Source organism: Ixodes scapularis, unplaced genomic scaffold (genome assembly GCF_016920785.2).
Source record: "Ixodes scapularis isolate PalLabHiFi unplaced genomic scaffold, ASM1692078v2 ptg000549l_1___fragment_3__unscaffolded, whole genome shotgun sequence".
NCBI classification, from domain to species: Eukaryota; Metazoa; Arthropoda; class Arachnida; order Ixodida; family Ixodidae; genus Ixodes; species Ixodes scapularis.
The window spans coordinates 532,329-603,313 of NW_024609998.1; the positions used below are offsets into that span (position 1 = coordinate 532,329).

Sequence of the window (70,985 nt, forward strand, 5' to 3'; positions counted from 1 at the left end):
CGATTCCACAAACTTCCTCGGGCCTCACCGCTGCTCACGAGCCAAGGTTGCCGCATTGTCCAAGTCAAACGTATGCCCAGTCGTCCAGCTGTGGTCAACAAGCTCGAACTGGCTTCTCGTGGCATGTGTGGCCTTCACCATATCACTTCTGTGTTCCATAAGTCGGAATGTACCACCACCTCTCAAGCCGAGAGGCAACATTGCGACGTAGTCTCCTGCCGAGAAGTTATACAATGCTTGCGGCGGAGAGGCATCAGAGTGACTGCGAGTTGGATAATTAAAAATAGAGATCACTACATCAAGCGTGAGGTGGTACATATCCTCAGGCACCATTGGCATTTCACTCCAAGTCACACATACACCGTCCGTATTTGAAAAACATAAATCTAAAGCATTGCCTTGCTTATTATGAACATCGTTGAGCTGCTTCAGATCCAAAAAAGAAGAGAAGTCTAAAAGATGGTTGCATTTCTGCTTCCAATAAAAGTTGTCAGTCAAAACGTTGGGATCAGTCCAGTTGATGCCTGGGGCGTTAAAGTCCCCCAAAATAATAAGATTGCACCCCTGTAACTTGTTGAGTTTTTCTAACCCAACAAGAACGCTGAAAATCACCAGGTGGCGTTTGTGGGGGGAGATAGAACAGACCAATAAAAACATGTTCTCTTTTTGCATACTCATTTTCGACGAACAAGCTCTCAGGAAAGTTTTCTAAATCTTGACCCCTCCTTGAGCTGTCGACCGCGACCAACACACCACCTCCCGCTCCAGCTCCTTGAAACAAATCACGGTCGCGCCGGTACACAATGAAACCAGGCGGAAAGTAATCGGAGGACCCGATGTTAGGACGCAACCAAATTTCCGTTAGACAGAAGATAGAGTAATTAGACACTTTAACGTTACAAAAAAAGCAATCGGCTTTTGTGCGTAAGCTGCGGACGTTTTGATAGAATAAATCTACGCCAGGCATCACTTGTCACTGGTCGTGGAAGGTCCCTCTGAAACGTGGAGCATGTCTCTCCGAAGGGTTCTTCTGAAAGGTTTAAAAAGGCAGGATTTTGGCCACACAGCTGGATCAGTAAGTTTCTCAAGATACTCCGCAGCCACGGCCACATGAAAGGAGCCGTAAGTGTCGAAACGGGTCTTTAGGCGACGGCACTCCACTTTGTCGATTCCGACAGAGGACAGACGCAAAGAGTCGTCCTCGCAGATAATATCCGGCGCTAGCTTCGCAACAAACAGCGCTCTCAGACTCGTCGACGGCGAAGCAACACACAGCTTGTTGGTCTTGAATGCCCCGGTCAAATAACAATAAATGTAATAATAATAATAATAGTAATACTAATAACAGTAATTAGACGAGCCATACACGAAAAGTATGTATTTTTAGCTCACCGTTTGGACAAAGTCTACAATGCTGTCTGACGGTACTTCTATGTTGCATTCAAGTGCCGTTTGATGGTTCTGCTACCGAGGACCCTCCTCTTCAAGGCACGGGAGAAGAGGACGCCAAAGCGGTGTTTGCAAGCCGACGAAAGGCTGATTACGTTTAGCATATAGAGACGTGGGTCGCCTTTCCTTTGGGGAAGGATTTCTATGATGTGCTCCACGTCGACTCCGCCAAGATTTTTGTACGAAGCGGTTAGATGTCTACAAGTGAGGATGGGGGTATTGGGTTCCTCGTCGTCAGGATTTTGGAAGGCTCTATAGACAGCTAGTTTGACTGGGCAGCGGGTTTTTTGAATCGCTATGATATCGGAAGTATTTTCGAGGGACCGAATGCAGTGTTAAAGATAGCCACGCTTCAGTCGGAAGCTGTGGTAATTCCATTGCCAGATAATGGTTTGGAGCCTACTGAGGCGTGGCGGGCGTGGGAGAGGTAAAGCCATATTGAGGGATGCACTGTTGGAGGTAGGGTATGGATGGGGGGGATGGTGGAGAAGTTTAGGACCCCAACTGGGATGAGAGGTTGGTGAGTTGGCTCATTTGACTGGTGAGTTGGGCCAATCTGGAGGAGTACTTTGAGACAGTGTTTTCTATCCCCGTACAACAGCTGTAACGTTTTGCTCTAAGGTTTGTAGTCTGGCACTGAAAATCCGAGACATTTCGGTCAATGACGCTGATAGTCGGCGTAATTTGTCTACGATTTTGAGGTCATAGTATTGATCACTCTACGCTTGACAGACTGGGCGGCGCTGTCAGGTGAGGATATGGCAACAGCAACAGGTTGTGGGGGAGGAGTAGGAGTGGGCGTTGGAGGGGTAACCTCTTTTTTATGGAGGGGTTGTAACTGCATTTTCCGTATTGACGGCCGTGATTTATTGTGTGAAAGTTTGGACCTTTTGCCGTAAAGTTTGGACCTTTTGCCGTAGAGTTTGGACCTTTTGCCGTAGGGTTTGGACCTTTTGCCGTAGGGTTTGGACCTTTTGCCGTAGAGAGGGGCGGTGGTGAGAGACGTCCGTCGGGCAAGGACAATAGCCAAGTCGTGATTGTAGTCGATTAGGTATTGGCTGATGTCCTCCGGTGTATCGTATTCTGGCACATTAAAGATGATTCTGCGTGAGATGTTCGCAGGATTTGTCATATATGTGGCCAGGGGATAGTTCTCTTCTCCCTTCAGAGGGAGTGCTGAGTAGTATAGAGTTTTGAATGGCATTGATTCGAATTTGGTCGTCGCATGCTGTGTTGTAATTGGTCTGGGTAGTGTTAAAGACGAAGTCTTGCAGCTTGCCTGTGCTCATCGAGCTTAGGTTGAGGCCACCACGTGCACGGATGATGATCTTATAGTCGTCGTCAGGGACTCTTGGGAGCTGCGGCGGGCACGTCTTGAAGCCTTGGCGAGCTGCGGGAAGCCGGACGCCAAACGTGCCCCGCCGCTCGACTCGGTCGTCTACGTCGCCATCCATTGTTGACCCTTGCAAGTTTTTTAGCCCTATGTTTTGCAGAAAGGGAGCTACGATTTGTAATTTTACAAAAACCAACCTGTGAAATATACATTTGACTCAAAGTTTAGATTGCTATGTGCAGGCGCCAATTTTTATGGCCCATTTTAGATCGAGCCTGGTTATTTTAGTCATCCTATACTTACAGCCAGGTTGGGTCACATTGGCATCTTATTAGCGTTCCTCTTCTCCACTTGACTTTCACCAGTATACTTTCACAAAAGCAGGAGTGAGGTCTTCGGTCGACTTCGGCGCGAACCTCAGGATGAGAGAAACTGGCAAAATGGCCCGTTTCTCATCTTTCATGTACTTTATGCACCCTTAGATCATTGTGAACACTACAAATCAGTTTTCTCAATCTCTAGGTGTAGTGGAACGACTGGTTGGCAAGAAGCTATCGAAGGAACAAGCGAAAGTGAGAAACCAGAGCAACCAAGGCGAGCAATGCTGGCGACACGCACGGAGTGACAGCGGATTGGATCTCCGATTGGATTGAAAGTGTCGAAGACAGTTGGTTATAAATTGGAACGGAGCAGTAACTTGTTACCAGTATAGGGTTGTTGCACAGTACCATGGTTCAACACTGCTACCTCTTCGTGGATTTGATCAAAACCCACTGGAATCCATGTTGGAGGCATTCATTGCTGTTGTCCTATGTTTTGTGCCCTTTGGGGCCTTGTCTGCACGGTAGTTTGTGCACCCACCTGAGATTGAAGACAGTCAGTTGCTTTGTGGTTGTTTTAGCCGTAAAACTCTGTGACAACGGAACCACGGCCAGCAATATTGGTTTTTCTAGAATTCCGGAAATCATTAGGAACCAGGACAAGGCGACGCTCGAGCAATCGGTTTGCCGACATTATGAATGGCTCCCAACGGACATGCCGGCACAACCTCAACCAGGCGGTTAAGACAGGAGTAGAACACGGCAACCCCTGGGCACTAACATCTCCAGTCCCGAGAGAAAGAGCGAAAAAAAAGGCAGAGAAATAAAGCAAACAAAAAGTTAGGCGTGTTCGTTTTGCCGCGACAAGTTGAAGAGCACTTGTCAGATTTATTTAAATTTATCACTGCGCGACTCCTGTGTTTTTCTACAAAGAGAGAAAATAACAAGGTACAGACTTTACAGGTGATGTTTGGCTGCATCTTTGTGCATATAAAGGCTTCAGCAGCGATATGGGCTCATCGAAATCGCGAACTGGGACCGCCGATCTCCGCTTCTATGTTCCGCCATTTCTAAGCGGCCAAGCGCAGGGGACCTTTCGTTTCGAATTATTATGTTAACTCTACACTCTTTTAAAAAAAAAAGAAAAAAAAAAGAATGGACGAGTGTCGACTGGACTCTTTTTGGAGAGAATCCGGGTTATCGCAAACTGTACTCTCTCTAGGGACCAGGGATGGGCAAAATCCATGCAAATATGTATCAAAATACAAATGCAAAGTACTTTGTCAAAATGTATTTAATTACAAGTCTAATTACATTTCCGAAAAATTGCGGTGGCTTAACTAGCTCTGCTATGCCAGGATATACGTAGCGTGAGCTTATGCGCACAAAATGAGAGGCGCTATCAAGCAGCTCTGGTGCAGCGTCAGACTTGGCTACTGTGCAACAGGCACACAGCTGGGCACGCGGTGGCGCCAGTGCGTCTGCCGCGACTATGACGTCCCTCTGGAATGCTGAGACCGGCAAGGCGAGCGCGGTGGCGGCGGAGCTCGCGGCGACTTGGCCTCCGCCCCGCCAGCTGTGCGCCGTGCGACGTCACTGCTCCTCGCACTTGCGCAGCACGGAGCATGGCTCATTATGCGAGCCACGCGAAACTGCTCAACCTCGGCCAGTGTAGCTCACGCTACAAAAAGCATTTAAGCACAAGATACAAATACAACCAAAGGTATTTGGTCTCTTCCAAATACTTTTCCAAATACATTCCTCAAAATTTGCGAGAGCAACTTTAGGGCACCTGCAACGGGTTTCTGGGTATCTGATTTTAATTTTGCATCGCACACTCGGGAGCTTGTGTGCGAGGCTCTAGTAACGTAATAGAAATATAATTACAAAAAATGTAATCAGCTTGGACGTAATAGGTGAAAAAAGTACAGAGCTTCAAGCAGCTTTTTTTTGTCGATTACATGTTGGTATAGACCAACAAAGAACCGAGACGACCACGACGCGCAGCGCTAGCTAGAGAATTTTTTATTGTTGAAACTCGCACCAGTTACGAAAATCTGGACGACCCGCGCATTTAGAATGTTCCAGGCAAAAATATGGATGGAAATCAGGCTGGAAAGCATCAAAAGTTGTCACAGGCACTTAGTATTTAGCCAGTGTGCCTGTGAACGTTGATTTCATCACTATTTTTGCCCTGGACTAGCACCGAAATCACAGTCACTAAACGCTTGTGCTTGATTGAGAGACACTGCATTCGGTGCAGAACATAGTTTTCTTCCTGCTCTGGACACTGACAATAAATTTGAGGGATGTATTTTTGCCCACAAAATTGTATTTAGTTACAATTGTATTTGAAATACCCACCTTTTAGTATTTAAATACACACGTCAAATACATTACTCAATTTGTAATTAAATACAAATGCAAAATACTTGAAAGTATTTGAAATACATATTCCAAATACTTGTATTTGAAATACTGCCTATCCCTGCTAGGGAGTAATAGTTACCTTTCCACGACTAGTGTATGTTTTACTCTCCCATACGAGTGCTCACTTAACTTTTCTATAGTCACGCAAATAGTTTTGCAGGATTCAGGACTCTACACTACAGGTTTTGGATTTCAGAGTTTGGTGCATTATTTTGACTGCCCTTTTTTGCTCCAAAATACAATTGTTTAAGCAACAACCAGTCTGTCCTATGTAGGAAAAAGTGTTGCCCGAACTCTACTAAAGAGTTAAGCACGCTCTCCAGGAAGCGTTATTGTAACCTTTTTGTGCCGAGTAACTACAACTAACTATACCTTAGAAGCGGTGCCTACACTCCGTATTAAAGAGTTTAGTGTGCTCTATAGCAAGAGTTAATGTTACATAACAGCAAACTTAGCAGTTTATATGATCCCTTCCTGGGGAGTGCTTTACTCTTTCATACAGAGTTTAGGCAACATTTGAAGTGGGGATTTAATTACTCTCACTAAAGAATTTTGTAGAGTAAGTACAACCCCACTTGAAGTGTTGCCTAAACTCAGTATTAAACAGCTAAGCGCACTTTCCAGGAAGGGGTCACACAAACTCCGCTAAAGTATATTGTTATGTGCTGAGTGTAAGGTCACCCAGTAAAAAGTAACGTAAATGCCTGCAAACAGAATTAGGGGAAGGGAAGTGTACAATTGGCTCCTTGTTAGTCAAACGTTTGCTGGAACAAAAAACTCTACTGGCAAGTGGCATTTTTAGCCTGTTGAAGTGCGACCACTGTACTTTTATTTTTGCAGCTGTTTTATAAGATTTCAATACCTCCTTGATTTCTCTGTAATGTGGAATAGTACTTCTGTCCATATTATGGGAGCTGCTACATACAACTTGAGACAACTCAAGCACTTTGCAATGAAGAGTAACCCTAAAATCTAAAAGCAGCTATGTATATGTTCACAAGGGGAGGGTTGCATTGGAAATGTGGAAGTGCAGCTGAAAAAGGACATAAACGATGGAGCATGAGCTGTTCAGAGGCCATAGGTTTTCATGAAAAGTCAGCATAGAAAGGATAAAAAAAGTAGAATAGGGCTCAATAAGCCAACACTTTAATGTTAGGACATGGGAAAAAAAAGGCATAAATGGCACACAAATTCCCTCTGGTGAACAAGTTTCTTACTTTGTGATGAGATCCAAAGCCAAGGCAGACTTTATATTGTACTTCAAATCAATGAAGTGCCCAATCACTGCAAGTGACCGGCTTGCTTTTTGACGGTAATGAGTGTTGTAGAGTCAGTGCAGTGCTAGAATGAGCGCTTTACCAGCCACAATATCCATCACCTCAAAGAAGTGGTCCTCCAACACCGCAGTCATGGCCCTTGAGTCCTCTTTGTCAATTCGCATCACCGGATAGGTCAATCTGTCATGTCGGTCCTCCCGTGAAGAATGAATGCTTAAATGTAGACTCAGCAGTATTTGAAGAGAGGAAACAGCTTGGGCTAGTTGGTGATCCATATTTCCGAGGGAAAAAGCGCTAAAGCAATGAACAAGTAGAAGTGTTGTTAGTTTCTTTTACTTTTCCATTGTTTTTAGTTTTTTACCCTCGGATATATAGCTCGCTAAGTGCCCTTAGTTAATACGAGTGCATTCATTTGTGAGACAATAGACCATTTGCGAAAATCCCAGGAGCCATTCATAGGATATGTTCCAATAGTTGTCTGGTACTTGTTTTCTTGCCGATTAAACAAGAGTCCTAACCGAACGCTAGGCAGCACTGATTGCTGGCTCACTCAGCCGCAACCATCCACAACTGTTTGTATCCCTTCTGATACATCTAAGAGAAAAATGAACCACATCTCTTTTTTTCCTTTGTATGCAGTGGCAGCCATAAGGGGTTGCATTTATTTATGGCAGGCAATCCTTAAGTTTGCATCCCCTACCAGTGGCATTGGAAGAAGAGGGCAAGCCAAGGGGGCCAGTTGCCCCCCTTCTCCCTGACTGACATTTTAAACTATTATAGCAGACAATATGGGAGACAGGGACGGAGTTTAGCTCCCCAGCTTATCACCCCTCTACCTTCCAAGCAATACGAACTCAGCTGGCTCCTGCCCATAGCGATGAAAGTCATAGCTCTATACAGACTAGCCTTAGGGGTAGGGTGAATGGAAGTTCTTAACTTGAAACTTGAGATCATGTCCGGTTTCCAGTTTTGAAGGCGTGAGGTCGCATCCATGGATGAGGTCATAGGGGGGGGGGGGCTCCGACTGCGGCCGAAACGCCACCGGCTTTCACATCAGAACTCCGCCCAGGCAGCGTTAGCTTTATATAAACGGCGGGTGCTACGGCCGGGGACGCCCGGGACACGTGACGGTTAGTCTCCCCTCTGGCTAGGTCAACGAAGGCCACCAGGCTAAACCTGCTCTCCGGCGAAACCCCCCTCAGCAAGGCCCCCCGGACAGCCCAACGCGCACCACGTATGGCTACCTTGGGCCCAACTTCCTTCGTTCGCCTAGACACCGGCGCGGCCGCGCCATTGCCCCCCAACCCCATCCCAGTGTCCGGCCGACTATTTGCCGACCCTCTTGGTCCACACCGACGTACGAAGGGACCAAGCACCCCACTGGGCCAGGAATCTTGCCGCAGTAACAGGCACGAGGAGATCGGGGCGTATAATGTTGCCCCCGAGCCGCTCAAGGCAGGCCATGGCAGCTAGGGCCACCTCCTCAGCCGGCCCGGAATAGCCCATAGGAAAAGCCTTTAAAAACTTCCCCTTGGTGCTCTTCGGAAGGGCCAGCCAGGCGGCCTCACCGTCTTCGCCTCCTCGGAGTCTGAGGCTCTCCGCCGGAGAGAGTGAGTTGTGATCTTTGGCGACAAGATCCCTGGACATATTGAACGACAAGGGCAGGATCGGGCAGCCCCCCTCCTGATGTTTCCCCGCCGTCTGCACTAGCCGGAGCAACGGGTCCCAAACGAATGGAGCTTGCGGCCAGCGGCTGGCCGGCGGCGGCGGCTTGGGGCTCCTCCCGACCGCGAGACTCCGACAGTCTCGCCATGACGTCGAGTCTCTGCTGTACCCACTCGGCTGGGAAGTCGTCATCCGAGATATTGGCCAGCAAAGAAATCGTCAACCGAGATATCGGCCAGGACTGGGCCTGGCAGATCCGGAAAGACACGACGCACTCTGTGAGTGCCAAAGGCTCGAGTAATGGTGGTAGACAAGGCCATAGAGTTAATGAGGCTCGGGTCGGCAACCCAAGCCGCTCTGGCCTCCAGCAGGTCCCTGATGAGCGGGTCCTGCTCTCCCTTCCCTCAAGTGCCTCGAGATGCTCACATGATCCTTGCAGGTCTATGATGCCAGTCAGATTGTTGGTGCAAAGGGGAGTCAGTGAAAAGCGCCGAGTGCTAACACGCGTGGACTCTACCAGACGGTGCCGGACAGCCCATATGACAGTAGCAAATGGGTCATCATCAAGCCTGACCGCATCTCGGCCCTCCACTGTTCCAAGTTCGACGGCATTCCCCTTCCCACGGAGAATGAGGCCATACTGCCTCTTGAGAAGAGACTCGAAAGAGAACGTTGGAGTTCTTAAAAGCTTATTCAATGTCCTCTCTCTGAGACTTCCAACCACGAACGGATAAGAGCAAAGCAGCCTCACGAGCGACAACTGTTCCGAACCGTAATTCGCGTAGATGTACGACGCTACCTCAAGTGCGTCCAGGATTTCTCTGGAACGTCCTTCCCCAACCCTTCTCCCACAGATCAGACGTCTCCGATATCGGAGGCCCCCAATCTTTAGATTGGGTCCTCCCACTGATCTCTATTATAGGGGGCTGGATGGCGCTTAGCCGCTCTTCGAGCCAGGCGCGCATGAAGCCACCGGAAGTTCTGGTGCTTGTCCCGGAAGTCGAGCGTCTGCTACACTTCTCTGAGCTTCTGAACATATGAAGTCGCTGTTTTTGCCCGCGATTTCTTGAGGTCTAATTGTGATTTTTAGCATCGTACTGTTAGAATAGGACACAAATGTAAAACATCTAAATCTAATGAAGGAAAGTTTGAATAATTGCAAAGAAACAATTGTCAAAGCTGAACGCTGGGCTAGTTGGTATTGGGATGTCAAAATCATGGTCGCGCTTTTAGACGAAGACGAATAAGAGACAAGACACACACGAGCGCTCGTGTGTGTCTTGTCTCTTCTTCGTCCTGGTCTAAAAGCGCTACCATGATTTTAAACAATTGTCACCGCTGTTTTTTTGGCTGTCGACAGAGGGTACGGTATACGGTAGCGTAATGGGGCAGTGTTGCGCAGCCTTTTTTGGCCTCCGGAGAGTAGAGAAGAATTGACCGCTCCTCAGCTTGTAACATCAGACTATACGGGTTCCGCCCTTCTATATCGGGTTTACGGCTAACCCGTAACGTCAGTAACTGTAATGTCAGTAACTGAATGTGCGCGCGCGAAGTGTAGTCACCATGAAGTGATGTTCTTAGATGTGCTAGAAGGAAATGCCATGCACGATTACATTCATGAGCAGGGCCTATACCTAAAGGCTCTAAGGGCTGGCTCGGACCTGACAGTTGCGTAGATATGCAACCGAGATACCTGGGCTTCGTACGCCGCGTGCCAGCTACTCGTAGGAATGTCCGGGCAAGTCGCGGGCGTAAGTCGCTGCACGCACCCGTAACGTAGAAAACAACTTTGTCAGTAAAGTGGTCTGCGCGGTATCCAGTAGCTTTAACTGCTTTTAGAGACAGGGAACCAGTCTGCAACCTCGCGTGGGGAGCAGCATATGCTGCAGCCTGCAATTATTATAAAGTATAATAGCTTTCTCAATCATTTTAACTGATTTCCTTAGTACTGTAAAAATAAATGTTGATTTAGGTTTAGCATTCTCTGGCCATAAAACTATTACTAGAAATGACACCATATAAGAGCCCCATTTAAGGCCATTACCTGGTTGCTGGCCCTGGGGGCATACTAAATGTAAAAGGAAATAAAATTCTGGTTTAAAAAAAAAAAACTGTTTATTTTGTGCAAAACTGACACGCTTGTCAGCAAGTTTCAGACAGCTTGGTTTTTACTGGTGGTTGAAAAGAATCAGTTTGGTCAAGCGCTTACGCATGTTCGGACCAGCGATCTTCATAATTGCTCTTTTTGCAGCATGGTGCATCCTTATCTTTATGTAGCATCCAATGACACATTTCACGAGGCGAACAAAATGATTGGAATCGACTGCGGATTGGAACATGTGCTCATGTAGCTCTGGATAGAGCATGTTTAATTGCCCCGAAAGCTCCCTCATAACTCTGGCTGTCAGAGTGTCGGCAGTCATCCCTTTCTTGGGAAAACTGCCACCATCCACCTTCTCCTGCTGTCGAACTACCCGTTCCGCCAGCTGACAGATGTATGTTGTGGAAGGCGATGGCTTGGTCAGGCCACCAGAATTTTTTCTGTTCAGAAGTGCTGACGAGCACGCCTCAGCCTTAGATGCTGAGCGACACGTTGAGCAAGGTATCTATTTTTCAACCATTCGGCATACAAACCCTGCGATGTAGCCTACAACATCTCCCAAGTAGGGTGACAGCAGAGGAAGATTTTCAAGTTCACCTTCCATTTCACTCTCGTCAGGGAGGTCTACGCTTTGCACAAGGTCTTTTGTATCATTTTGCTTTGCTGTAGTCATGTCCAGTTCATCAGGAGCGCAGAACTGACTGCTCACATACAAAATCCGTGTTTTATCTAGTAAAGCACAGTTTCCCACGCCACCTTTTATCTCATTGTGGACAACCAGTCGCTTGTACGCTGCTATGAACTGACGCACCGTAGGGTTATTGTTCCAGCCTCCCTTGGAACGAACGGCACCAAAGAAAAGCTCAATGTGGTCCTGCGAAAGCTTGTAGGTCAGGAGGTAGCGCAGTGGTGGGGTTTCACCAAAAAGGAGGGAGGATGCAAGGCCGATTGTTCTTTCAATGGTGATCAGGAAACCAAGAAAAGCAGTTTGCCTTGGTGTGTCGAAGATAGGTCTTTCTGCAGCATCAGTGAGTGCTCTTATGTAATCCTTGGCTTTCTCAAGAAAAGAAATCCAAGTGCCTCTGCTGCCAGGTCGGAGAGGAGCCTTGAATCCCTTAGCGAGGGGGTTACGCGAGTTTAGACAATCAAAGAGTCGATCAAAGAGCCGGATGAATTTCACAGTTGCTTCCGATCCCTTGAATTGTGGGAGTTTCAGATCTTCCCGGCAGAACTCTATGGCATCTGCAACACTAGAGCTCAAGGTCTGGGCAGCAAGATTAACCTTCATTTTTTGCTTCTGCCAGTCAATGTGCGCAGCACGGAGCTTTGTTGCAGCATGCAGGCCTTCTTTCTCCTGGAGCTCATACAGTTGTCGGATGTAGTTCCATTCTACCAATGAGCCGGTTGAATCTCTGAGCCACTTCAGTGAAGAGAGAGCATTCCGCACCAGCTTTATCATGTGACATGCATCCAGAAAACAGTATACCCTCCCGTCTGTGACAGGGTGAGGGAATGATATCACCATAATCGATCTGTCCTCAAGTGAAGCCCCCAAATTTTTGAGCATTGTAAAGTTACAACGGAGTCCGTCACATGTCAGCGATGTTACACATGCTCCTGCATCATGCAATTTTGTCAGACACAGTTTGACTATGTTTGTGCGTTCCTTTCCTGAAAGTCCATTGATCAGAAAATATCCGCAGGGGATCTTCAAGTGTGCATCCAGTGATACAAGCATAAAAACGAGGGCTTCAGTAGCGACATCATTGCTGTCATCATCAAGCTCGTTACCAATGTCAACATAGCCCCTGCACTTTTTTCCATCCCATTCTATGTGTTTTCTGATCGCCATCTCGTCAACGACAAGGTTGCAAAGAAGCTCCTTGTTTTTCTGCTTCACTTCGTTGGCTTTTGCCCGGATGGCATCCATAGCTTCACCTGTAAAACCAGGTTCTCCATTTAGAGAACTGTACCACTTGGTCAACGTTGATGGATGTGGCAAGGCACATTCAAAAGTCTCTCTTACATAGTTGTACGCTTTAGTTGAATAAAACTGCAGCGTGAGCGCAAACATACGTAGTGCAGGCGAGTATTTCTCTCGATTTAGCTTAGCCAGCTTGTCACTTCCGACCGGAGTTTGTTTGAGCAAACGCTGCATCACTGCTAGGGAGACTCCTGAGAAACATCTCTCAAGCATTGCACTAGCATCTTCTGAAATTAGCTGTTTCTTTCTTAGGTCTTCGATAATTTCACTAAATGTTTCTACTCTCCTCTTCAGTCGACGTTCTCGTTGCTGACTGAGCTTGAGCTTTTTCTTGGCATTGGTTGCAGCAGTTGCACAGGCATCAAGCTTCCTTTTCAGGGTTTTTGGAGTGTCCTTGACAGCATAGTTGTGCTCGGCAACCTGAAAACAATGCATTTGATAGATTAATATTATGCAAGTGTAATACATAACTGGACTGTGCATTGCAACCACTTAAAATGTTAGCAAAAGGATTTGGTATCTAAATGCTGCTTCCCCCACTCCTCCTTGATGCTTAATCTCTCTTTGCAGCAAAAGAAAACTATAGAGCATGAAAGCCTTTCTTGTCTACTACTTACGGTGTCTCTGCATTGAGGCAGTTTGCTCAAAAGTAAGCTTACATCATTTGAGGCCTTTTGTGGTGTACTCGGCGAGCCGCTGGCTTCCCCGTCAAGTAGTGTCGCATCCAGGTTCGGAGTTCTCAGCTTTGGTGGCTTCCTTGTCGCAGTTTTCTGAAATAAGCATGTAATAAACATGTTCTGTTAGACAAATTAATCCTCACCGTAAATGCAAGACATTGCAAAAATATTAGCATATAGATAATATTTAATCATTAGCTATTAGCACATGCTAGAAATGGCATCTATAGTCCCAGATATTTATATGCCTTTTAATAAGCCAGCAATATTGGATCTTATCATCTTCGAGAACTTGCTGAGACATTACCGGAAAATTTTGTGATTATACATTACATCAATCAAGGCGGAACTATTGCTGCTATGTCACTTCCACTGGGTCACTGAATTTAACTTATTGCTTGATCAAAATTTCTGTTGTTCCTTTTCCCAAAAATGCCTGTTCGCTTTTCAGTTCCTACATGCGCTGCCTGCTGGTCCTGCTGTTATGCGCACTTAGCCACAAGGCATCTGCAGGCACATTAGCAGTGTGTCATCAATTATAGCCTTGAAGTTGTTTGCTGAGGAACAGAATTTCACCTGTGCGTTGGGAAAAGTTAAAACGCACGTGGTTTTGCAAGACAAACGTCAATACGAACTGCCTCGCCCAAGCAAGATGCGACGACCTGAACTTGCACCCAATCGCGCGTACATCATGCACGGCACAACTAGAACGGTATCCACGCTACTGCTCGTTTACCGCCTGAAAAAGGCAGTCCTACCTTTTGCAGGTGTTCTGGGAAGTTGAAGAGCGTCGGGACTGCGCCGCTTCGCAGCCGGGTTCTGGCTCCTGTTCAGTCGAAGCACGAATCATCGAAGTGGTCGCTGCAAAGTCTGCTGCCGGGAGATGGTTTCCACTTGTCCCTTTTTAAGTTTACGACCCATTGCTGGTACAGTTTCGGCTGACGGCGCGGAAACCTGCATGAAGGAGCCATGTGGCAGCGCCGGTTCTTGCTTTGATCAACCCGAGCTAGAACTGAAACTGCGTGCCACTTGGCCGCGTAACACTGAGATCAACGAAATACATACTTACAGGTGAAACGTCTTGCCTGAGGTCTTTTTCGGCCTACTCGTGCAGTTTACCGCAGAGCATGCTGGCATGCTGGCGTCTTTAAAAGGTTGGAAAGGATGGAAACTACAAGCGCCAGCAGCCTAAAAACCACGCGCGAAGAGCAGACCGCTACTCACTTCCGGGACAAGGCTGCTCGCTTCCGGTGGCTTCATGCCAGCGTGCTCGATGCGCCATCCAGCCCCCTTATGTAGAGATCAGTGGGGCCTTTGATATCGGAGACATTCGGGGGCATTTGGGGGATATCGGGGGCATTCGTCCAATTGGTATACAATATGTTAGGAACGTTCTTAATAGTTAATTAGTGCGATATACGGTAGTCAATGCTCACTACCGTATATCACAGTTTCACAACTTTAGAAAGAAGTTAGCATATGCAGGTAACCTCTATGTTTGGGGACACCATTGATTAAATATTGTAATTACAGCTCTACATGAAGCTAATTTACTATAAAGTACCATTAAGCCTTAATAATAGAAAAAAAAAACTGTACCTACTAAAATTTACAAATTAAAAAAAAAAGCAAAATAAATATAACAGTAGCCCAACCAAGAACATGCAGCTTTGATTGGTCAGTGTTAAAAAAATTGAAAAAAGTGCCACATTCCAGAACAAAGCACGCATCGTGGTGAGCCCGAGCTGTGCCATAACTGAAACTACTGGATAGCTAGTGAGCTGCTCACATGCACCACTCCATCATGCATCTGCACAATAGATGTGGGCTCTGAATTTCTGATTTGCATGCGGCATGAACTGGTTGCACCACTCTGAAGGCAGGTGTGGGCACACGCATTAAGTGCCAGAGCGCATCCTTCAGTATGTCCAGTAATGCTGAGGGGAAGTTTGCCCAATAAGTTGAGTTTCTACATGGCTTCATTTGTTGAAAAATGCTCTGCCAGCATTCTGTGATGCTTTGTGTATGTTCATCAAATTGAAGATTATATATTTATGTCAGAACTGCTGGAGCCTCCTGCTAAACAGGCGTGTTTTAGGCAGGCGGCAAGGGCCTGCCTAAAAGACAGGCCTAAGGGGAGGGGAGCAGTGGCTCCCCGCCCCTGTCTACTGTCCCCATCGGAAAGCAAAGAAAGTTCTGTTGAGAGCTGGGGTCTTAAGAGATCGACAGAAGTTCTATATCATATTTCCTCGACAAGACAAATTGCAAAGTCCTTCAAGACCATGAGGCTTTTGATTAGCTCCATGGCAGGAGCTGCAAGAACAACAGTTTCCCTTGTTTAGGGAGGAAAAATCATCTCCAGCAGTCACACTGTAATCAATAAATTGTTCATATGCAGTTCATATGCAGCAAGGTTCAAGGTTCGAGGTGTTTAATGGCACAACTTCCCCACAGCCGAGTGCCTGAGGCAGCCAAAAGGCAGAAGCCCATACAACCAAGTGCTGGCGGCCTCCTCTCTGTCTCCCCAACTGAAACAAGTTCCCGCGCTGTTGGCATTCCTAACATAGGATGGTTAGAGATAATCAGGTCCTTATACGACTTTGATATGGAAACTTCTCATCAGTGTAAGATGGCGTGCAAAACGATGACAGTTGAAGAGGAGAAGCCAGACGCTGAATCCTTGTATCCCTCACCATGGTTGCTGAGCAGGTGGCACCATGGTTACAACTGATCCTCGGCCACAGCAGTAACAGTATGACCTAGGACGGTACCCTGGACTAAAGGGTGTTCTGCTGCGGTTCGGATCCAGCTGTGCGGGAAATTGGCACCTTAGAGATTTCTTTTTCTAGGACAGGGTTTACGCATGTTGAACCCTGAACGCGTGGCATCAGAAGTTGAGTTGTATCAAGAACGTTGAGAGTAAGTGCTCGGAGAGCTTCTCCAATTAACTTCTTGTCCCAGCATCTCAGCATGACTGTAATCTGCTTCAACATTAAAAATAAGTCTGTAGGTAAGTAACTAAACATCCGGATGGTTACTAATCTGCTGCACCCCTTCTTTTTGTGGAGTGCATGACGACACTCAACTGAAAAAAAGCTGCGAGAATATGAAGATGCCATCAGTACAACGAGAATATGGTGAATGTAGGCATAACAGAATGGAAGTCCTTGTAACACGTGGTCCACGGATTACGGGAAGTTTGTCGGAGTGCTTTTCACTCTGAATGGCATGCACACAAACTCGCAAACCGAAAGGCATTGTTAGGCTCCTTTTGAATTTCCAATGGCTTGTCTGGTATTGGTGCTAGGACTTACCAGATCGACCTTGGAAAATATGGCCTGGTATTGTTGAGCAGTGTAATGAAGGTGCTGATGCAAAAGAACTGTGTTTTTGGTGTTTTTCTGTTTTGTAGCAGCTGTATATGGTCAGAACTACGTCGTACATCGTACAGCGCATGAATTATGTGCAAAACTAGCTTTTTTTAAGTTGATGAGTATAATCAGTGTGCAGAATGCACACAATCATACATGGACATGTTAGCAAAATAGCAAAAATAAAATAACTAATAATGTCTCGTTGCAAGGACACCAACAAAAAAAATGAAAGCCGTTTACAACTCCCTGTAACACCGAATTAGAGCGCAGCTCTTGAGGAGGAGGAGGAGGGAAGGGTACTGGGGGGTGAAGTGACCTGGGGGGGGTCACGTGACCTTGGGGAGTCACGTGACCATGCCGATGATGTCATCAGTGACGTCACTGATGACGTCATCAGCGATGATGACGATGACGATGCGGATGTCGGTGACGTCATCAGTGACGTCACTGATGACGTCATCTGTGATGATGATGACGATGCGGATGCCCCCCCGAAGTCACGTGACAGCCCCAGGGTCACGAGCCCCCCGCCGAGGTCACGTGACCTCCCCGATGACGTCATCGATGACGTCACCGGCATCCGCATCGTCATCGTCATCATCACTGATGACGTCATCAGTGACGTCAATGATGACCTCACCGGCATCCGCATCGTCATCGTCACTGATGACGTCATCAGTGACGTCACCGGCATCCGCATCGTCATCGTCATCATCACTGATGACGTCACTGATGACGTCATCAGGGATGATGACGATGACGATGCGGATGCCGGTGACATCATCGGGGAGGTCACGTGACCTCGGCGGGGGTCACGTGACCTGGGGGTGTCACGTGACCGGGGGGGGTCACGTGACCGGGGGGGGTCACGTGACCGGGGGGGGGGGTCACGTGACCTCGGGGGTCACGTGACTTCAGGGGGGTCACGTGACTTTGGGTGTCACGTGACCTTGGGGGTCACGTGACCTTGGGATGACCTTGGGGGCCACGTGACCTTGGGATGACCTTGGTTACGCCGACGGCGACGCCGACGCCGCTCAAGCCGGGAACGGGCCCCTAAGAGCTGCGCTCTAAAACGGAATTTGTTGGGAACCACTTGTAAACTGGTAAAATCACTGCAGTACACTAACAACAAAAAAAGCTATTTTTATGTTGACACACCACACATCCTCCGAATTAAATTGTGCATACGACCGCTGCTGGAAATTCTGAGGAAAGCAGTCTGAGTAGCCACGGTCGGCAGCGACACCTCAGACATGCTCAACGGAGTGCGAACCGGACCTGGATTGGCCTCGATATCAGTGTCGTTGCACCGGTTTCGCACCCAGGCGAGCCTGGGGCGCTCAGCACGTACTGGGCCGTGGCGGGCAGCTGGGCGAAGAGGCCAATAACAGCTGTGCGTGTTGAAGTCTTGGAGAAAACACAGACGGCAAGCGACGACGAATGGCCTAAGGCTTTCTAGCAGAGTGTGTTGGATAGACTACAGTTCACGCAGGAAGAACTGTGTCTGTCCCTCGTCTATTTTCAGTGTTTTTATTCTTACTGTGTGAACTGTGGCCTAAGGCTGCAGCGTCACGTGGCGAGAGTAGCAAGGGGACGTTGCCACTCGCAAGCTCGTGGATTGTCTGTCGAAGGGCAGCGGGTAAAGATGTATTTAGGAAGCTGTTCGAGCTTGCCTGTCCAAGTCTCAATGCTCTCTTTAAAGCGGCGTAGGACTGACAGGGTCATGCAGGCCTTCTTTTTTGGGCTCTTGGGAGGCCACCTCTCCTGAGACTCCACCTCACAAGCCTCAGCCTCGCGGCTCATCGCTTCGGGACAGGGGCCCGTCGTCTGCAGCTCCGCAGGGTGCGCACTGGAACCCGATACCCGAGCAAGCTGCCTTTAATATTCACCACTCCAGGCTTCTTGCGCATCTCGATGAACTCTGTTGACTTTGCGCTTGAGAGCGGCCTTTTCCTCGTTCACCTCACTACATCGCACAGTTCTTCAGATTCTGCAATTGTTGAATTAAGGTGTATTTGGTTATATGCGCTTCGATCAACCAGTTACTTATAAAAAGAGGAATGCTAGGGGGGAGAATTTTCGACATACCTGGCACGTTGACAGTCTGCGAGTGGTAGTAGCCCCCCTTGGTTGTTATGTTGCCGCTCCAGAAGACGTTGTACAAAAAGTCTGGGTTGAAATCCCCGCACGTAACGGGGCGGAAGTCTTATATTTCTTCTAGGGACAACCGCTGTCGTCACGGTCTATCTTATATCCCACCAACGCAAATATTTCGCACATCACTAATCCAAGCTGTATGTATAAATGGTAGCAAAGCTTCCATGGAAGCTCATAAGGCGCGAATATGGCGGCTCATTGGGTGCAGTGCCATGTGTGAGGTGTGCGGCATTGCCGCTAGTCACGCTCGCCTGCGACGTACGGGAAGTGACGCCTTATTAAAACAAACACAAAATGACGCAATTTCCTCTTGACTGCAACATCACAATTGCTTTTCGCTAGTGACACGAAATTTAAATGCCTTTCGCCAGTGACACGAAATTGAAACGCTTTTTTTGTGTTCTACATGCCTGCGCAACTACTGTCCTTCATAACTTGCTTCACACAAAGTAAAGCGAATGGTACTTAAACAGGCACATAGAACACAGAAAAGAATTATACACGTTGGCATTGCTATTTGTAGTGCATTAGACATTGGAATCTATCACCTCCATGTAATCTCTTTAGGAAAAGAACCAGTTTTTTTCATCAGTTCTGGGAACCACCAATAAGTTAATATATTTTTGAAATTATCCAGTGTGTTACAGCAGGTCAATGAATGGATGCTTATTATTCTAACTGTCGGGGGGTTAGGAGAGCAGCCGAGAGAAGTCGCCACTGCTTGGGAGACGGGGGTGCCCAGAAAAAACAATAAACGCAGACTTGCCGAACAGTACTGACTCCCTGCCCAACCGGTACATGGTGACATTTTCGTAGTTCTTGCCTTCGTCCTCAGTCAGCTTCAAAGAACAAAGAACATCCTCCTTTTTGCGGCCCATGGCGTAAACGTGTTTACTTGCGTTTCTTGAGAGCGGAGATGCAACTCGGTGATTACCCTGTAGCGTTGCCATCTCGTGAACCACGTCTTCCACGTGTGCGGCTGGTGAAAGTCGAACTTTTCCGGCAGCTGTGTTGAAATCGGTTTGAAGTAGCTGCTTCCTGCCTGAACCGCCGCGTTTTGTTCCGCCATGTTGGAATGGCGTTGTTGCGCACCCGATCGAAAAGACCATCAGGTTTTCCTGATGGACCATCAGAGTTTCTTGATGGTCCATCAGACTTTTCTGATGGTCCATCAGATTTCCTGATGGAGCATCAAAGAAGTCTGATGGACCATCAGTTACACGTGTCTGCTGCTCCCACCGTTGCTTCGGTTGCGCGTGCCGTGCCCGCTGGTGTTGCTTCTATCGCTGACAAACTAAACCACTGAGAGACCTACTTCGTCATGTTGCAGTCTGGTACTGGGGAGAGGCTCAGCAGCAAGCCTTCGAGCAGACTACGGCAGCTCTCATCACAAACTCGGCATTGGCAATGTACAACCAAAGAGACCACTTGACACTCTTGGTCGATGCCTCATCCCATGGATTGGGTGCTGCGCTCCTGCAGGAGTCCCAAGGCGAGCGACGACCAATTGCCTATGCATCCAAGGCACTAACGGACACTGAGCAACGCTATGCCCAGATTGAGAAGGTGGCACTAGCCATCACGTGGGCTAGTGGCCATTTTCGCACATACTTCCTAGGGCTCCAATTTCATATTGAGACTGACCACGAGCCCCTTGTGCCACTTCTCACCACGGAGCGTCTAGATGAATTCAGTCCTCCTCTGCATTGTTTCCAGATGCGACTACTGGAGTATGGCTTCACGATCTCCCACATCCCGGGAAAGAAGATCCACACGGCAGATGTGCTGTCACTAACTGGAGCAGGAGAAAAGGAAGCTGTCGACCTGGAGGAAGCCGTTCTGAAGTATGAAGTTCTCAGAGTGGAACTGTTATCTGCATCAACAGGCATGCTCTCACGGATCAAAGATGAGATCGGGAAGGATCCTGTCACGTCTGGAGTCACGGGCTGGCCGAGCATGAAAACTCTACCACCAGAAGTGCGGTGATACTGCGAAATAGCAGGTGAACTCTCAATAGTGCAAGGACTTCTGTTCAAGGGCAACCAACTGGTTGTACTCCCAGTCCTTCACAACAAATTCCTAGACAACATCCACACCGGGCATCAAGGCGTAGCCAGGTGTAGAGCCCGAGCCAGAGAAGCGGTGCGGTGGCCAAACATTGGCTTTCACGTAAAGAAATTTGTCCGCCAATGCCCCACTTGCCGAGAGGAGTGCAAGCCAGGAGCGGCCTCTCTCCTGCAGACGCTTCTTCCCGAGAGGCCGTGGGAAGGGATCGGCATGGATCTTTTCTCACTTGAAGGCGACAACTAATTGGTCGTTGTTGACTACTTTTCTCGCGTCTTCGAGTTGGTCAAGTTCAGGACAACGACCACAAGAGACATCACTGAGGCTCTGCGGCTAACGTTTGCTTGTTTCGGAATGCCTGATGTCATCCGATCTGACAACAGACCACAGTTTGCATCTGCTGAATTCAAATATTTTACCAGGGACTGGAGCATCAAACACATCACTGCCAGCCCCTACTATCCACAGAGCAACGGTGCAGCAGAGATAGAGTGCAGACAGCGAAGCAACTACTTCGGAAGTCTCCCAACGTAGAGCAAGCACTTGTTGCACATCGAGCGACTCCGGGGAAGGAGGGGTAGAGCCCAGCTAAACTCATCATGGGACGCAAGGTAAAGACGAGTGTCCCTGCAGCCCCAGGGTCACTACGGCTGCGCTGGAGCTGCGAAGACTTTAGAACACGCAACACACAGTATAGGAGGCAGCAGAGTCAAGATTTTTACCGGAGCAGCCGCACATGGGAAAGTAGCGCATGCTGCCGCAGAACCTCAATCATGTGTGGTGGAGACAGCGTCCGGCACTACAAGACCCACGCAGAGGCACCTACTACCGGCAGGAGAGCCTACAGAGGAACAAACAGCTCAGCAACCAGCCTCTGTTGACGAGCCAAGCATCAATGGGCCAAGTTACGCCACACCCAAACCGAAGCAGACGCACAGGGGACGGCAAGTGAGACAACCAGTGCGCCTGGACTTGTAAGACTAAGTTAAAGAAAGGGGGGTGTCAGAGGGTTAGTCGAGTGGCCGAGAGAGGTTGCCACCGCACGGGAGACGGGGGGCGCCCGGAAAAAACAATAAACGCGGACTCGCCGGACGGTACAGACTCATTCACAGGCTGGTCTCTGTCGTTTCACTGCCTTTTTGTCTTTCACAAGAAAGACAAAAAAAGCACAAGCTTGATTTACACAGTTTATTATATAGAAACTTACAACACCAGCACAGGACACTTAATGATAGAGATATGGTGTTGAAAGCTTAGCGAAAGGAGGTTAGAACAACTATTTTCACTCACTGAATGCTCTCAGCACGAGGCACATTTACGCATTTACCTTGCACTTTTCACGTTGAGCGCTCGTAACTAGATTTGACCCTATATATTAATCACAGGTGGTAGTGTGGGGCCATGCATGTCTTTGCATTTGAATGTCCACCATACAATTTATAATAGTATGCGTTATAAGATGAACGCTTGATTGTTTCCAGAGCATTCGTAGCAGGTGCACTCCGTGGTAAAACGATAACCGCAGTTAATACTTATAACCATGGTTGAGCTTAACCGCGGTTACAGCTGCCCGTGTGAAGGGGTTATAATTTGCTAAGGTTCTAAAGTTTAAGCCATGGCATTGCAAATATAATATAATTGCAAATAATTGGTGTGTGGTTATTATCCATGGAGTGTTGCTATAGCACATTTTTATCAATAACACTTATGACCACGGGACTTTGAAGCATAACTCACATTTTATCGAACAAAACACAGCCCCCTTCCTTCCGGCCTGCCCCACCAATTACATTTGTGAAAGCTGCTTGTTCTCATTTGAAATTCAAATCTATCTATAGTCTATTGCAACTAAAGAAGGTAGGGTGAGGGTAAGACGGGGTGGGGAAGAGGAAGCAGACGGAACGCTGGAGAAGAGAAGGGGGAAACCTTCCCTCTTTAAACTTCCATCTGCTTCCTCCTCTCCGGCCATCCTCACCCTCTCCATAACTTCTTGAGTTGCAACGGACTATAGAGTTGATTTTATTCACATGTGTCGGCAGGAGACTCTGTAAGTAGATATTTTTGCCTCTTTGCAGGTAATCTTTCATGAAAGTCTTGTTGTAGGGCACAACCACAACCTTGTCTTCTTCAGTCCACAGAAAGAGATGACAAATGGACATTCCAGTGCATTGCATCTATACTGCACTTTGTAGAACTTAGTTTGTCCTTTGGGATGCAGCACAAAATAACCATATGTAGGTGAGCACCGCTTAGCAGTTTTTTTACGTTTGGGTACTGTCGTAGCCATTGCTGGGGTATAACAAGAACGGTTTATTGTGGGTTAGAGGCAATACATGTGGTCAGCGACATACAGCCGTGTCCTCGCATGGTTGCGCCGTTCTTCCCGTCCGCTGGCCCCCCGGAGCCAGAGTACTCCATGCGTAGGCGCAACGCTGCAGTCGGCGATCGCTCGCAATGCCACTCACGACAACCCCCTTTCTTAGGAGTAGGGAGCCGCGCTACAAGTCCAACCTGTCCGGTGGTCTGCTTGGTCGTCTGCTCCTAGTGACCGCCGTTGGCTGCATGGGGCTCCCGTTGTGTCGTGTTAGTCCTGTCGATGTGCTTACAATGTAGGACCTTGGTTGGGCTGCTGGCCGTGTCACTGTACCGCAGGATGCCGGACCGCTCAGTATGCGCACCACTGTCTTTGGCGGCAGGCGTTCACGACTTCTCACTCTGTGGCGCACGTTGTAGGTCTGCTTCACTCGCGCCCTGTACGCTTCATTCCTGCGCCTGAAGTCGCTGTCGTCCCACTTAGGTGTGAGCATCTTGGTTGTGGTTGGCACAAGCGTATTCAGGTGGCGACCCATTAGCAGTTCGCAGGGTAAAAAACCTTCGACTCCTGGCGTAGCTCTGTGCGATAGAAGAGCCAGGTTTATGTCCTTCGACTTCTTCAGGAGTTGTTTCGCTGTTTGGACCGCACGCTCTGCCATGCCGTTGCTCTGGGCGTAGTATGGACTTGAGGCTACATGGTCTGCCCCCCAACGTTCCACCAGGTTCCTGAATTCGGCTGAGGCAAACTGTGGGCCATTGTCTGTCCGCATAGTTCTTGGCGTTCCAAATTGTGCGAAGATTGGTTCCAAGACTTGAGCGATGTCTTTTGTTGTAGTGCCCTTTAGTTGCTCCACCTCCAGGAACCTGGAGTAGTAGTCCACAACCACAGTGTAGTCTCTCCCTTCGAGTTTGAAGAGGTCAATGCCGATAGTGTCCTATGAGTTTTCAGGCAAAGGAGTCAGCAGCAGTGGCTCAGTTGGTGGCTTTCGATGTAGGCAGACAGAGCACCTTTCTACAAAGTCTTGCACCTGCGTTCCGATGCTAGGCCACCACACCGACTGTCTTGCTCTTGTGCGACATCTGCTCGTGCCCATGTGGCCGGCATGAAGTCTTTCCAGCAACTCAAGCCTCGAGTTTGGTGGGATCACGAGTCTGTCACCCTTAAATAGCAGACCGTCGACAATAGAAAGTTCACTCGCCGCCTCTGTATAGCGCTTTAGTTCCGGTGCAAGTCCATGTACGGTCGGCCATGACGAGGTGCACAAAGTAGCCACTCCGGCGAGAGTAGGGTCTGCTTGGATGCCTGCCATGATTCTGTCCAACATTTGGTTTGACTCCGGCAGCTGTTCAAGTGTCAACCCCTCGTACTCTTGCACTGCGCTCTCAAGGTCTCTTTCTTTGTCCTTGGCTGGCTCTGGTTGCGGCTTTCGGGACAGTAAATCAGCAGTGTACAACTTGTTTCCAGGAGTGTGACACTGTATAGTCATACTCTAGCAAGCGCATTCGAAAGCGTTAAAGACGAGGACTGAGCTCGTCTAGTCGCTTGGTTGTGAGCAGCGGCACAATAGGCTTGTGATCCGTTTCTACATGAAATGTGGATTTGAGGAGGTACTTGCGGAAGTGTTCACATGCCCATGTGACGGCTAACGCCTCCTTTTCAATTTGGGCGTATCGTTGCCCTGTTTCAGAAAGTGAGCGTGATGCATACGCCACTGGTGACAGCCTGTCACCTGCCTGCTGCAGAAGAACAGCTCCCAGCACGTAAGATGAAGCATCGACTGAGACTGGCTGCTGGGAGTCGTAGTGGACGAGAACTGGTGTTGCGCAGAGTGCGTGTTTGATCCGGTCGAAGCTTTGTTGTTGAACCGGACCCCAAAGCCACTCTGCATCTTGGTGCATCAGGTCCCTAAGTGGCTTTGTTATCTCTGCCAGACCGGGAAGGAACTTCGCCAAGGGATTTGTCGAACCCTGGAAGGACCTCACTTCGGACACGTCTGACGGTGGGTCAAGTTGAGTGACGGCTTCCAGCTTGCTTGGATCAGCACTTACTCCTTCTGCAGGTATCACGTGTCCTAGGAACTTGACCTTGCTTTGACGAAAGGTGCATTTGTTGACGTTGGGGGTCACTCCTGATTGTTGCAGTCGGCTCAACTCCTTGTGTAGATTCTTGTCGTGTTCCTCCATTGTCCGTCCGGAAACTATGATGTCCTGCAAACACGCCAGACCGTCCAGCCCCTCCAGCACGCGGAGCATCTCTTGTTGGTAGAACTCGGGTGCTGTCAATATTCCGAAAGGCAGTATGAGGAACTGGAACCGTCCAGCAGGTGTGATGAAAGTTGTGTACTTGCGTGAGTCTTCTGTGAGAGGCACCTGCCAGTACCCGGCTCGAGCATCTAGGCGGCTGAACACTGTTGCACCGGCTAGCCTTGCGAGACACTCATCAACTGTCGGCATCAACATGCGCTCGCGGACTATCTGTTGGTTTCGTTGACCGTAGTACACGCAAATTCTCAGTTCATTGTTCTTTTTCTTGGCAACAACCATCGGGAAGCACCCCTCCTTTGCTTTTTCCATCTTCTTGATGACTCCTATTTCTTTCATCCTTTCCAATTCGTTCTCCACTTGTGAGAGCAGTGGAAGAGGAACTCGTCTTGGGTATGTAACGGCATAGGGCTTGGCGTCATCCTTCACTTTGATGTGGTATTCGGTCTTCATTAGTTCGTGTTCAGACGTCAACTTGGGATGCTGTGCCAGAAGATCGGAGATATCGCCTGGTTTCGCACATGTCTCCCCAAGCTCGAGTGGTCGCCGTAGTATGCCAAGAGACTCGACTGCTGGTCGGCTTAGCAATGCCTCTTTCAGTCCTTTGATGACAAAGACCTTGTCTTGTGTGCTTGTGCCACGCCGGTTAATTGTGGCTTCGAAGTACCCTGCTGTCGCTATAGGCGTTTGACCTGGGCCAGTCAGTGTTCTGCGCTGAGATCTTCAGGGGTTCCATGGTCTTCTTGTTGTAGTCGTTGAGTGATATAGCTGTTGCATCTACACCCGTGTCGACTTTGAACGTGAGAGGCGAGCTGTTGACCTTGACAGTAACTCCATGGTTCCGAGATTGATCGGGTTTTGTCCTCACCGAGATAAACTTCCTCGACGCCCTTGCTGCGCTCGGAGACACGTGTCAGTGTTTCATGCTTGTCTTTTCGTGACAGCTAGGCACACTAATGAGTAGTGGCCTTTTTTTCAACAGTGGTTGCACGTCTTGTTTGAAGCCAGGCAATGCACTTTCGTGTGGTCGCGTGCACAACTGCACCACCTGCAGTGTCCTGCTTCTGTCTTGTTCTTATGCTGATAGGATGCTTGGATGGGTGGTTTTCTTGTTTCCTTGCGGCGATTCTTTCTGACCTCGTCGACGGCCGGTGTTGCGTGTTCACCTCCGCGAATCTCTCTCTGTTGCTGCTTGACCACCTCGGAATTGCGTGCCTTCGTGATGATGGTCTCCAATGTCAGTTCCGAGTCCAGCTGAAATCTTTCACTCAGCTTAACGTCGATCAGTCCAACGACGAGACAATCTCTGATCAATTCTTCTTTCAAGTTCCCGCATTCGCAGGTTTCGGCCGCCTTGTAAAGATCCATAACGAAGGTGTAAACAGTTTTGTGTGGCTCTTGCTTACGGCTGTTGAATATCACGTTCGTCCTTGGCACGAAGTGTTTTCCAAACGCTCTTGTCACCGCCCCGTAGTCTTGCTTCTCGGCATCTGTTAGTTTCAGCGAGGCCAAGATGTCCTCGGCCTCCCGGCCCATGACATACACCAGTGTGTTCACCTGTGTCTCGTTGTCTTGTTTTTTCAAGCCCGAGATCACTCGATATCGTTCCCACCTTGTGAACCATCGTTTCCAATCTTCCGGTCGTCGGAAGTCAAGTTTTTCCGGTAACTCGACCACGAACAAGTTGAGAGGCGTTGTTTTCTGGGAGGTTGTCATCTTCGTGCCGGTTGGCATGGTTCTTTGTCCGTGGGACCGGACATTTCATCGAACGCCGTTTCGTCGAACGCCGTTTCATCGAAGCCGTTTCATCGAATGCCGTTTCATCGAACGCCGTTTGATCGAACACCGTTTCATCGAAGCCGTTTCATCGAACGCCGTCTTATCGAACGCCAGGGTGACACTCCCGCTTCCTGAAGCCTGGTCGAAGGTGCCCATCCCGGGTTCTGAAAGTTTTTGATTTGCATCGCCGCAGAACATCAATTGACGGAAGACAAGCTGGAGGCGATGCTGAGTTCCCAAGAGCCTCCTCGCCAGAAGAAGGCCGTAGCGGCAAGAAATGAGAAGGTCCGCCTTTTTTATGAGAACCGGTCGACGGAGCATGGCTGTGGGGGACTTTTTGAGAGCAAAATTGCTCATCATTTGAAACGGTGAATGGCTGTCGCACGGACAAATGAACCCCCGAAAGTTTTCAAATAACATTTGAAGTGACGTACTTACTTTTGACTTCATTAAGTCTTCAAACAAAAAAATGTTTCATTGTAGTTTCATAAATAGCACCTCAGCTTTAGCTACTGCAAGCTTCGGGCAGTAAAAAAGTATAAATAGAAAGACATGAGAGGCTAGGAAGCTCACATGGCTAAAGCTGTTGCGCCTGCGCAAAACCTAAGTCGCCTTCTGACCTCCTTGAGTTGGAGTGCGCTCTTACCGGGAGTGCGACTTTTTATCTCTTTGTTACAATAACATCAACTCCCATCGGGTAAATACAGAGGGGGCGAACAAATAAGCACAACGTGCGAAACAAATGTAGAAATCGGTAAAAATATTCTCATGGGTTACTTGCATCAAAATAAATTGTGACAGCTACAAGTTTGGTCATGAAAAAACCTGACGATGAAAGGGTGAATTACACGAAAATGCACTCGATCCGTGCATAAACGAGCATCTTTCACACTTTTTATTTAAAATACATTCGATGAAACGGCCGTCAGCGATTCGATGAAACGGCGTTCGATGAATCGGCGTTCGATGAAACGTCCATTTTTTCGATGAAACGGCGTTCGACGAAATGGCGTTCGATGAAATGTCCGGGAACCCTTTGTCCGAGGACGTATTTTGGCAACGAGGCCTAACGTTTTTTCCCGCGCTACTGCTTGGACGTTTCGTGCGGCTTGTACGGCCTACCTGGAGCGGTTGCTCGCTGACTTCGTGTTGTGGACGGATTCCGCAGCTGCCACCATGTCGTAGCCGTTTTTCGGGTACAACAAGAACGGTTCATTGCGGGTTAAACGCAATACGTGTGGTCAGCGACATACAGCCGTGTTCTCGCATGGTTGCGCCGTTCTCCCCGTCCGCGGGCCCCCCGTCCCTTTCAAGGACCCTCATGTCCCTTTCAAGGACCCTCATGTCTAAAGAAACACGGAGCTTAAAACAGGTTAGGGGAAGGCATTGTGCCTTGCAGTGGCTGCACCATGAATTGAGGATGGAGGGGGCCAACTTTTAGGCTACCATGCTACACTTATACTCATTCATACTTTCAAGCACAGGGTAGAGAGAATTGGCGGCAAAGAGCGCTTTCCTTTCTGCTGCCAGCACCTTGCCCTCTGCTTCTTCTGCTCGGGCTTCAAGCAGCTTGCACTTCTCCACGGCGTAGGCTGCCCTGGCCTCGGCTATCTTGGCCTTGGCCTCGGCCAGCTTGGCCTCGGCATCAGCTAGCTTGGCCTTGGTGTCCACTAGCTCTGCCTCGGCCTGAGCTTGGGTTGTCCTGGTTTCAGCTTGAGCATGTCTTAGCTCAGCAGCAGCGAAGCAACTGATCATCCAGTCAAGGGGTCACCTGAAGCAGAAATCATTCTTGGGTGTTTAAAACACCTAAAACACTTCCACATTTGTTTAAAGTACTTCCATGGACAAAAATCCTCAGTATGTGCAAGCGGCGGCTGAAACTTATTGCTGCACCATCTGTCAGTGGCTCGCCTGATTTTGAGACCACACCTGCATGCTATTGTGCTTGCAGGCGTGTGTTCATGCTCTCTTCTGTGACTCAGTTAATTCCTCAGAATACAGCGCAATGTGCCGCCTCAGCGGCGGCATTCGTGAGCATCTGAAAGAGATGCCACGAAAGGAGACAGCATTTGCGGTTTTGCAGCACATACTGGAAGTCTGGTTTCCGAATGCAGTGATTCAATGTTTTTCTTCATATCATAGTTATTAAGGCACACTTTCTGACGTAGCAACAAGACGTGGCAATTTGAGTGAGCAGTAAAATCAGATCTACAGTCTCAGCACCTCGTGCTACATCCTGAAGTAAACACCGCGTCAGAAAAGCGCCCAAGTGCTCTTCTGTGGTCTAAACCAGGCAACCAACCAGCAGATAGCTGCAGTCATGCTTTTCAGTCGCCGCTCTCGCGTCCGGGATCCGGACATTTTGGTGTAGGACATTTCGGTGTAGGACGTTTCGGTGCGGACATTTCGGTGCACGGAAATTTCGGTGCACGGATATTTCGGTGTACGGACTTTTCGGTGTACGGTCGCTTCGGTGCACGGAAATTTCGGTGTAAATTTGAAGTTCGGGAAGTTGAACTTACTTGCAGTTATTCGGACATTTTATGTTCACGCATAAAATATAACAGTTGTATTCATTAAGACATAAAGCTTGTCCCAATTCAAACACGGTTGATTCTGCTCGTTATTAAGACATACATACCTTAAACAAGTTAAATTACTTTCCTCTTTCACACTACGAGGATATTTTCCTAGCTAGCAGGTGTATAGCTAAACACAAACTTATTCGCTTGTCTGACTTTATTCCTGATGGAATGCTCTTTCTGGAAAGTAGCTCGAGATAATAGGCCTTCTGAATACTATAGAAACAGGTAAAGATACACATCATAGGTTAGTCGTGGGTTTCATTATCAAGCAAAAGTCCGAAGCCAAATGCATTCAGAAGCAAAATAGTACACAAAATGTAATGTGGACCACTTTTATTTACAAAAGGCACATGGCCCGGGACCTAGAACGACACGTTGCGGGCAACTCCCCTAAGGAAGCGTCGCACATCACTAGCGTCGTATTCTCTAGCAAGTGTCTTTAACCGTTCTGCAGCCTTCGCGTATTTCGAGGCCTGCTTGAAGCGCTGGCCCATCTCGAGTCTTCCAAGCCGGTGAAGTTGCAGGGCGTCTTCTCGTTGTAGCACCTCCAAGAATCTCCAGAGAGTTGGGTGCGAGCACTGAACATGAGCTTGGAAGCTCCGGTGCCAGGCTTCCACTGAGTTCGTGGTCTTGGAGCCGCCCCGGAGAACGGTGTCGTGGTGGTTCCATAGCTTAATTGGAAACTGCGCATCTCTTCTGCCCCGTGCCGTTAGCCGCCCAATAAACACATCCTCGAAGTAGTCGACCACCGGGAGAAGTTCTGCGCGGATGCTGGACGCAAGCTCGGTGAATGCCCCCTCCACGTCGTCCTGGGGCACAATTGCAAGAGCTGGGATCATGCGAGCTTCCAGGTTTATGTCGGGGTCAAAAGCATACAGCTCCTGTAGTCCTTCCGACTGAAGTCTGCGGTAGACACATTGCGACAGGTGAAAAAAACACCCGCGCACGTCGGCGCTTGGGAAGACCGCCCTGAAAGCGTTGATAGCCGCCAGTTCGTAATCCACTGTGACGGTCCTTGGCTCGCAATCTCCCCCACACTTGGCGTTAAGGGTGGTGTTCAGGGCTCGCGTGTACGTCCCACAGTCTTTCCGCGTTAGCAAAATGTATGCCGCAGGCAGGATGGAGCCGCCCACTTCGCAGTGTAGACTGTAAACCTGGTAAAACAACTCAGGCGCAACCTTGAACGTCCCGTCGGCGAACCACTTCTTAGATGTTCGGAGAACATCCACCATCTGCGGGCTGCAGAAGATAAGGAAACGGTCCTGGTCTTGCACACCGGAGTCATGCAACAGGAATCTGGACCCGTCAATCTTCGACGCGTACTGCGCAGGGATGACGACGTCTTCTAAGCGTGAAGGGAGAGCCATCGGCCGTTGCTCCATCGCCCGCGCCCTCCTGCATGCAAAAAAGTTGGAAATATTATTGCTGTCACGTTTCAACTATAGGGCGGTTACTCATTATTATTTTACTATATTTTCAATTTTAAAAATGTTTAGGCTAGCCCGATGATAAACTGGACATCTCCATAGCATATGAGGTGGCATATATTTTGCTAAGGTAGCAAAGATGTTAATTCGTAACATTCGTGTATAACACTTACCTTAATGTTCTCTTAACAGTGTCCTGAGGCGGTAAGTAACTGCAAGCTTCCGGTGTCATCTCGGCCACCAGGCGTCCGACGATGGCTTGATTGGGTTCCTCAGTCGTCCGTGCTCTTTCCTTCATTGATGAGTACGCTAACTTGGCCTCTTGGTCCAGTCGGCTGGGAGCATGGCTGTGTTCGTTGATCAGCTTGACAACTTCTTCGTCAATAGTGTGAGCCCTTGCTTTACACTCCAGTTTCCGGCTACATTGCCAGTATGTCTGCGAGGAATAGGCGTTTTTATAAATTATAATTTAGCTAAAGACAGGAAGAGTCGGCGTAACAATCTTCGTACTATTAAAAAAAGATCGCATTTGAATCGCAAACTCAGTGAAAGGCTCACCTTTTCTTTGAAGCAACGTTCCTTGTCATACTCGAAGCCTTCGTGCAGAAGTTTCAGCCCACCGCGGTTACTTCGCAAGTACACAGCCATTTCAGGGAAGTGACGAGTTAGTTTGCACCAACACTGGTTGGCATACGACGAGGCGACACACAAGTGAGTCACCAATAGGGGCGTGTCCTCTAAAACCGGAAGTTCTCCCCCCTCCCTCCGCTTCACATCTGCGGCGTTATGTCCTCTCCTGGACCTTCCTTCCTTTATGATAGAATGCGAAAAATTAACTGGAAAGGGCAGAAATAACTGGTGACATAAGACCAAATGCAGGGGTGCCCCCCTTTTCGCACCTCACCCGCTGAAGGCGAAACAAAAGAAAACGAATTCCTGCCTTGTTTGTCCGTATTGTCAATTTCTCCATAATTCTTCTAGGAGAGAAAAAAGGTTTGTTGAATGGAACGGCTTTACAAAAGGCAATTCCAGTGATAAGCCTATATCCGGACAAGCTACCTTGGGTTGATTGTTGGACACCGCAGGAGCATAACATAGCAGCCGAACAAAGGGTAGACTTACCTCCTCCCTCCCCTGCCCCTACTCTTCCTGCTCTAAAATAGTGATCTTAAAAAAAAAAGAAATCGGCATACCCTTATTTGTGTTTTTCGGTTTAGACCAAAAACTACTTATAGCATATAACTAGGATTCCATGCTTTCGGAGTTTAGCCTTCGTCAAATTTGGAGGTTTTTTTGTGTTTTCTTTTCTCAAAAATCTGGCATTTACCGGCGTTTATTTTCGGTAAATACTGAATTCTCAGAAATTACGAGTTTATCGAATTTTATTTCTGGTCAATTTCCAGATCTCCGAAAATGGTGAACAAAATAAAAAGAAGCTATTCACACTTCGACGGATGAAGACAACGAAATTCACTTTTATTGCACGAACTTTACAGCTGGTGCAATCACGGTTGTTAGGAACTCTATCTCAGAGCTTGCTGTAATAGGTGCCGTCATATTTCGTCAGCTATTGTCGCTGATGGCACGCATATTGACGAGATGAGCCTCTTTTGGCAATTATACAAGTTTTGGAAGGGCACTGGTGAGCGCTCTTGGTACCGTTTTATATTAGAACTAATATTTTTTGTGCTTTGACTTCGATATTGGAGTTTTTCAGATAAACCCGAATCAACGAAAATTTTAGCCGGCGAGTGCTTTTCAGAGTTTTTCGGATATATCCGAAAACACGGAGTCCTACCTATAACTACTCCTGGCGGCGGCCCCGTTCTTCGAAGCATCGTGTTGAGCTTCGTCCATGGCTTTGTCCTGAAGCCTGTATAAAGTTTCATCTTTCCGCTAAAGGCGAATCAGACCAACAAAGTCACCTCCTTGTTCGTTTTAACCAACACCGGTCGGTATACGACAAGGCGACACGCAAATATCAGATGCTTATCATATAACATCGAGTTCTCAAAGTGTAAGGTTAAGGTAAGGCAAGTTTCTGGCATTGTTGACCCTTTTCGTCACAAGTTCCCCGATCCCGGCTTCCCGAAAGAGGCGCACGGTTATCAACCTTTGTCGGAGGCGATAAGACTAGCGTTTATCCCCGTTTCTAAAAAAAGATGGCTGTCTTCAGAACACAAAAAGTTAGAGAAGCAGAAAGGTCCATTGTTCTGTCAACTACAAAGAATGAACCAAAAGGAGGGAAAAGTTTCTTATGAATGCCGAAGCGTTCTCTGTAGCGTTCGAGGAAACAAAGCTGAACAGAGGAAGAATTACTTTTTCGTATCAACTTGGGGGCGAAAGATAAATACTACAAGGGCGAGAAAACCAAATCTTGGGTGTCCCTTTTGTGTTCAACGACCATGCACCGAAATATCCATACACCGAAATGTCCATGCACCGAAAAGTCCCTACACCGAAATGTCTTGCACCGAAAAGGCCGCACACCGAGAAGTCCGCACCGAAAGTTCCTACACCGAAATGTCCTACAGCGAAATGTCCTAGACCCCTCGCGTCCTTGGGATTTTCGTCTGCGTTAGTACACTGTCTCAGATTTATACTGATGCCTTCAACAATACCACTTTTTGACCCGTCGGAACCTTAGCAAGCAAGACTTTTGTAGCCTCAGGCCTGCGCGGTCAGCTGAAAACTGGATCACATACCAGCAAAACTGGTGAATTACCTGTTGAAGGATCTCTAACCTTATCCACACTATGATACGGTCCTCAAATGCCCCTGACTTGGCTTTTCCTGGCTTCTGAAGTGCAAAAACGTAATACCATAAAAGCTTTATTTTTGTTAAAAACGATTTAACAAACAAATCGATTTCCCACGGATACCCGCAGGGTTCACTTCAATTTTTTTAGGGAATCAGAGTAACAAAAACTTTAATTGCCAGACCCATTCAATGAAGCATTCCCGAAAAAAAATAGTTGAAAGATCAACTAGCGAAGACTACTGTGTGTGAAATATCTCAGTTTATTGTTAACACATCCTGGTTTGGGTTTTTGCGGAACTGCACAGGACTGACTCATCATTCTGGGCCTTGAATCAATTATGCTAGATGGCACTAGAGCAGAAATTGTTTTAAGCTGCATATGACAGATGGCATTGATAAGGCTCACCTGTGATCCCTACAGAACAGGGTTGCATTACCCTGGAAAACATTACTTTTTCTTCTTCTATGCACTACCGGTGCAAGTGTCTTTCACAGATTCTTACTGCATAGGAGATTTATGCTGCATGAAAACCTGGCCTTGACTGATTTAACAAAATTCTCAGTTCAATGAAACGATGTAGGCTCCCCTAAACTTAATTTAGCTAGGTAGAGATTATATAGAAATTATTTAGCTGTACTCAAATTAGAAATATGGATAGACCTGCTTAAAAGTGCACAAAAGGGGTGTCTGAGATCATCTGTTCTTGGTCATAACTCAATTAGAGTGTCTAGCAAATTATTCTTTCGAAATTCCTTGACTTTTCCAGGTTTTCCCTGACAATTTCAGGTGAAATTCTGACCACTGTAGAGGCGGTTTAATATATAAGACCATAACAACACAAGGCATTGAGCAGTATGAGGATCATTTTGCATGCGCTTAATCCAACTTGAATATTCCGAAATATTCGGGTTCGTCCAGTCTGGATTAAACGAGCACTCTCTTGCCCCCAACATCGTTAGTGAAGAGGCCACTTCCGAAAACACGATGAAAACACAACGCTCAACAAAGCATGCCAATAACCGAATGGCAATATGGCACCCAGATGCACACTTTCGGCTACTTTCGGCTTAAGGCTTCGATTGAAGTCTGCGGCTCTTCCATTTGTTGCTAAATATAATAGCTTTAACTGGATCCAGCCTAGCGTTGCGTCCTCAATCCAATTCAATCCAAAGCTTGTACTGGATTTGTCGGCTGCTCTCTTTGCATCGGGTAGCACACTCTACATCGCATGAGCAGAGCCCGTGCTCCGCTCTAAGCAGAATTTATTGCCCATTTTTCTGCTCCTAAAGCGCGAAACACATGTACGACGAAACCGCCCGATCCGACGTGCAACTGCCGGAATGACCTTCGGGGGCGAGGGTTTTCGTAGCACCGCAGAGCGTTGAAAACCCTCGCATTGCCTGATCGGACGTTGGATCGGACGGTTTTGTCGTACATGTGTTTCACGCTTAAATCCTCAAGTCTTTGCCTAGGGCACTCGATGGCGTTTCCGGCTCACTTTCCCTGACAGGGAAAATGACAATATCCCTGACTTCCCCAGTAATTAAAATTTCCCCGACAATTCTCGGTTTTCTAGGTCGCTAAACACCCTGTCAATCTACGGGCTCTAAGCATCCTAAAAATAAAATATGCTCATGTAATGCTTATTTCACTACTAAAAATGTGATCTAAGATCGGGTATGCCCCTTCCTGAGCGGAAATTTTCGCGCCAGCGGCACATAATTTAGCCAAGGCGACGGCGGGGTGCCTTCCCGAGAGCAGATGCTTCGTCTGCTCTCGGAAAGGTGGCTAGCGATTGGCTGACGAGTGCCCCTCATCACCCGCCATCACCTCGGTAGGATTATGCTCTGCCCTACTCCTGCAGAAAGTTCCACTCAGAAAGAGGCGCGCCCAATCTCAAATCAAATATTTAGAAGGGAAATAAGCGTTGCAAAAGTCCAAATATTTTTGGACTTTTAAGGTGCTTAAGAGATTGTAGAATGAGTTATCACCAAAAACAGGTGGTCTCAGAAACCTCTTTAGTGCACCTTTAACATGGTGTATTTACTTGAAACAGGCAGTTTACGGTTGTGTCCGAAAGCTTACTCGACCCAACTCTGGAGTAATGGCTCTGCGCATAGCATTTAAACACCTGCCCATGTTCATCGTCCATCTATCAGTGTTGTTACATGACAGGATCCGTGTAACTCGAACCCAAATGAGTATTTGAAACACAGTGCAAGGCAAAGTGCTCCTTGAAACAATGAAATCAAGCTGAGTGAATCATTAGAATGCTTATAAGCTGTGTAAGTATAAGTGAAAGTATAAGCTCCAGCTGCACACTGTTTTATCCCACTGGCTTACAGCAATGACGGGCACTCTGACATCAGTACCCAAACTGTCCCAAACACAGCAAAGAAAATGGAGTGATCATCAAGCAATTATTTTGTTTTAATTGCTTGATGCACCACCACCACAAGCCATTTTGACGGATGAGCCAGCTTGAACCTAAAGCTGTCAGACTGGATTTGCAACATCATTCAGATGCAACTATATATAAGCCTACTTTGTAGACTGTTTTCTAGATATAGGCCACAATGGGTTCAGGCAAGGACAGACAAGGGGGCAGACAAAACGTGTCACGACGTCAATCTGTTTCCTTTTTGTAATCCTGTTTCCCTTGACTTGGGATTGCTTTAATCATGATATGATCGTTCACCAGCTCGCCCACGCTTTACCACTCACTGCGGTAAACATAGAGGCTGTTTCACCTAATATTGAAGAAAAGAAAGTTAAAAAAAATGACGTAAAGAACAGGCCAGCAGCATTTTGAACAGAACGCAGAAAGGAAGTCAGGGACCAGAGAAGTGCTATAAACCTTTCATGTATCAGATACAAAAAAATATAGATGTGTACCTTGACAGTTTTTGACGTTTCCTTCGATGCCCCTCTCGACGTTCCTTTCGACGTTCCTTTCGACATTGCAGCATCCTCATTACTTGAGTCGGGCAACACTGACTCCAACAGCTCTTCGAGATCTCTGTGCACCGCCAAGAAGGATAAACACATATTATGGGTTACTTCTGAAACAACCCTTACTCCTTCCTGTGAGGGGTGTACCATATTTATATTAATCGTCTACCGCATGTACCGGCCACTTCGATGTAGATAGACATATTCATCATCTTGAAATGTGGTTCCTGGAGCCAAATGCACTTGTGCCACCGGTGTGGCAAGCCTTCCATGAATCACCATAGCCACAATTTGGAAGTGTGCTGCACCCCCACCTGGAAAGCTAATTCCAGGTGATCAATGACTGCAAAAGGACACTTTCCCATTGCTTTCTGAATACGGAGGGCATTATCCTTATTAACTTGCTAGAACCGGCAACCACCATCAACATAGCCGGATATGTGGCTACTCTCAAGAGACTGTGTCGCGCCATTCAAAGGCAGTCAAGAAAAATGGGCGATCTTGAGCATGACAATGCCCAACGCCACATAACCCAGGAAACAATAGAGGAAATCGCCACGTTGGTATTTTGATGTCTGCTACCTTAACCCCCACTTACTATCCTCTATCTGGTGCCATGACAAAAAAAAAAGAAAAAAAAAACAGCAAGAACTTTATTTTATGAATATTGACAAAATGGAAACAGCTGTCTAGGCGTGAGGGCAAAACATTCTAAAAGGGTGGTTCCGGCATGGAATCGCAAGGCTGCCACATCGTTAAAATAAGCACATTTGTCTCTGTGGAGGCTATGTCGAAAATGTCAAAATGCCTAAAGGCTGCCAAGTATGTGTGTTATCTGGAGAAAAAAAAAATCCTAAATCAATCTGCCATGCACCTCATATACATGGCTTGCACGCGACATCACTCCGCAGTGCTGGTGGCAAGGTTCTCCCTACAGTGGGCAGCACTGGTCCTGCCGCCCACCAGTCCAGCTGATCGCCTATCTGTGTGATGTCCTAGTGTCAGTATAAATAACCACCCTGGCAGGTGGTTATTCCTACTTATTTCCAGCTTGATGGTACAAGTTTCCACTGAAATAAGTTTCACCGACACATGTTCGTCGACAAAAATATTTTCTTTCGCTATATGGATTGGACTGCATTATGTGATTCATTTAGCTTGCTGGAAGTTTAGAGGAATGCTGTCTGTAGGCCGCGGCAACCTAGGCTTCCAAACCGTGCCGTACGTGGTCACCCTTGCCGTCCCTCGGGGAATATAGTTACAATATCAAGGATCGGGCGTGCATCGCCAAGAGTTCAGCAAGCTAAGCTATGAAGTAGCCAGAAGGCCTAAATCTAGAGGCACACAGGCCAGCCCATGTACAGTGGCCCAAGTTTTTAATAATATCAAGCAAGCATCGACAGCTGGGCCGGCCAGCACCGTGCTGCGGAGGGGTGCGGCGATACGGGAGAGATTGGGCACGTGCTCACAAAGCTCTTTCCAGTGACAGCGTCGTCTGCTAAGCTATTCCGTTGACCGCACACATCCCAGGTGCTCATCTGCTGGCAGAGAAAACCGCCTTTACGCAAAGACCTGAAGAAAGCTTGCTTATCACTCGCTTTTTTTTTTCTTTTTCGGTCACACTAAATAGCAGCTGGCAGCAAATTCGAACACAAGACAACACAACCAGACCGCAGAGTGAAACTATTGTCATTGCACCACTGTTTATGCCGCGCAAGACAAGTATCACACCAGCGCGTGCTGTTCAGACGTTTGCTCTACGAACCGATAAAAGCAGCAGACAGAAAGAGAAATCAAGAGAAGTGGGCATTGGATAATCAATGATGTGATGTCCATCAGCGCCCTGCACTCCTTTGCTACGGAAAAGGGGCTGTGCGCGGTCGACGGAATAGCCTAGCAGATAAACAGATGACGCTCGCACCGGAAAGTGCTTTGTGCGCAGGCGCATAATCTCGCCCGTATCGCCGCACCCCTCCGCGGCACGGCACTGGCCAGTCCGGCGGTCGAAGTTCGCTTGATATTATTAAAAGAAATTGGGCCGCTGTACATTGCTGAAGTCATTAGGCACTGGAGATAACGAAAAAATGCTGCCGACAAAACGGACATGCAACTGTTTCAACTAAACTATTTGTTAATCAAACGTAGCAGTGTCAAAAAAACAATATGTCGGTGAAACATTCGATAGACTGATTGCTGCCGGGCTTGCGCACATCACTTAGACTACATTTTCAACAAGTTCCTACTGCTTGCTCTAAATGACACCTACAGTGCTAACAAAGCACTGCTGAAGTCGGGGTACTAACAGCGATCATGGCAGTGAAGCTGCACTCACACTGGCATTTGTATCGCAACCGCAAAGCTGATCTGCTTACTTACGTCACCAAATGCACGTGAAATTGGACTGCACCATTAAGCTACCCCGTTCGCAACCGCTTCAGGATCGCGATTCAACCGCCAGTGTGAATGCAGCGCCAGTCGAGTACATGTTTTCGCGGAAGAAATATCCGTTGCAGTCCACAGAGCACGCGCTAGCTCGCACTCCTAGCCTTCGTTGGTACTAATAAGTTACGTCCAAAGCGCTGCATTCCTAGCCTTAAGCGCGAAACACATGTACGACGAAACCGTCCGATCCGACGTCCGACCGCGCAATACGACGGTCGAAGGCGAGGGTTTTCAACGCTCTCCGATGCTACGAAAACCCTCTCCCCCCAAGGTCATTCCGGCAGTCCGCACGTCGGATCGGAAGGTTTCGTCGTACATGTGTTTCCCGCTTTAGGCAAGAGAGATCGGGGGGTTACGGGGTTTCAGTGCTCCGCCCGCCGGATGTACCTGCCCACCAGTGTTGCGGAATTGCGACTCCGGAGTTGGAATGATTCCGGAATCATTCCGCATTTTCGCGACCCCGGAATGGAATGGGGAATGGAATGGCGGTAACGATGAGGTGGATGGAATGGGAATGGAATTAGATGTCATTTGCCCGGAATGGAATGGAAATGGAATGGGCCCGGTTCTTTCTTTATCTTTTTTTTAGGGAAGAGGGGGGGGGGGGGCTACGTTCAGCTAAATGGAGCCACTCAGGGAGTCAGTTGCTCAGAAAAAAAAAAATGCGCGGGAAACTGCTAGCAATACAAAAAACACGCATCAGAGCAAAGACGAAAGGGGGGAGGGGGTGCGTCCGTGAAAGGCGTCGTCTGTGCGCCTTTCACGGACGCACAGACGACGGGCTTTACGGGTGTTACACGAGAGCGAAACGAGAAACCAAGCGCCAAGCAAAAGAAACGAAGGAAGCGGCAAAGAGACATGCCGCCATGCACGGCTCTTCCTTCCTTTGAAGTGTGAAATCTGGGTTTGCTTCGGCATTAAAACAAAAAGAGATTCACTTTTCACTTCTCCTCTCGCGCTTTGCTCCAACGCTTGTTTCTTTTTTATATATATATACTGCAATTTTACGTGTAAGTCCGCCTTTTACTTGGTCTTTGTTCCGATGCCTATTTTCTTTGTTATATGTTTTACATTCAAGTGGGTTGAGGTTACAAACAAGCTAGCGGATTGCCGCTCATTTCCTTTGACTTGAGTTTCTGCATACCTTGTTTCACCTTGCGATGGACCGCTGCGGACGCTTTGAGTCACCCCAGGCAGTGCAGCACAGTGAGCTTAGTAAGATCAGTGCTTTTTTGAGGCATTTAGCATTTTTTTTTTGCAATTGTCTATGCTTTTGACAATGTCAGCTTTATGCTGCTTATGCCGGAAACATTGCACAATGTAGCTGTCAAATGCCAATTTTTACGTTTAGGAATTAAGGCCCGTTCACACTCTTGCAACCGAGTACGACCGAGAGAGACCAAACCGGTTTTTAAGCCTCTTGCGATCTCTTAGGACCAGCTCCGCTCAGCGCATCCGGTCCCAAGAAGTCTTTCTCGGTCGTACTCGGTTGCAAGAGTGTGAACGAGACTTTAGAGGAATGGAATGGGACGATTCAGCCATTCCAGGAGTGGGAATGGGCCCAGTGTCCTCAATCCTAGGAGTTGAAAGGAATTGAATTATCGAAAACTCTAATTCCCGGAATGGAATTGGAATGGAATGGGGGGTGCCCATTCCGCAACACTACTGCCCACAGGCGTTCTTTGTAGTATCCATGCCGTAGACATGCCAGGCATGTCTTGCTACCGGCTTGAGACTCTCACGCGCTGTGTTGCTCAACTGCAGGATGCTTCAGTTGGCATCGTTCAAGCGCTTGCCGTGTTTGACGGGAGCCCTACACAACTGCATCCCCAGTACTTGGTGCTCATTGAAAAGCTTCAGCTGGTGAGGAATGTTTCCTTCATGGACACCCAGCTCGGGATTTCCTTTGCAGCAGTACGGGAGGGGACACGAACAGCAAACCCAAGTAGCACCCCAATATTGGTCCAATGACGGTCCTATATCGACTCACGCTGGCACCAATATTGGGCAATATTGGCAAACGCTACAAGGCGTTATATTGGGCCAGCTAGCCTGCCAATATTGGACCACTACGTTTGCCAATTTTCAGCCAATATTGGACCAATCTATTTCCACATTTTCAGCCAATATTGGACCATTCTGTTTGCCCATTTTCAGCCAATATTGGACCACTCTGTCTGCCTATTTCCAGCCAATATTGGACCATTCTGTTTGCCCATTTTCAGCCAATATTGGACCACTCTGTTTGCCCATTTTCAGCCACTATTGGACCACTCTATTTGCCCATTTTCCAGCCAATATTGAACCATTCTGTTTGCCCATTTTCAGCCAATATTGGACCACTCCGCTTGCCCATTTTCAGCCAATATTTGGCATAACGGCACTGCCCTTTTAGCCTAGATAGGTTTTGCCAACCACCTTAAAATTGGCTGCCAATCTCTGTCGGAACGGCAGCCAAATGTCCGAAGGCCTTTTTCGCCAAGCTACTACAAATATTGGGCGTGCCTTTCTCCTGGCACCATGGTTGAGCAGTTTACCACACTTGCACTGGTAACCCTTTGCCGCCAGGCTCTTCCCAATATTTGGCAATATAATGTACAACTGCAACAACAGATAATAGTTTTATCTCTCTTGTATTGATAACACTGAAGATTTTCTTTGCAACATGCAGGCTAAAAATATATAATTTTACCATCAGAAAATATTGCGTGCATTTTAGTTTGCCATGCAAATGAACAAAATAATTTCTTTGCTAATAATTTATTTTGAAAACAACTTTCTGTGCTATTTTTTTTGCACTTCACACATCGCCAGTTGGCAGTTGAATGGCCCCTGTTTGGCGGCAAAACCTCTGGCGCCTGCCCCCCTCCCGGTCCACAGCACCGGCCAGGTACCTGCCAATGGCCTTTTCGACATCTGGCACATTGGCAGCCTTCGCACTCTTGATGGTCTCTGAAAGTGGAAATTTTAAACGTTCTGCATTAAACATCAAGGCATAACGGTTGCCGCTGATACTTAGAATAGTCTTAGGATCAGGAAATTGGATCCAACCAGGGTTAAATCTCTATCCAGAGCAGTAGTAATTAAAATACAGATGTCAGGTCAAGAGCTAGGTACAGAGAAGCAACATGCTCCTCTCTTTTACTGGTTACTATACTAATGACCACACTTCTATTCTAAGAAGAGGTTCCCATCAGCACTGCACAGCTATACTCTGTCTCAGTAGTTGTGTGCAGTGTGGAGCTGCAAGGTGCGACGAGGTGGAGGAGTACCCAATGCGGTTACAAGTTCCGGTACGGCTCAGATTGCACAGAGTCAAATGTCGATGATACAATAACGATTGACCGGAATTTCAGGGTCACGTGAATTTAAAGATGGTCCGGGCAATATTGAATATATTGCCATTCAGGATGATACAAACAGTACTCAAGTCGTCCCGGGTGATATGAGCACGTGAACCATCGGTGCATGCGAAACGAGTGGGTGGGCGCAGCTGGTCTTAGAGGGGAAGAGAGTACGCACAGTTGCCGCTGTCCCCCTCTCCACCTCCAGTCTATGCTGGCCAAGCGGCAGCATGCCTGGCTCACAGCCCAATGAGCCAAGGTTAACTCACATGCCCAACAAAGCTGTGTCGTCGATGGTAGAAACACTTAACGCTCTTGATGTTCCATGCTGCACCATAAGTGCAAGCAATATGAGCCGAGAAAGCGCTGCGCAGCTTTATGCATTTTGGATGGGGCTTATGAGCAACTACAAGGGCAGAAGAGTGCAAACAAACATCACAGACAAAGTATACACACAAGTTAGCTTGTCTTGGATTAAACAAATTCAGGATTATATGAATATTTTTTCGTGTTCCCGGGTAATCCCTATCATCGAGATTATGCTGTATTTATAGAGTATGAACTATTCAGGCATATGGAATGACTCGGCAGACTGTAAAGAATAACTTAATTGCCTGTAATGGCTTCTACAGAGACCAGACAATGCAGGCGAAGACTGATACGCTGTGCAAGAACACATGTACACTGGTGCATTTATGTTCTTGATTGGCTGACAAGGGCTACAGTTGCACTACACTGCATGCAACTTGTGAGATAGAGTATATGCTGCATTCAGGCATAGCTAGAATTTTCAGGCACTATAATAGGCCTTTTGAACTAAATATGTTACGCTATAACAGATTAGAAGCATTGTTTAAAACGAACTTACTTTAGAAAAAGGCTGTGTGTATTATTGTAAATGTAAAATATAACACTCAAGACTAAAAACAAGACTAAAAATCTTTTTCATACAATGAACCTTCTTCCAAATACTAGCCAATGTGAATATTCTCTAGCACCATATGGTACATAATTAAGGTATAATAAATTTAACACACTGAGATTACCCTCCATACCTCACCTGACTGAGATTACCCTCCATACCTCACCTGACTGAGATCACTACTGCCTGTAACCTACGTGATGGTAGCCTATAGACTGTTCCTCATAATTTAACTAACCACTGCACACAAATGTTAAAGCATCATCTCCCATCATCACCAAACCAATTATTCTGACAAAATGTACAAATAGAACCTGTGACCACCCTTCGATGAGACAAATCATGTTTCAAGCTCTGTAAACTAATCCCCAAATAGTTTATAGTGTTTACTAACATTTATTGGTGCAATTCTTTTTCTCTTATATTTTTCTTTGTATCACATTTGTCACCTTGCTGCTTGCTGAGTGAACAAGTGTGCAAACCTTGTCAAGCCAACAACTGCTGGGTTTTTGTCTGCCTCCCAGTGCCTGTACTATATGCTACATCACAGGCACAAATAAAGGATTTGATTTGAAAGTGACATGCTATAACAGTCAAGCAGTTGCATGCACTTCAGCAAACTCGAATAACAAGGATCTATCAATGTGTTGATCAATTAAGCAAATATAATCATACCTGTCACAATGCGGCAGAGGAGCGTCCCCCGGAAAGGTAGCTTGCCTTTCCGGCCCAGGAGGCTAAATTTTATTTGGACCTCCTTCTTGAGGGCCCTTTCCAGAAGGCTTCGGCAGGCCTCGGCAACCGTGTCAGTTGCCCTGACCCATGTAGCCACCTCCAGCTGCTGTGAAAAACAAGGGACAACGGAAATGTAGAAGCATGACCAAATACCAAATCAAACACAGAAACACGGCTATGACGACACAACCAGTTTTCATTTTTCTTCATACTGAAAAGCTATCATTTATTAACATTGAGTAAAGCAAATGCAGTGTCCACCCGTTTAGTGGCCGAGTATGATAGTTGACATTATGAGCCAGCGACAAGCACTGCAGTGGATGTTGGAAAAATCATCATATGAAAGGAGGAAAGTGCAACATACCAGGGCTGTGGCTGTAGCTTTATCCTTCAGGGCATTTTCCAATTCCCTGAATTCTTCCATAGTCGCCGCGGGCAGCTTTGGAAGGGGCGCCCGCGACGGCTCTGGAGCCATTTCCGGCGAAGGCGGTGCAGCAGACATTGAGGCCTTCATTTGCGATAAATTAAAACTTAAGTTTCTAATGTCCTGCTGCATCGCCCCCAACTGCCGCAAAATCTCCCCATTCTGTAGCCGAAGCTCAAGCACCAGCTTAACTATTGGAGACTGCTCTGGACCTGAAATGGAAGATTAATTAGGGTGAGTAATGTATTATCAAGCTCTGGCCCTGGGTCCTATGGAGAAGTAAGCTGTGCAGCAATAGCGGACACCAGTCTTTCCCTTCTTTAAAAGCAAAAGATTAAAATGGCTTGACTGATAAAAGAAATCATCAGGAGCCGTGAACCTAAAAAGATATATGTTTATGACTGCACTCGCTAAGAGACAAGCACTGTTATGTGTGTGCTAAATTTGAGGCTGCCTACAGATGGTAGTTTTGGAGTACACAACTCACACACCGTGGTTGCACACACTTTGCCCATTGTATAAATGGTGTGAAAAAATTCATAAATAAAATATATATTTTGCAGTGTGCATAGCAGCAGCCTGCAAATACAAAAAAACAAACAATTATATTTAACCTTGATCTTTATTATCTCATATTTGAACCATAAAAGAAAGCACATGGCTGTATGAAAAAGGGCTGCATTAAGCCCTGTCATAAACCAGCCAGGTTGTATCAGCTGTGCATCAATCATGTCAATGCAACAATTGGTAGACAAAAAATTACATCAGTTTTCCACCAATGCAAGGAATATGTTGAGAAGTCCCCAGAGTGAAGGAGATAGCATTGGGTAGAGCTGGTCTCATAAGCTGATCAGCAACCTTGTTGCACCATAACTAACATAGGAGGTGCAATCATAGTCAGCCAAGTTATTTCAGCTATTTTGACAGTACAACTCAACGGCTGCTATACTAGGAAATACTATACAAATTAGCTGTAAAGAAAAAGGTAGCTGTGTCACTGCCAGTGGGAAACACATTACAGCAATTACCTCTTATTCATGCACTATTCAGCTGAAGCATTAAAAAAAGATAAATGATGGTTACGCTATAAGGTCCAAAGCTGACAAGCTAATTACTAGCTAGTAATTCCCACATTTGGCTCCTAGTAGAATCATGCTGAATAAAAGATATGAATGTTCCAACATTCTTAAACTCCTAAGCTTAATTTGGGAACCATATCCCAGCACTGCAGCCGACAGGTTCAAAATGCCAGCCCGGCACACTTAAACTAGGACAGCCAGTGCAAACAAGTCTACTATAACAGTGGTTAAACAGGCCGGCAGGCCCTTGCTTTCGCAAGTTAGATTACAGGTTTCTGAGTATAAAATACCCGGAGAAAAGCTGGAGTGCCCACCACCTTGTGGCCAGTTGTTACTCACCAAATATTCAGACCTTGAGCATAAATACTTCACACTTTCATTTTGCCACTATCAAGGTGGCTGACGTCAAGGGATATATATATATATATATATATATATATATAAAAAAACCACATGTCAAAGCTCCTTCGGTTAGGCCGGTGTTAGGAAATAAAACATTAAAAAGGCTAACACTAGGACCACTGACTGGTGTTGTGCTTGGTTGCATTCAGTAAAAATTGGAGGACTTACAATTTGAGGCCCCCAACGTCATCCCATCTCCTGCCGGGAGTTCCTCAATGGAACCTAAAGGCGCGTCCAGGGCACCGTCCAGTCTGGTCAGGCTTTGCCCAGATGATGTCGATGAGGCTGAACCACAATGTAACGACAAAAATTATTTCGGCCCAGAACAGTTGGCTAACATAGTAGACACATGGTGCAAATTTTGTTAGCCTCTCTCTGACAATTAAAATTAGAAGCAAAGGGAGCATGTTGGTGAAAGGCGCTGCGGTTCGTAGAAAGAATAACACACAGAAGGACAAGACACAAACACTCGCATACACAGGGACAGGACACAAACACAGACACACAAACAGACACAGATAAAATCAGAAAGATTGTATGCGTGCCTGTGTTCATGTCCTGTCCCTGTGTATGTAAGTGTTTGTGTTTGTGTCTCGTCCTTCTGTGTGTTATTCTTTCTACGAACTGGAGTGCAATTAAAATTAGTTTTGAAGTCTCTCTCCCGTCCTGTGTGACCAAACAATCTGATAACTTGCAGTCATGAGCAAAGCAGTTCCACACTTTGAAGTAATATCAGGAAAAAAGGAATTTGCCAACCAAATGTGCGAAAGATCTGGAAAAAGATTGTCCCAACATTTCGAAACTATTTGTTTCTTCTTCAGGGGATGAATAAAGGATGTCAGTCTCTTCATCTTTTAGGTGTCACATCACTTTTCTTTGTCGGTGTTGTTGGGTTAGCTTCGTCGTGCCCTATCCGTTATCCCATTGTGGAGGCCATTCACATATAACGTAGGAAGCGTCCCTAGTGACCTATTGATGATGTTTGAAGTGTGTTGAATATGCCATGATTCAATGAGCCGCCTCCTACGTAGATTTGGTGCCGTGTCCAGGATGCTTGCGTTCTCAAATGCAATACGGTAGTCGAGGTTATCACAGTGTTCAGCGAAAGCACTGCGCTCTTTGTCAAAGTTTCTCACATCGTTCTTATGTTGTCGAAGCTGGTCGTGAAAGTTCTTTGTTTCGCCGATGTAAGAGGCAGGGCACAAGGTGTTGGTTCTGTTAAAAAGAGTAGAAACGACAGATACCTTATGGCCGACAGGGTGATTGGAGTCCTCCAACCATTACCTCCAGTTCGACTCCACCCACCGTCGGCCATAAGGTATCTGTCGTTTCTACTCTTTTTAACAGAACCAACACGTTCTGCTCATCTGAGGACGACAAAAGAAAGGAGGAACGGATTATCATGGACGACCTAAGGAAGAACGGCTCCCCCGGTAACTTCATTCACCACGTCATCCGTCGTCAGAACCGTAATCGGATGAAACAACCTTCGACAGTTTCCAAACCGATAGCACGGATTAGCATCCCTTACATGAAAGGGATAAGCGAGATGCTATCCTGACTGTTTGCAAAAGAACACGTCCTGGTTGCTCTCAAACCAGTGTCGGCTGTCGGATGCTTTCTACCTCGCCCTAAGAACAGACCACCGAAGGCGAAGGCCCAAGTAAGGTGTCATTTATAAGATCCCATGCTCCCAGTGCCCTGCCTCTTACATCGGCGAAGCAAAGAACTTTCACGACCAGCTTTGCCAACATAAGAACGATGTGAGAAACTTTGACAAAGAGCGCAGTGCTTTCGCTGAACACTGTGATAACCTCGACCACCGTATTGCATTTGAGAACGCAAGCATCCTGGACACGGCACCAAATCTACGTAGGAGGCGGCTCATTGAATCATGGCATATTCAACACACTTCAAACATCATCAATAGGTCACTAGGGACACTTCCTACGTTATATGTGAACGGCCTCCACAATGGGATAACGGATAGGGCACGACGAAGCTAACCCAACAACACCGACAAAGACAAAGTGATGTAACACCTAAAAGATGAAGAGACTGACATCCTTTATTCATCCCCTGAAGAAGAAACAAATAGTTTCAAAATGTTGGGACTATCTTTTTCCAGATCTTTTCCACATTTGGTTGGCAAATTCCTTTTTTCCTGATTTTCTACCCAACCAGACAGAATTCTGTCAAATATGTTCACCTTTGGAGTAATATGCTTACTGTTTTCTTCATTCTACCACTGCAACAGACTTCTTCCAGGCTGACTTTTCAGCTCTTCTACTCCAAGTACAATGCAAGCTGGCAACAATTTTACTTAAAGTTGTTGCCACTTAAAGATCGGGGAAAAGAGGAGGGGGATATTTTGGCAAGTTGCTAGTAACCCCCAGACCAGAGGCTCTCACAATTTGTCATCTCACAAGCCCTAGCAACCAGCAACAAAGTTTGTTGCTAGGGTTTGCGAACTCCCCTGTCTCCGTGAACCATAATGCTGACCACCGGGCATTATACCAGTAAGAATAGAAGAGTTTAAAAACCAACCTGCGTGAGCTCTATTGCAATGATAGCAGAACTGAAAAAGTACAGATATTAGAATGAGCTGCGAAATTGGTCTTTCTCAATCTTAAAACGTTAGGGTGAGAGGGTGATCGATGTGGGTGCTGATGGAACCAAAGAATGATCTGCTCGACCAAGGAGTTTCGAAGTAATCACTTTGAGAGCTGCTGCCCAGCCCGAAGATCTCTCAACTGAAACATTGCGACTTTTATCATTTGCTGATTTGGACTTCAATGCAACCAAGCAATAAGCAAAGTATGACTTCTACAAGAATACGAAAATGTGGCTTACCTTGCTCCGAGGAGCTGGTCCCAGTGAGATCACTCGCTAAAAAGGAAAAGTTTACAATTGGTCACCCTCCTCCAGTTTTGATTAGATCATTCTAGTAAATATGTATTTACTGGAGTAAGGCTAAAAGCAGTCGGTGTACATTCTAAATTGGAACAAACTGCTTAGAAGAGAAGAAAGCACATGTGAAGGCAACTACAGTGGAACACTCTGGACACATTGAAGAGGAAAACGTGAAATAAAACGGTACTGTCAAGGAAGACATGTAACCTGACTTAAAACGCAAAGGCATTAAAGATGCCAGACCCCATGGTCACGAGCATATGAGCTCGTCCACCATTTACGTGGTAGAGCCATATCATGTCGATATGGCTCTACCACAAATGCTCCCTGATTTCCACTCACAGCTGCCCAAAGCACGCTGCTGGTTTTAAAACATGTGGCGCCGCGATGGAACCACCAACAGCGAGCACATTTGTATTACCGGGATAAACAGAAACGCAAACAACAGAATATGACCTCTCGCACTTGGGAGTTCATGCTGCTTATGTCAGGTGACACAACTTGTATTAAAAACTACCAGTTCCACTGGTCACATCGCAATTCATCCAGGTACTAGTCTGCTGTCGTGTAGGTTCAAGGGTGAACCAAACAGTCATTGTTTTCTGATTGCGTAATACCACAATACACAGATATAGAAGGACCAAAAGGGGATAAGTGCCACGCAAATAATGAGGAGTAGAGTACTCTGTTGGCCCAGTTGGTTATACATGTTTAACCCTTTCAGTACGGAAGACGAGCTGAGCTCGTCCACCATTTACGCACAAATAATCCTGAAGACGAGTACAGCTCGTCCAGAGTCCGCATTATCAATACAACGATCCTGAGGACGAATTCAGCTCGTCTGTATCACGGAGCTTCTTAGAACGACCGACAGATGGCAGGAGAAGTCAAAACCTGTGAAATTTGCTGAATTTAGACGTTTTTTCGTGAGGCTGCTGGCTACTGAACTTTAAAAATGCGTCGTCCGGGCGGCCGCACGATGTGTGTCCACGCGTTGCGAAACAAGGAAAAAAAAGGAAACAGCGCGCAGTTTCTGAAACTTCTTCGAGTGAAAGCGACTACGAATTGGAAAGTGATTCTGGTGAGTCGTTGATTGATTATTTGACTTCAGATGAGAGCGACACAGAGATTGATGATGATTTCGACACCGCACGTGTGTGGACGAAGATCGACGTGGGCGATATTCCTCGTGCGCCACCTCGTTTCCCTTTTGTGGGATCACCGGGATTCAAGGGCCACCTGGAAGAAGGTGACGGCGTTGTCGAATATTTTGAACAGTTCTTCGATGAAGAGCTGGTCGACCTGATTGTCGCAGAGACCAACCGCTACGCAACCCAGTTTCTTCGGTCGCACCACGCTTCCCACCTCAAAACATGGAGACAGATCGACAAAAAAGAACTGATGACCTTCTTCGCGCTCATCATTCTGCAAGGGGTCATTGAGAAACCAGACGTGAAATCTTACTGGTCAACAAGAGAGGTTCTCCGCACGCCTGCATTCGGAGACGTGATGAGCCGCGACCGCTTCATGCTGATAATGAAATTTCTACACCTCACTGACAACGAGGCGCCAGTCGACGGGCACCCGAACCCGAAGCTTAGAAAACTGTGGCCCGTGCTCACCAGAATGACCGAGATGTTTCAAACTCTCTACACACCAGAGCGAGATGTGTCAGTTGACGAGAGCCTTCTTCGTTTCAAAGGCAGGCTGTCTTGGAAACAGTACATGCCACTGAAACGTGCCCGTTTTGGTGTCAAGTTTTTCGTACTGTGCGAGTCCTCCAGTGGTTACATCTGGAACATGCTTATGTACACTGGGAAAGGTGCTGTTGTTGGTGACGCAGATATGGCCATGGGTACACGTGTGGTATTGTCCCTGATGAGTCCCCTTCTCGATAAGGGCTACTGTGTAACCGTGGATAACTATTACAACTCACCCGAACTAGTTGAAGCACTTCTGGAGCGCAAGACAGATGTCTACGGAACAGCACGATCTGGACGCAAGGGAATGCCGAGCTTCGATACAAGACAACTTGAGAAAGGTCAAACTGAAGCTTACCAAAAAAGCAAGTGCCTCTCACTTCAGTGGAAGGACAAGAAGGTGGTAACCTTCCTCAGCACGGTGCACTCTGTGGCAATGGTGGATGTAACAAACCAGAGAGGTGAAGTTGCGTCCAAGCCACAGATAGTGATGAATTAAAACAACACCATGGGTGGTGTTGACAAGAGTGACCAAAATCTTTCATATTACCCCTGTGCAAGAAATGGACAGAAAATATACTACAAAAAGGTGTTCCGTCATCTGCTAGACATGGCCATCTACAATGCGTTCATTATCTACCAGAAGAGTGGCAACACCACCACACATCTTGAGTTCAGGCTCAAGTTAGTGGAGGGACTCAGTCAACTGAACTGTGACCCCCAGAGTCGACCCAAGAAAGGGAGGCTCTCTGACAACACTCTCTCGCGACTGACTGAGCGACACTTCCCAGACTACCTACCTCCAACTGAGAGGAAAGAGAGCCCAACAAGAAGATGCGTGTCTGCACAAGACAAAAAAAGCTCGCAAGGAAACAAGGACGTGGTGCCCAGACTGTGGTGTCGCCCTGTGTGCGATACAGTGTTTTCGCACATATCACACAAAGGCAAACTTTTGAACGGGATGTCCTGGGACTGACTAAGCCCGTAGTCTCGTGAACAGAGACACTAGGTGCTGATGTTGACAGAATTGCTTTGTAAATTCATGAATAAAATAAAGTGAGTATGTGCAGTGAAGCCCACTTTTTCCACATTACGTGCAGTGAAGCCCCCTTTTTAACATTTATAAAAATATTGTTTGTCCATTTATGCTGCTTTTGATAAAATTTTTTATATGATTGTGCTCTACGGACTAGGCTGAACAGGTTGCATGAATAAAATAATTCAGGATTTTGAGGATGTTACATGAAAAATTATTACGGTACTGAAAGGGTTAAGATGGAAAACCGAAAAAAAGACGGGACACAATTGAAAGGAGCGAGCAACACAACACAGGCGCAGACTTACAACTGAATTTTTAATCTTTCACTTCCTTTAACGAAGGAATGCAATGTACATGTGGGCCGCTGAGATGCGCTATCACTGGCTCGAATGGGCACGCGGGCAGAAAACCTAAGGACGGTGGTGAACGCGAGCGGGATAGCGAGGAAACTGAGGACGATGGCGAGCGCGAGCGAGAGAAGTGCGATGGAACTGGGAAGTAAACAAAAAACTTAATTCTCTGTCTAATAATGAAATAGATGGTGCGCTAACACACTTGTCACTTCCACTGTAGGAAATCTGGGCCGCCTCAGAAATTTCCCTAGTGAGTTTGTCTTTGTTGCGACCTTTTATCTCAGTGGCACCAAAATTTGGTTTACACCCACATTCTTTACAGTGTAGGGCAAGGTGCGCTCCGCTTGCTGAATTCAAAAAGGCTCCGTGTTCCCTCAGTCTATCATTTAGACATCTACCCGTCTGTTCGATATATACTTTCCCGCAAGATAACGGGATGTGGTAAACACTCCCGTTGAGCAAGGTACGAACTGGTTGTAATGCTTGGTGTTGCAACCATCCTTGTGAGCGATCCGCTCTGAGGTTAAGGCGCATACCCGGGAGAGCTTACACGGGGCTGAAAAAACCACATCTACTTGGAACTTAGTAGCGACTCTTTTTAAATTGTGAGAAACCCCGTGTATATATTGGCATGACCTCCAATTTTTTTGGTCCCTCCAAGTGACCCATTGTTTCCTTAGCCCGCATACGCAAGGCCTTCAACATAGACTCTGCTACCGCCCTTATGATGGAAGGTGGAAATCCTGCTCTCAACAAACGTTGGGCCTGTGAATCAAAGCTACTCTGAACTGTGTGAGCACAAGATTTCTCAAGTGATGATCTCAGGCATGTCCTCACTATGCCTCTCTTAACTATTTTGGAATGGCTTGAATCAAAAGGCAGGAGGGCTTTTTTTGAGCGGGGTGCGTACTCCCAGCAGAGGTGGTCTAGCTGGAATGACAATGTTATGTCAAGGAATTGCAAAGATTCCCGCAGTGGAAGCTCGGTTGTAAATGTTAAGGTTGTGGAGGTGGCACGAAGTTTCTAAAATCCCGTTGGTGGCATCTTCAAGAAGAACGCCAGGAGTTAACTTTTAATTAACAGGACTAAAAAGTCATCCACATATCTGAAGACTCGGACCCGTTTGTCGTCAGCGAGTGCTTGCACTAACAAACGGTCAAAAGCAGCCAAAAAGATTTCGCATAACACTGGTGCCACACTCGAACCTATGCAGATGCCTTGCCTCTGAACTACAAACTTTACTTCGAAGCCCACAATGGTGGATGTTAGATAAATGGACAAAAGTTCTAAGAATCCATCTACTGACACACCACAGGCATTCTGGAACTGAACCGTTCCGGAGGTTTCGATGCAGTTCCTCACCGCGACAAAGGGTTCATCATGGGGTATCAAATAAAACAGCTCCTCAATATCTACGGCGAATCCACCATTCACACCACACAGGCCTTCTTGTAGGGCTTCGACGAGTCGCTCGCTCGCCATCGTCCTCAGTTTCCTCGCTATCCCTATCCCGCTTGCGCTTGCCACCGTCCTTAGGTTTTCTGCCCTCAGCGTGCCCATTCGAGCCAGTGATAGCGCATCTCAGCGGCCCACGTGCACATTGCATTCCTTCGTTAAAGGAAGTGAAAGATTAAAAATTCAGTTGTAAGTCTGCACCTGTGTTGTGTTGCTCGTTCCTTTCTTGTGTCCCGTCTTTTTTGCGCAGTTTTCGATCTTAAACAAATAATGAGGACCGGCATAAGCACAGCAAATATGCAACAAGAAAAATACATACCTGTATGTTTGAGTGCCAACACTGTAAACAAAAGAATCAAAGAAGGCTACCTCATTTTGATACGAGACAATGGAATAGCCACTAGCACATGCAGTATCTTTACTTTTTATATAATGTGCTTCCAAAAGTTTGTGTCATGGTACCTTTGCTTGTGCCAAAGATTCTGAGCTTGTGTAGGAGCGGCTCACAAGCACAAGTGAGAAAGTAAAAAGATATGTGCGTGCTTCCCTTATTTGTAATAGACAGGTTAGGTTTCCTCGCACATTGACACAATGGCATCTCTAAAAATTAAAAAAATCTAAGGGCACTTCAAGAGGTTGAATTAACACTGAACATAAGAGACAGATGCCCGAAGCTGTGCCGTGCTTTCACGAGGGTGTGCACAACGTTAAGAAGGTATAGGGTGCTCAAGGAGCTTTCTGTGCTACGAAAACTTGCGGGCATCTGTTCCTCTACACATCGTGCCTCTGACAGGAGCTCTGGCTGCCAGAAAAAATATGCTAGGCCCTCCTTGGGGGGAGGCCTGTAAGGGTCATACAGGCCATCATGTCAATGAGCGTGGAGACCTAAGCCATCTATTACAAATAAAAGCATGGACCTGCCTTTTTACTGTCTCACTTGCACACATGAGCCACTCCAACGGAAGGTTAGGATCCTTGGAACAAGCAAAGGTATCACGACACAAACTTTTGGAAGCAGATTATATAAAAAGTAAATGTATGCCACATGGTGGAGCCTTTTTCATTGACTCATGTCAAAATGGGATGGCCTCCTTCTATTCTTTTGTCTATGTTGTTGGCACTCTGACGTATGATTCTGTATTTCTCTTGTTGCATGTTGCACTTACACTGCTTACACTGTTTGCCGAATTCTCATGGCAAATAAACCAGATGACTGTGTAGCACTCATCCTGTTGTGGTGTGTCTCTGTATCTGTCCTTTCTAGTGCTGTGATCTGTTCAGGTGACTCTAACCAGCTAGTCCAACAGCAGGTCTCGTTAGTCTTTGTTTCAGACTTGGCTGAAACAAGTGGCTCGCGGTGAGGCCTGAAGGCAAAGTCACCAAACCGTTGCAACTAAACCCGGTGACTGCCTCATTTGTAACCGAAAGACGAGATCCACAGAGAAGCACGAGAATGTGAAGCAATAGATAAAAACATATGCACATGAAATGAAACTAATATTTCTATGGTGACATGTAATCTACCAAATATATCACTCACCTGTGCATATGCCCACATTTCAGATGGTTTTAAATTTTACTATTTTCTGAAGCATATATACATATGCAGAAATTCACCCTAAGCAAGTTTTCAACTGCAAATTGCTTTCAGTTATATCATAGCGTTTAATAAGTAATTCCTCAGCACCTGCATGGCACATATAAGAATTATGTCTTGCACATAAGAGCCTTAAATGTTGGTGAGCCATGAAATTTGCTGCACTTTAACATTGGCTTGCAGTTTGCAACAAGTCACCCACGTCAACCACAGCTCAAGTGTTTAACTGCATCTGAAGTCAATGCGTTAAGACCCTCACTGGCTGGCTTGCTTTATTCCAGCAATTCCTAGCCATATGGCTGGCTGTCTACAAGGCTAGCTCAGAAATGCAATGATGTTTAGATAAGTTTAGATACCTTAAAGGAGACCGAAGTTAGTGTATGCCTACATTACCAATATTTATTCAACTTACGTGGAGAGGGCAAGGCCAGACGGTGCGATGACGCATCGTCATAGGTTGTGAAGACATCCTCAGGAGTTTCGGCCTCCGGGGCTGGAATTTCAACAAGCAAAGATGCCCTTGCATTAAATATATGTTTCTCTGCTTCAAAACAATTTTCCAAGACATTTGCAAATTAATACACACCTGAAAACTCCGACGTTTCAAGTGTTGATGTTTCTTCGGCTAGCCGAGATTTCTTGAGGGCCTTCTTGTAGGTTTCTAGTAAATGAATTCAAAGAACCTCACCAGAAATACTTTTAGAACACAATAAAGGCATGCCCTACAGAAAAGGCCTGTATTGTTAGCGATTAAGCAAATTAGCACATGTTTTCCCCAAGCTCATTCATAGAAATATTTGATTGTGAGAACTCTTGTTCCGCAGAACTAAAATCAAGCTTTTACAAATTTTCAGCTTATTCACAACAATGCAATGGAAGCTCATGCACTCATTTTGTAAATTTATATCTAGCTTTCTTGTTATAGTTATTCCACAAAAATTTAAGGCAAAGAATTACATTTTTGGAGGGGAAGAAAAAACTATGTACTATCTTGATCCGAGTTAGCGGGAACACGGGAGCGCATGGCATCGTACCCTATCAGAGCGCTCTACCGGTCAAGCGCGCAACTGCTGGGCATGCGTGTTACGCGGGCGGTGAGATTACCTCCTCATCGCGCGCATCATGTCATCGCGGCGCTCGTCTGTCGTCTGCTACGCGCGTAGTCTGCTATGTGTGTCGTCTGACACACGTGTCGCCCGCTACGCGCACGCTACTGGTGATAGCAAGAAATTCAGTCTATTCAACAGGTGGCGAACCCTACATTACAAGCTCCGCCAATGTGCTCATCTGTTCCTAAATATTTGTTAAAACAAATAAAAATTGTGGGTTTTTCTTATATCAGTTACGCCAGATTTGCTGAACCCGCTTCCTGTGAAATCTCTGTGACGAGGGCCGGGATCGTAGACTAATTGTCGGCTAGTGTGTCTGCCTATTAATGTAACCCTGACTTTGGTAACAACGCTCATAGCTCCGCGTTGTTGTTTTCCTTACCGTTATTGCCTTTTTGGTCCATTATAGTTCGATCTGCGCCGCTGACTGTTGAGTTCAGACGCCTTAGTTATTTGCCCATAAGACGACAGAAGTGCTTGCTGCAGCCGATTGCAGTAATGACGAGGTTCCGTCAGGAGTGTGCCTGTCAGAGGTCAGCAGCGGCAAGCTTTATTGCTCAATCAAAACTTAATCTTAACATTTATAAGCTGCTACCTGCCGTTGAAAAAGCTCACATCAATTGAAGCAGCCTCATGAAATGCTTCTATTTCCATTTGGTGGACAACAGCTGCCATCTTTGATGGCAGGCAGTCTTAGAGACTAGACTAGCTATGGAACACATTCCTAGCAGAATGGGAACGCTTGAGAGTATACTCTCAAGCGTTCCCATTCTGCTAGGAATGTGTTCCATAGCTAGTCTTCTGTGGCCGAATAAATAGAAACCCGTGGCCTAGGCCGCCCTCATTCGGCCCACATGTTCTCAATAATGTTGAGAAAACTAAAAAGGGTGTGACACTGTATTACGCATCAAAATATTTGCAAGCTTATCGCATGGTTATGGGCTGACAATTTCAACTACACGCAGTTATCTCCCATGCCTTCACACGACACGCTACCCACAGCAGACAACGCGCGTAGCACGCAATGTGCGTAGCAGACGACGCACGAGCGCTCCGATGATGCGATGCGCACGATGAGACCATATTGCCTCAGCGGGCGCGATGCGCGTGCACTGAAACTTCCGCTCCGCGCCGCTAGGCTGATCTGGTAGTATCATGCCACGCACTCCCGTGTTCCCGCTGACTCGAATCAAGATAGTACAGTCTGCTTCAGGCTTAAAGGGAACAATGTGCCAGTGGCGCGCTCTTTGCAGAGCGCCACCAATGGGAGCCAGCCAACCTTCAGCACAGGCACAGGCAATGCGGGGGAGCACTTCTGGCATCGCAATGCCTGCCATGACACAGAGTGCTGCTTGCCCTGCGGGTTCCTGACGGTTCAAAATTTTTCAAGTGTCCTTTTCCGAAAAAAGAGAGAAGGAAGAAGGCCTTAAACACTGTTTTACGGTGTCCCTCTCCCCTTTGGCAGCAACATCAGTCATAACCGTCGCAGCAGTGCGCAGTGCAGTGGGAAATGATACAGAGACACCAACACTTTTCCGCATTGTCTGTGCCTGTGCCAAAACTTCCCTGCCTCCCGCAGGCAGCGCTGCGCATACCACGAGCCACAGACGTGCTGTTCCCTTTAGGCATGAATTAGACCATACACCTAAAACATAAATTAGTTGTACAACTATGTCTTCAACATTTCGCATGATCCTTAAGTTTCAGCTAGTTCATGTTAATATAAATTTGTAACCTCTTGTAAACAGGTGCTAATTGCAAAAGGAACTAAAGCTACATGACAATGACATTAGCTTTTTTACATGAAACAGACGATGCTAAGTAAGGTATGCCTCATGTTTCTTCTTTCTCAGAATGAATATTAGGCTAGCGTGCTAAGCCAAACAGACTGACACAATATGCTGCACTGTTATGTGGAGAAAAACTTCTAATATTAATCATTTTGAACTGTAATCTGATTAGTAGACCTACGTAACAATGAACATTTATGGAACGTGTCAAGCTATTAGGAATACTTTATTCCAATTAAAAAACAGAAAGAACTACTATGGGCTTCATTACAAACAGAAGAAAGTAGAAGAAAGGTTTCATATATGCAAATATCAAAATTGTCAGGCAAAGGTGCCAACCAGCTTTACAACCGGACAACAGAAATTGAACTCGCATAAATCTCTCACTAAAGAGGTCATGCTTTCCATTCTTATGGTCTCTTCCACAATATTTTTTTCCAAGTGTTTTCTGTTTTCTCAGTGTTTCAGTCAGAAGTGCATACAGAGAAGGAGAGCGCAAGCTTACTGCATTGTGTCAGTACCCTAACCGGGTACCGATCCCAGTTTGCGCCAGGATCAATCTTGTCCCTAATTGCATCCAGGAGGCGGGATCCGGCGAAATCTTTTGGCCACAGGCAACTCCACTTGTCAACCACCAACCAAGAAATTGGCACAGCGGACACATGGTCCTCCTCGGTGAAATTCACCACCGCATACTGCTTTGCCATTCTGCAGGGACAACAACATGGTCATTTTGTTCAAGCTCTAACCATTAGTATCACAGAAAATGGGAAAAAATATTGGTGACACATATTATTACCAACAGAAGCACTCTCAGTGTCCAAAATCTTCATGGAAGTTTTCAAATTACAGAACGTGTCTCAATGTTTTCTTCCACGCAAACTGTGGATCGAAGAATAAGAACACAACTAGCTATCCTTTTCTTTCTAGGCTGTGTCAGCAATTGTTTTAGCTGATGCAGCACTTTCCGTGAAATCTATGGAACCTTTCTATCATATCTTAACTCTCTCGGAGTGTCAGGAGATGCAAGTTGGAACGACTGCACTAGCGACTAGTGCAAGACTAGTGCGATAGTGAGTTTTCCCTACTGAGACGGGGGGGGGGGGGGGGGGGCCTCGGTGAGGTGGGTATACGCGCAGCAGACTGAATGCTGCTGCAGTCAGTTCAGCCTATGCTGGCATCGGGGCCCCAAGCTCGACCTGCGATAGCGAGAGGGCGACCACTGTATGCCCATCACACTACCGCGGCATTCGGGGTTCAGCGCGATTACCTACTTGTCCGAGCCACCGCTTTTGTTTCACCGTAGGCAAGTTGTGAGCGTATAACCGTGCTGTAAGCAATTGCAGTGTTGACGGTCGGCGGGCAACTATGGACGCCGAATATTGCAATCCCACGGCGGATCAGTTCCGAAAGCCTCGCCAGACGCCGTGGCGAACACTGCTGATTCAAATTCGAAACTATGCGGAAGACGGCGCGGCCATCGCGCCGGACGTATATAAGCACTTCCAGTACCAAATTTGTAAATGGAAGCTTGCAATCGGCTGTAGTCTTTCAATTAAGGGCTAGGCCAACGAGGTAGAGGGGCTTAGAGAGCTCAACAGGCATTGCATTGCGCACCCAGAAGTGACCCCCCCTCGGGCGCTGCCATCTTGGCCATTTCCATCGTCAGTCAAGTGACTTTTTCTGCTAAAAAGACGAAGACGCACGAGACTGCTGCGCTTTGAACTATTCAAAGCGTCTTTTTTAGCAAGGAGAACTTCAGCTGAAAGAGATTGAGGCGAAAGTGCCCAAGTCGATTCGCCGAAAGTTAAATAACGATGTACTGCCTTCAAAGTAGAGGGTGCTATAGTCACTTTTGATTAAGTGATTTAGGTGTCTGTTCCTCAGTAGCCCCCTAGTAAACCTTTCTTTGCCTAAAACCGACGCTTTGGGTAACTCGGACAGCAGATATTCTTTCTGTATCGTCACTTTTCCTAAAAAGTCACGTGACTGGCGGCGGACATGGTCAAGATGGTAGCGCCTACGGGGGGGTCATTTTTGGACTTCCGGTTAAGCACTTTAAGCCCCTCACCTCGTTGGGCTAGGCAAGGAAGCGCTATTTATGAGTAAAAACCGATCAGTGGAACGAAACAACCTCCGGAGTTAACAACGATTTGTGCTCGCATGCACTACGCGAATAGTTCGCGTCAAAACGCCTCGTACCACACTTGGTATTCCTTCGTCGGGCGTACCGATATTCGCAGGGGGATGGCACCACGTGATTTTTTTGAAGCCTAGTCATAAAAAAAAGTCGGCCCGGAAGTGGCGCGGTTGGCGGTATACTATAAAATTATACCTCGTTCGGTAGAATTTACGAACTGATTGGCGGAATTTAGACGGCGAGTTAGGCTAGTTGGTTGTTCGTGCCAAAACAACAGGGGTACAAGGACAGATGCAGACAGGACGAGGCGCCTCGTCCCGTTTGCATCTATCCTCATGTCCCTGTTGTTTTGGCGTTTAACTTTAAAGGGACCATGAAATTATTTTAAAATCGAGTTTCATCCACCGCACGTCGTAGAAGGTGTGAAAAGAAACACAAAAACACAAAAACAGGGAGCCAAAAAAAATTATTTGCTGTAGAACTTTTAAAAGAAAACTGGACTCTTTTGCGCCTTCCTTCCTTCGCCTGTTCACTACGATGCATCCGCGGAAATGGAGCACGTCAGCCAAATCCAGGTCGCCTATTGGGTAAGAGCCTACCTCACCAGCTCCGCGATCGTAAACAATAAATAGCCGGCGAATGTTTCCTAAAAGTTTTGTTAAATAATATTCAGATCCACATTTTGTAGCATAATTAGAGATGTGTGGCGAAAATTGCCAAATTTGATAATGCTGAGAGCCAAACGCCATCTATCGTGTGGTAAACGAAGCAACTATTGCGCGTGCGCCGTAGGGCAGGGCCGACAGTTACTTGGGTGGCGGCGGCCGCCGACGAACGTTTATTTTCTTTGTTTTCCTTCCTCTCAAAACTCTGACTGACTGAACGTTTATTTTTCTACGTGTTCTTCCCGCGCGTGCCGACTTCAAGCAGCAAGAAAACAGTACTTAAAACAGACCACGACGAACAAGAACGCTGGATCCACCGACTCCGACGAAGCGAGGTGCTCAGAATATAGGCCTAGCAGGCATTCCGACTCGGCGCTGCGTTGCTTCGTCGCAAGACCGTCTGCCTACGACCGGCTGGCGTGCTAAATGGAATATGCCCGCGCGACCCTTGTGGACCCTTCCCGTATTATAGTTTGATCACTGACCTCAATTCTAGATTAAGAGGTGAGGTCAATCTCTTCCCCTTGTTTTCCGAGGCAGTGTTGACGAACACTCGTCGAAAAGGGACTCTCGTCGATTCTATCTTGTTTTGTGTGATATAGAGCTGAAATAAACGCCGTATGGATTACCTTCGTAACACCGTATGTACACTTTGTTATTGGTATGCCATTTTTATTCTGACAGACTGCACAACACTGTCGAGCTATAACAGTTCTTGGGAGGTATACGTACAACCCCGGTCCAACCTTTCTTTGCCGAGTGTCGCGTCAGTATCGAGTTGCAATCGTAAAAGAACGGTCCCGAAGCGCTTACAAACAGCGCGAATACAGCACTTCCATCGAACGCGCGCGTCCGCTCCGAGTGTAAACAGGTATTTACGTGGGTCTTGCTGACACTCGTAGTTCAAACGTATCTTTTTTAACATCGGCTCGCTCCTGCATCTCCGAGGCCGCGAAAAACGCCATCTACGTCGCTTTGCAAACGACTGACACGGGCTGGCCCTTCTGCCAACAATGACAGGGTGGTTGACTTGTGGAGTCTTCACCGGAAGACTCGCTGCACTTCCCAACAGGCATACCGGCGTATGGGTCTAGTCCTATGCTGTCGCTGTAGCGCAACATATCTCATTGAATTTCGCTCAGCTGCGATGCGGCGATGAGAGGCGCCGATTCAGGAAATACGTCGGTGACATCAGCGCAGTAAAACCTACCGGCGCACCCCAACTCGTTGCCGCTAACACTCCCATTCTCCTATTGCCGAGAGAACTTCCGGTTCCGGAAACGGTTTACGTCACGGCTTGTTTTGCGGTCAGTTGGAGAGAATGAAAAAGTCGATATTTCAATAATTTTTTGTGTAGAAGTTAATAAACCGAGACGAAAACGGATGCCTGTTCGGCATTCAGTGAACATTGACGGTTTAATGTAAAAGTTATCTGGAAAAAGTAAAAAGGTCATTTCATGGTCCCTTTAAGCTGCTTTAAGCATGACGGACGAAACCGACGGAGGAGACGCGCGGCGATGCCCGAGATCGTCGACATGCAGAGTCTGCGAACCACCAAAGCGTGAAATCCGCGTGATAACGCAGAACACCGCTTGAGCAACAGTTTTGACGACGGAGAACGACATTAAAGGTGTAGTCTCTATCGAAGAATAACCTGGCAGAGTGTTCGCGATCGCGGCGGTCGCGCTTGATTTTGTGGACGCATTGTCTCTGGAATTTCCTAACCACGACCGGAGTGTGTAGTGTAGGAAATTGCAATAATCGGTCCGAGCAGACATTCGCCCACTGGTGTTTCGTTTCCTCGGTGAGTGCGTACACCCTTTGCTGATGAAACTTCAAAGTTGATATATGTCGCTTCCGAATATGCTCCCATTTCCCGATAGACGTCGTGTGTCGCAACCGATGGGTCGAGGCACTGTTGTGTTGCATATATTGTTTTATTTTTCGGAGCGTTTGTCATGTAAATAAAACACGTGAATTAATGCACTTCGAGACAAGTGGAACTAGGCTTTACTCGTGGTGATAAAATGAAGCCGCCTCCGCAAGGTAAGTTGATTGATACCCCACGAGTGCGTTTTCATTCCTGTTGGATCTTCCGAATTTTCGGCCGGACGCCTCACATCGCTTAAGTCAGTTCTCGTTGTCGAAGGCATCATAATGACAATGTCTGCTGCTCCAGTGTGCTTTCGCAGAATAAAGGTCCTCCTTTGTTGTGGAAACAGCTCGATAGAGTAAACTAAAGCGCGCGGAAAGACCGCTGCCCAGGGCCGACTTGATCGAATACAGTCTCAGCTGAGACAGACTTAAAAAAGCACTGTCAAGGTTGGAGCGCGTGATGCGCGATTTATTTTTTGAGCGCTACCTTTGACAGCGCTTTCTTAACAGTATTTGATGAGACGCTGCTTCGAGTGAGCCGGCCCGTGTTTTAGCTTAGCCTCCTGGAGATTTACCAACAATGTATGTGCACCGCAAAGAAGTGCTTTAGTTCTGAAATTCCACATTTCAAGCTGTATCCGTAGCGGCTGAGGCAATACAAGGCAAAAGAATGATAAGCAGACGCTACAAATCCGACATCCACCGCCTCCGCGCTGGTTGCCAGGCCGCCCCCGAGATTACTGGAGATGCCGCGGGGCTAGCGGCTAGGGGCTAGGGGGGGGGGGGGGGTTTCTCCGATATGAACTAACCGGAGCCCGTCAAGGTTCCTAAAGGAAGCTCGTTTTGTACCTGCTAGAATTAGTTGAACCAAATCGAACAAAACCGGTCCTCTAACCCTGTCCATTCCTCGGACCGACGATTCGAGGTCAATACTACTTGTTCCTCGAAACATGTCTCGGCCGTAGTCCATCTCACCCGGGACAGCACTGATGAAAACAGGAGTGTGTTGTAATGCAAACGCGAAGATTAGAGATTGGTAATCGGTGATGATCCATTAAAAGCAAAAGTCCTATCGGACGAGCGCCGTCGTGTCCGGAACAGCATCTCCGATATCAACATTGTACACCGCTATTAGGACATTAGAGGACACTATACTTACGCAAACAAGCCGTCTCTTCGCAGCCAAATGTTCCAGAAGACTTCGACAGAGGTCACAGGTCGAGAGGAAACGCACACCGATGATCGGCCGAGTAGCTTCCAGCACAACACGTCACATTGAAACGAGCCACGAGGCCGAGACCGGATGCGCTGTGACCGGATATACTGGGAAGGTGGCTGGGAGAAGCAAAGAACAAGGCATGAATAGACGTAGTTCTATGAAGTCATCAAGCCTAACGTAATCTAAAAGTTTTAGCGCGCCCTCTATGAACTGTTTATACAGTATTTTGCACTCTTTAGTTAGTATTCTAAAACAACGAAGAAAGGGTAAACGCACAGGCGAGCTGGTGAAGTACTTCCATCTTAAACCGGAGACACGGCAAAATAATAAAAAACGGACAACACAACAACTGTTGTTGTGTTGTCCGTTTTTTTTATTTTGCCGTGTCTCCGGTTTAAGATGGAAGTTCTAAAACAAGCAGTGCGCTAGTTGTTGTACGAGTAACCGAAATTTCTAACATGTATTTCTTGTGAAGCGAGACCGCTAAATCACGCAAAATTACGTGCTTCCAAATGTACTTTTTTTACATATATGGGCCAACGAGGTAGAGGGGCTCGTTGACATCACCGTTATTAGATCTAATAACGGTGGTTGACATGGGACCCGCTTACAATGCCGCGTGGACTACATTTAGGCATATGTCTAACAGAGTGAACGCCAATCAGTTTTTGGGCCTTTTGGGATCCGCGTTATGGGGAACAAATTTTGGAGGGGCCGGCTGGGTGTCGAAATCCGGCTTGGCTACGGTACTTACAATTCCTTCTTCAGGAAGAAGCGGTCTTTTTCTGGGAGGGCGAGGGCAGGGGTTACGACATTTTCAGTAACTTGTTGCATTCAAAAATATCAGCTCCCTTCCGTACCGCTCCTCGTGACCTCTGATGGCGCGAGTAATTCTTCGAACATAGGGGCAGCAATGAGCATAAATGGGCCCACCTCGGTCACATGGACATTGGCCGCATCCTGCATGTCTTTTCGTTGGGCTGCAACTTGCCTCAATGCGTCACGTCGTTCGCCTTCGGGTAGTTCGTGGGATTACCTTGCTCTTTCTGCCCCATGCGCGGTAATCCCGCATATGAAAAGAGCGCTCTCCTGTGTGTGCTTTTCTGCCCACAGATGCTTTCTGTTCTTTTTACTCAAAATAAACTTGTGGCCGTGGCACTGTGGGGCTCTGTCGCCTGGTCCTTCTACGGCATGGTGCACGAAATACGTTATTATGTTCGCAGCACACCTTTGTTGTAGACTCAAATTTGATGGCCGAACCTCTGCGTACTTAAATGAAAGTCTCCTGGAAGCCTCACAATGTGGCCGACGTTCCGCTAAGAGACCTCTTCTTCAGACTTACGATTAAATTGCTATTAAATGCAAAGGTGCAAGCGAGCTGGACAAGAATGACGAAAATAATCCCTGGAGAAGGGGAACAAGAGGGACAAAGGACAAACACAAATCTCCAAGCACAGCTAGGTGACCGGTGCACGACCGAAAAAATCTGCCTGGTCCGGGGATCGAACCCGGGACCTCTCCATTTCCAGTGGAGCGCTCTACCAACTGAGCTAACCAGGGGTTAGATGTCAGCAGAGCAGACAGGTTTTATCAGCTGCCACCGGTCTAACACCAACAAGGGTGAAAGCTTGCATATTTAAGGTTATGATTAAATTGCTATTAAATGCAAAGGTGCAAGCGAGCTGGACAAGAATGACGAAAATAATCCCTAAAGAAGGGGAACAAGAGGGACAAAGGACAAGACCTTTGCGTGGTGGGAACTGTGATGCCTGGAACGCGTCTTCTACTGGCGCGTTTACTGTCCTATAGTTCCCATGTATCAAGTTGCTCGCGATGCGGAAACCCGACCACGTCACGTTTGTCATGCTGTCGGAAAGCCCGATCCTGGCGGTTGGTTAAAAAGTATCGGCAAAACATACTAACAGATGCAAGTGACGCTATCATCGAGATGTCACAATGGACCGATCCCACGACGGCCGCGGTGCATCCTGGAAGTTGTAGTCCTTTGTGGGTGCACCACGCCAGCACACGCCACACAAAGATGGCCGACCAATGTAGCGCTATATCCAGTGTGTGCGTGGCTGCGGCGGCTGCGGTGACTGTTCTGAGCCGACTGAGCGACCGAGCCGAGCATAGAGCGGAACTAGCAGAACCAGCAGAACCGTAGACAGTGGCTGGACTACAACTAAGATGACAGCGACACCCCCATGTCCGCCGCCATGTTAGTTGTAGTTCTCCCGAGAAACCGGAAAACTACAACTAACATGGCGGCGGACATGGGGGTGGCGTTGTAGTCATGCCGTGGTCTATGGTACTGCTAGTTCCGCTGGTTCCGCTCTATGCTCGGCTCGGAGCATCCCGAGCAGCCGGAGCAGCCCCACAGGCACTGGATATAGCGCTACATTGGTCGGTCATCTTTGTGTGGCGTGTGCTGGCGCGGTGCACCCACAAAGGACTACAACTTCCAGGATGCACCGTGGCCGTGGTGGGATCGGTCTATTGCCGGTGACTGATCAACTATACTCTGTCTCACTAATTCCGTGCACTGCAGTCAAAGGTACGGGCGCGAGCGCGGTATTCCCGCGACGCCTTTTCTGTACGAGCGCTCGCGCAAACGAAGCCTTCTTCGGAGCTACGCTCTCGCGCCTGTACCTTTTCTTGCAGTGCACGAAACTAATGAGACAGAGTATACATCGCAAGATGCAGCAGGACAGCCTCGCTGCTATTTTACCGCCAAGGTAAACCCACCCGGTGGACATCGGACAATCAATAATAACCTCTCGTTAAACATGATAAAAAACCGCGCACAAATAGAAAGAACATACGAGGTAAGAAGAGAACGGAAGAGAAGCGCGTTCTCTTCCGTTCTCTTCTGACCTCGAATGTTCTTTCTATTTGTACGCGGTTTTTCATCATGTTCAATGCATACCAACTAGCCCAGCTTACTACCTTACCCTCGTTAAACACACCAGTCGAAGACACATTCCAGGCACCCTGGTGAGAATCAGAGTAGGAATTATGTTCAAAGAACAGACGCCGGCGCACACAGATCCTTCAAATACCCTATTTTATACTTCACTTCGTAGCAGACGACAGAGCTAGCTGCACTCATCATGGTACCCAGTATTATGTTGCACCAGTGTGCTCTCGGTGCACGCCTTGTAAAGAGTTTGATATTCAATGTTTTCGCTAGGGCTTTACGCTTTGTATACTTGCATCAAGACATTACTCGGGAATGTATTAAACATTCAGTTGGAGTAAGCGCTATGTCCTGTCCCCTCTTCTTTTCCTTGGTGTTTGCGCTTTTGATTTTTATACAGTGCTAACGCTCGGGACGCGCCTTCGAACCGTATCCGGGATGTTTTGAGGCTTTGCGATCATTCTTGGTCCTCGGGTTTTCTGCGCAACCTGCAACCAACTACGACCGCCAGGCAGATACTTTAAAAGGAGGTACGAAATTGAGGGCAAAAATTTAACACGGAGCGACGTAGGTAGCGCAAGCTGCCGCCCGATACAATGCATGCGTATACGGCGAGCAAGTTCGTCTGCTAGGCGCGCATATTCTCAAAGTAGCGCTGAAGCGCATTCCATTGCGTCCGCTGTCCGGAAGCTTTGAAGCGAAACCAGCGGAATAGAGTGAACCAAAACAATAGTAGAAAATTGGTTGGCCAGGTCCAGAGAAAATTGAAAGAATATCACAACGAAAGGAGAAGACAAATTGAATGGTGGAAAAAAAAGTAAGTTTAAAGAAAATAGCCAGGCTAGGTGGCGCAAACCACCGCCAGTTATAAAGGGTACAGCCACTATCCATTTATCCACTCATCCAACCATTCGTTCATGTGTGCCTCTGTGTTCTTTGTGTTGCGTCCAGTGTTGCCAGATTGGGCTATATATAGCCAAATTGGGCTACATTTTTTTCTAGTTGGCGTCGAAATGTTGTAGTTGGCTATATGGCTATTTTTGGGCTACTTCTAAGGATGCGGCGAACTTTTGTCCAAACCTCAGTTTCGACGTGGAACTTTGAGGTTTGACTAGTTAATTTTTGAACTTCTTATCAGCTTCGAAAAAAATTTTATCTCTTTTGGCCATTCGATAGAAGAGAGAGGAAAGAGAACGGCTTTTAACTTCTACAAACTTCGTCGTTTTGACAATGCGCACAGAAGCAATGCTTGCACAGTTCAAGCGGTCTCCACAGTGCGCGGTGAAGCAAACCCAACAGTGGTAGGGCGTCCTCTACCCGGACCTAGACTAAACTCTGCAAAGTTCAAGCGTGTTTTGGTGCCCATTGAGAGAATCCTTAGGCACCCAAGTTCGTAAATATAAAGTCCGCAGTTTCACCGCTGAACAATTGACTACCTTCCAGTCTTCGCCCACCCCAAGAAAGGACAACACAATCAGAAATAGCGTGAACCGAAATGGGGAACACTCATATTCTACACAAAGAAAAAGAGACGGGTAGGATATTGATAAGGACCTTAGATATTGTGATCCCTGTTTGAAACACCAAGTGTTACCGTTCTGCTTCTGTATTCTGTTCGTTTACTGTAATGATCATATCCCGGGCTTCACGATAAAACTGTCTTTGTGTGTTTTGTACTTCTGAAGACCTGCGAAGGAGGTGACAGTTTTGTTTTCTTCCTTCCGAAGTGTTTTTTTTTTTTAATTCGCAAGTGACATAATGTACACAAAATGTGGCGCATCTGGGGCTTGAAAAAGATAATGTAACGTGTCTTGTATGTGTGTGAAAAATTGTCAAAAAAGGCTTAAAAACCATTGTTTTTAGTTTTGGCTATATTTGGGCTATACCACCCAGGCGTTTGGCGGTTTTTTGTTGGGACCATCTGGCAACAACTTGCGTCTGCACCACAGTGGTCTGCGCCTCTGCTCTGTTGTGGCTCGTATTTCGCCGTGTTAAAGACTGCATTTGGTGCGCTACTTCCTGATAATGAACAAGTGGCGTAAGTACCGGAAGCTCAAGAAGGACCATGAGCAGCTCATGGCGGATCTTCAAGCTGCAAGCTGCAAGAAGCCGAGAACGGAAGGCGGTTTGACGGGCAATGCCGTTTCCAGCGATGTTGCGCGCTCTGATAAACCTGCAGCCGGAGGCGTTTTCCAGTCCAGTGAAGCTGGCTGTTCGGGTGACTTGGAAGTCCAGGTGCAGTCGGCGAGCTTTGAAGTCTCGAGATCTGACGTGCTGGCGAGTTCTTCAGAAAATGATTCGTCGGAAGACGATACGAGCGATGAGTACCAGTCAGAGGAAAGCGCTGACCATAACTCGGAGCCACCAAACGGCAGCGCGAATCCGAACGCTGTCACGACGTCGTCATCCCAGCCGCATGAACTCTCGGCATGCGACGAGCTCGCAAGTATTGCTGGGAAGCACAACATGAGCCACGTATGTCTGAACGATGTTCTTGCCTTTTGTCGGCGTCGAGGCATTGCCGGACTACCCAAAGACGCGCGGACTGTGTTGTGCACAGAACGGAAGTCCCGACTAGAGCAATGTGACAAGTTTGTGCATTTTGGCTTAGAAGAAGGCATCCGCCAGTCATTGCAAGGCTGCCCCATTCCTAAGGAGATTAAGCTCCAAGGGAACATTGACGGTCTGCCCCTGTTCAAAAGCTCACAGGTGAGCGTCTGGCCCTTGTTATGCCGGATAACGAATTTGACTCCTCTGCCGTCACCTTTTATGGTCAGTTTATACTGCGGCACAGGAAAGCCCCCAAATCTGGAGCAGTACCTGTACGCATTCCTTGAAGAAGCCCGCAAGCTCACAGTGCATGGCATGGTCTTCAAGGGGAGCCACATCACTGTCAGCATCACGGCCATGGTGTGCGACGCACCCGCAAGAAGCTTTATCAAGCAAATAGTTGGGCACACTGGCTATCACGCCTGCGAACGGTGCAGTCAGAGGGGCCTGCATCTCGAGGGTCGAATGACATTTCCTGATTTACACTCACCACAACGCACCAACGAGTCGTTCCGGTCTCAGGAAGACGAGCACTATCACACGGGAACGTCGCCATTTGAATCTTTAGATGTCGACGTGGTGTCATGGTTTCCTACGGAGTACATGCATCTCGTCTGTCTTGGCGTTATGCGGCGCCTTCTGAGAAACTGGGTTAGCCAAGGGTTCGGGAGACGCCTAAGTCGACAGCAGCGTGAAAATTTGAATGATTTACTTCGAAGTTGCAGTAAGCGTTTCCCCAGCAACTTTCAAAGGAAGCCAAGAGGCACTGAGGAACTTGACCGGTGGAAGGCCACGGAGTTTCGAAGCTTCCTCTTGTATGTGGGACCTGTGGTTTTGAAGCATGTGTTGCCAAACGATCAGTACCGTCACTTTTTAATGCTGCATGTGGTGGCAGTGAGAATTCTTGTATCTCCTGCACATTACGAGGTTTATAACGGATTTGCCAGGGACCTTCTTAGGTACTTTGTGCAGGAGTTTGGCACCTTGTATGGGGCCAAGCAGCTCGTTTACAACGTGCACACGCTCAGCCATCTGGCTGAGCAGTGTTTGGACCATGGCTTTCTTGACAGTTTTAGTGCGTTTCCTTTTGAAAGTTTCCTGGGTAAGGTTAAGAAAATGCTACGTTCAACAAGCAAGCCTTTAGCGCAGATCAGCAGACGAATGTCTGAAGTCAGACATTTGTATCAACCTGAGATTTCGGAACGGAAACGCATTGTCAAAGCAGGTCAGTGCTTCATGCTGAACGAGTCTGCAGTTGTCGTCTTGAAGCTCCTTGAAGACAGGTTCAAGGCAAGCATTCTGCCAAACATGACAGATTTTTTTGAACTGCCGATCAAGTCGTCCGCCATCGGCATCTGGCAGTGCGATTCCCTCACGCACGTGACTAAAATGTACAAC

The 70,985-nt window shown here is 47.2% G+C and overlaps 4 protein-coding genes, 1 long non-coding RNA gene and 1 other non-coding gene across 6 annotated transcripts in view; 2 read left to right on the forward strand and 4 right to left on the reverse strand.

Annotated features, from left to right (window-relative positions):
* Positions 1-30,105: 30,105 nt before the first annotated feature.
* On the reverse strand, positions 30,106-31,848 carry LOC115309024. The gene is made up of 3 exons (XM_029967163.4): positions 31,759-31,848; positions 31,374-31,636; positions 30,106-31,168 (listed from the first exon to the last, which is right to left on the reverse strand). Exons 1-3 carry the CDS (start codon positions 31,846-31,848, stop codon positions 30,136-30,138), a joined length of 1,386 nt encoding a protein of 461 aa, XP_029823023.3. The 3' UTR covers positions 30,106-30,135.
* A 12,593-nt stretch (positions 31,849-44,441) lies between these two features.
* Positions 44,442-46,252, reverse strand: LOC120840529. Its single transcript, XR_006077047.1, has 3 exons — positions 46,200-46,252; positions 44,722-44,993; positions 44,442-44,463 (listed from the first exon to the last, which is right to left on the reverse strand). It is a non-coding gene; the product is annotated as an uncharacterized LOC120840529 (long non-coding RNA).
* A 2,886-nt stretch (positions 46,253-49,138) lies between these two features.
* Positions 49,139-64,099, reverse strand: LOC121834108. Its single transcript, XM_042287852.1, has 5 exons — positions 64,058-64,099; positions 58,724-58,926; positions 55,906-55,980; positions 55,713-55,812; positions 49,139-49,151 (listed from the first exon to the last, which is right to left on the reverse strand). The coding sequence occupies exons 2-5, from the start codon at positions 58,923-58,925 to the stop codon at positions 49,145-49,147; spliced, it is 384 nt and encodes a 127-aa protein (XP_042143786.1). The 5' UTR covers position 58,926; positions 64,058-64,099; the 3' UTR covers positions 49,139-49,144.
* On the forward strand, positions 50,144-51,561 carry LOC120840519 (piggyBac transposable element-derived protein 4-like). Its single transcript, XM_040211107.2, has one exon. It carries the CDS (start codon positions 50,577-50,579, stop codon positions 51,372-51,374), a length of 798 nt encoding a protein of 265 aa, XP_040067041.1. The 5' UTR covers positions 50,144-50,576; the 3' UTR covers positions 51,375-51,561.
* Positions 64,100-65,604: 1,505 nt separating the features above from the next.
* Trnas-gga lies at positions 65,605-65,677 on the reverse strand. The gene has a single exon. It is a non-coding gene; the product is annotated as a tRNA-Ser (tRNA).
* Positions 65,678-70,190: 4,513 nt separating this feature from the next.
* Positions 70,191-70,985, forward strand: part of LOC121046676 — an 882-nt gene continuing 87 nt past the window's right edge. Inside the window, exon 1 of the mRNA XM_040501170.1 lies at positions 70,191-70,985. This exon is cut by the window's right edge and continues 87 nt beyond it. Within this exon, the coding sequence (XP_040357104.1) occupies positions 70,191-70,985 (795 nt within the window).

Coding starts and splice junctions, on each gene's coding strand:
- LOC115309024 (XM_029967163.4), bottom strand. CDS start 31,848: ATGGCTGTGTACTTGCGAAGTAACCGCGGTGGGCTGAAACTTCTGCAC. Junction 31,637..31,758: donor AACGTTGCTTCAAAGAAAAG/GTGAGCCTTTCA, acceptor TATTCCTCGCAG/ACATACTGGCAATGTAGCCG. Junction 31,169..31,373: donor ACTGTTAAGAGAACATTAAG/GTAAGTGTTATA, acceptor TTTTGCATGCAG/GAGGGCGCGGGCGATGGAGC.
- LOC120840519 (XM_040211107.2), top strand. CDS start 50,577: ATGACCTTCTTCGCGCTCATCATTCTGCAAGGGGTCATTGAGAAACCA.
- LOC121834108 (XM_042287852.1), bottom strand. CDS start 58,925: ATGGCAAAGCAGTATGCGGTGGTGAATTTCACCGAGGAGGACCATGTG. Junction 55,981..58,723: donor TAGGGTACTGACACAATGCA/GTAAGCTTGCGC, acceptor TTCATTTACTAG/AAACCTACAAGAAGGCCCTC. Junction 55,813..55,905: donor TGAAACGTCGGAGTTTTCAG/GTGTGTATTAAT, acceptor TTGAAATTCCAG/CCCCGGAGGCCGAAACTCCT.